We start from the raw sequence: 72,089 nt of genomic DNA, 5'->3' as shown, positions 1-72,089 counted from the left end.
TGACTATCACCAGCAGCCCTTCCATCCACAGTGATGAAGTGTTTGGAGAGTTTGGTGATGAAACATGTCAACTCCTGCCTGAGAATCAATTTGGATCTGATCCAATTTGCCCACCGCAGCAACAGGTCCACAGCAGATGCCATCTCATTGGCTCTTCACTTAACCCTGGAACATCTGGCCAGCAAAGATGCATACAACAGGATGCTCTTCATCGACTACAGCTCAGCATTAAATACCATTGTCGCCTCAAAACTAATCAATAAACTCCAACACCTTGGCCTCAATACCTCCGTGTGCAATTAGATCTTGGATTTCCTCACTTGCAGACCCCAGTCAGTTTGGACTGGCAACAGCATCTCCTCCACGATCACCATCAGGTACACCACAAAACTACTGTACGTACTTAGTCTCCTGTTCTACTCCCTTTACCTTATGACTGTGTGGCTAAGCACAGCTCCAATGCAATATTCAAGTTTGCTGCCGACACCACTGTCGTAGGCCGAATCAAAGATGGTGACGAATCAATATACAGGAGGGAGATTGAAAAACTGTCTGAGTGGTATCATAACAACAACCTCTTATTGCCAGCACTTATAGACATCAGGTGAGGGAAACCAGAGGTCCATGAGCCAGTCCTCATCAGAAGATCAGAGATGGAGAGGGTTAGAAACTTTAAATTCCTTGTGTTATTATTTCAAAGGGCCTATCCTGGGTCAAGCAAGTAAGCACAATTACGAAGAAATCATGGCAGTACCTCTACTTTCTTTGGAGTTTGTGAAGATTCGGTATGTCATCTAAAACCGTGACAAACTTCTATAGATGTGTAGTGGAGAGTATATTCACTGGCTTCATTAGAAACACCAATATAGAAACACCAATGCCCTTGAACGGAAAATCCTGCAAAAAATAGTGGATACGGCCCAGTCCATCATGGATAAAGCCCTCTCAGCCATTGAGCACATCTACATCATGTACGTGTCACAGGAAAGCAGCATCCATCATCAGGGACACCGCCACTCAGGACATGCTCTCTTCATCAAGAAGAAAGTACAAGAGCCTCAAAACTCATACCAACAGGTTCAGGAACAGTTATTACCCCTCAACCATCAGGCTCCTGAATAAAGGGGGTAACTTCACTCAACTTCACTTGCCCTATCATTGAAGTGTTCTTTCAACCTATGGCCTCACTTTCAATGACTCTTCATGACATGTTCTTGATAATTATTGTTTATTTAATTATTATTATTTCTTCATTTTGTGTTGCACAGTTTGTTGTCTTCTGCACTCTGGTTGAAAGCTCCATTTGGTCTGTCTTTCATTGATTCTGTTGTGGTTATTACTCTATAGATTTATTGAGTATGCCCACAAGAAGGTTGTGTATGGTGACATACATGTACTTTGATAATAAAACTTGCTTTGAATTTTGAGGTGGTTGATTTGTTGTAAATAGCTATGAGTTCATAATTATCCTTTAATTCTACCACATTGTGCACTGTCCTTTATCTAACACCTTGAAGTGTTCACATTCCTACAATAACTTGACATGTACCTTTCACAGAACTTCTCCAGAAGCTCATATTCAAAAATCTGCATAAATATTGTAACTGGAATAAGTTACCAAACTTACTAACCATGGTTTATCTTTCTTAATTGGTTCCTTTTATAAGTATCTTTTAGAACTTTAGAAATAAAACCAAATTAATTGTCAAAAATGTAACAATATTAAATCTTAATTGTGATTCCAGGCTTTCATATGCAGCACACAACTTAAAATATTTGATGAAGAATGGAATTCCATGGATGTGATCTGATTGTTTCTATAGCATATTTATTTTGTTGCATTAATTCAGTCTTTTAAGAAGACCGAAACTCAAACATATATGAAAAGGATCTGCTATTGGAAACCGTTTTGTTTTCTTGTATCTCTGGAGGTGGCAGTGTTACCTTATTTATTGCAATATGATTCCAAATACATGTTAACTTGATGGAACTTGGAAAAACTAACACTGATTCAAAATAAAAGTCATACATGTTGAGTATTTTCTCAGTAAATGTCTGAGTCATATGGCCATATGTTGAACTTATTATGAATACATCAGCAAAAGATCAAAGATGATGTTTCACTGTAACAGTAAGATGTCATATTTCACATGAAGTAATAAACTGTCCTACTTTCTCTCTGTCATAGAAGTAAATAAAAATCTCATGTCTTTATTTTAAGGATGACTTAATGTATTCTTGTATCCTGTCTATCATTTATCATATAAATGTCACTTAAATATTTATGTAATTACTATTTGAGAGGAACCTTGCTGTGTAAATTGTTGGTTGTATTTTCTATATTGCCAAAAATAATTAAATGACAAATATTTATGAACTATTTTGGGACTTTTGAGATTGTATACAAATGCCAGGATAATAAATAAATATAAGGTCTTTTTATTTCTGGCTCAGCACTAATTTTTATAAACCTGCTCAGCATTTGAATGATAAAAGTATATCATTATTGTTGAACTCCATAGACGATGAGATAACATCAAAAAAAATTCCAAGGATAAAAGGAATTAAAGGCTGTAGTAGCGACCATCAAGATCAATTATATTTCTATTGTATCAACAATTATCTACAAATGTTCTATGTATATCTGGAATGGTAATAATTTCTTGAGAGGTCCAGGTACAATGTACAGAAACCTATCTTAGGAGCAAAAAGCTATTTCCAACAGAAGCAAGAGACAGAATTGAAAGCACATTAGCTCCAGCAGGGTTTGCAGACCATTATTTCCTACAAAGAGGACCCCAACAGTAACATCATGAATGGCAGTGATGCTTCACTCCCAGATGAGCTTAATGCCTTTTATGCTTGTTTTGAAAGGGAGAAGAAAACTACAGCATTCAGTGATACTGTGATCTCTATCTTGGAGGCCAATGTCAGTGTATCTTTCAAGAGGGTGAACACTCACAAGGCATCGGGCTGTGACGGGGCATCTGATAAGGCTCTGAAAACTAGTGCCAGCCAGCTGGTGGGAGTGTTCAAGAACATGTTCAATCTCACACTGCTGTAGCCAAAGGTTTCCACCTGCTTCAAAAGGGCAACAATCACACCAGAGCAGGGTGAGCTGCCTCAATGACTATCGCACAGTGGCATTCACACTGTGAATGCATTCACACCTACTGTGATGAAGTGCTTTGAGAGGTGAGTCATGGGTATAATCAACTCCTGCCTTAGGCAAATTACAGTGGGTCCAGATCCTAGCTATCACCTCAATAGGTCTGCAGTGCATACAGTCTCACTGGCTCTCTACTTAGCCTTAGATCACTTGGACAATAACAATGCTTACATTAAGCTGTTGTTTATTGAATACAGCTCAGTGTTCAACATATCCACAGTTTTAATCAAAAAGCTCCAAATCCTGGGCCTCTGTGCCTCCCTCTGCAACTGGATCCCTGACTTCCTCACTGGGAGACCACAATCCTTGTGGATTGGAAATAGCATATCCTCACTGACAACCAACACTAGCATTCCTAAAGATGCAAGCTTAGCCTACTGCTCTACTCTCTTTCCACCCATGACTGTGAAGCTAGGCACAGCTCAAATTGCATCTGTAAATTTGCCAACAACACAACTATTGTTGGCAGAATGGTGATGAGGAGGCATACGGGAATGAGATACATCAGGTGGTTGAGTGGTGTTGCAGCAATGACCTTGCGCAAAAGGTCAGTAAGATCAACGAATTGACAATGGACTTTAGGAAGAGATGGTCAAGAGAACACACACAAGTCCTCGTCGAGATGTCAGCAGTGGAAGTGGTGAGAAGTTTCATGTTCCAGTGTGTCAACATCTCTGAAGGTCTGAGTCAAACATATTGATGCAGTTAGAAAGAAGGCACAACTTTGGCTATATTTCATTAAGAGTTTGAGGAGAATTGTTGTGTCTCTAAAGACAACTTACAAATTTATACAGATGTACCGTGGAGAGCATTCTAACTGGTTGTGTCTTTGTCTGGTACGGAAGGGTCACTTCACAGGAGCAGAAAAGCCTGCAGGAAATTGTAAACTCAGCTGGTTTCATCATGGGCGTTAACCTCCCCAGCATCGAGGACACCTTCAGAACGCGATGCCTCAAAAAGATGGCATTGAGCTTTAAGGACCCCGCCCCAGGATATTCCCTCTTCTCATTGTTACCATTAAAGTACAGGAGCCTGAAGACGCACATTCAGCATTTTCCCCTCTGCCATCAGATTTCTGAATGGACAATAAACCCATGAACACTTCCTCAATGTTTTTCCTGTCTCTTTTTGCACTACTTATATAATTTATTTTCTTTATATACTTCTTAAAGTAATATTTTATTTTTATTACTATGTGTTGCAATGTTCTACTGCCATAAAAGAACAAATTTCATGACGTATGCTGGTGATATTAAACCTGATTCTGATTCTGGTTCTAATTTTCTGGTTACTATTCCTATCTTGCTTCACTACTGTAAATGAAATTTCAGTTTCACTTAGCTTGCAAGGTTATGCACTGACTTACTGAATTTCATTATTGGGCAGCAATTTGAGTATCAGACCAAGATCTGCAGTCTAACTGTCTGCAGTCCTGGCTGCCATTGATTTTAAAAGTCATAGCTAATTATTTCTATGATATAGGAAGCTGATCATTGATAAATACATTTTGGTGAGGTGACTTGGTTTGGAAAAACAATTAATGTATGTTCTTTAACTTTGAAACATCATTTCAAACTCGTGTTGGGTTTTGGAGTGAACATTTCACAATGCTGTTATTTTTGTAGCCGACCTCTAGCTTGTTAAAGAATTCATCATCTCTAGCAGCGATGTAGATTTTAATGAAGAGTAAAGTGCAAAGAAACCCACCTCATTGCACAAAGGCTTAGAGATATGTCTGGTAAGAGCAAATATAGGGTACATTTAATTACTTTGCTTGACCTGGCAGTACTTGATTCTGACACAAATGCAAAAATGCAGTCCCACAACAGAATTAATTTTCCTCAATGTACATTGATTGTGAAGCTAAACATTTCTCAGTCAATCTTGTTTTTTCTCTTTATTATTAGAATAAGTTCTATCTTTCAAATATGCATCTTAGTTTATTTTTGCATTCCTTATGAAACTTTAACTCCCGCTTATATTCAACACAAGTCTGGCACAAATCTTGACTATGAAGAGAATGTAAAGCTCTTGAATATGTTCTGGCAGTGCAGGTGTTTCTGTGGAAAGAATATTCAAGTCAATGGCAGAGAGTCCTTCACAGCATGTATTTGGTAACCACCATTGCACTGGGATCAGAACAGTAACAACTTCATACAATGTCAAGAAATGTAGCAAAGGCTTGACCCAAATGCAGAGCAGTGAAGAGAGTTTTGCGGTGAGTAATAACTTTAATAACAAACTGCAAAATAGCTGAAGGCCAGGAGGAACTGGTTGAGGCCAGCCAGTTCAGATGAGTGAACAAGGATTGTGGATGAGAGCTAGGCTTCAATAGGTTGCAGGTGTTGAGCTGCAAATGAGTGGCAAGTGACACCTTTTAGCTGGGTGGTGACTGGGAGGAGCTTATATGCACAGGTCTGACTCACAGAGACAAAGGTGACTGCAGATACTGGAAGCTGGAGCAACAAAATGCTGGAGGGACTTGTTCATAGAGTCATAGAACAGTACTGCTCAGCCACTGGCTCCTCAGTCCATCTGTTCCATAATGAACTATTAATTTGCCAATCTCATTGACCTGCACCCAACCATAGCCTTCCATACCCCTCCAATGCATGAACTTATCCAAATTTATTTTAAATGTTGAAATTGAACCCATATCTACCACCTCTGCTGGCAGCTCATTCCACACTCTCACCTCCTTCAGAGCCAAGAAGTTCCCCCTGATGTTCCCTGATGCACCATCAATAACTCACACTGAGACGTAGGCGAGATATCGGCTTTTATTGACTGGAAGAAGGAACCAGGAGTGAGTGTCTATCATACAAGGTCCTGGAGACTGAGGCCGAGTGTCAGGCCGCAGGTCTCCTTTATACAGGGGCCTGTGGGAGGAGCCACAGGAGCAGTCAGCAGGGGCGTGTCCCGACAGGCACATAGTTCACCACATTCCCCTTAAACATTTTATCTTTAACCCTTAACCCATGACCTCTAGTTCTAGTTGCATCCAACCTTAGTGGAAAAAGCATGCTTGCATTTACCCTAGCTACAGCTTCTCTTACTTTTGCATACACTCTAGGGAACAAAGTCCTAATCTATCAGCCTTTCCTTACAACTTAGGTCCTCAAGTACTGGTAACATCCTTGTAAATGTTTTCTCTCCATTCCTTCAATCTTATTGACATCTTTTCTGTAGGTAGATGATCAAATGAACAGTTGGTGTTTCAGGTCAAGTCTCTTCATCTCCAATGGTAAAGGGTCTCAACTCAAAGCATTGACTGTCTACTTCCCTGACAGATGCTGCCTATGGAGTTTCTGATGTTTTTGTCATGTGAGCCACAGTAGCTGCTGTAATGCTGAGAGTGGGTTATGCATGGATTTAATGATTTCCAAGTAGGAAAGTGGGCGTATTGTGCTGGTATTTTGGAGTGTAACACACTGTTGTTTATCTACCATGGTGGATGGTGCTGCACAAGGAGTTCAAGGAGTATGGGTATATCATCTGCACTTTGCAAATCAGCAGACTAAGTAGTAAATAGGTGAAGTAGGATGAGTTGGACTATTCAGAAAGGGGGCTGTGTCATTCCCACCCCACTGTTGACCATTGCCTCAACTATGGCTTATTGAATGCAGGAGTAAAATGATGCAGCTGCCTTTCTCCTCTTTAATGTGTTGTTGCTGTCATTCACAATATGCTATAAAACACCAAAAACTGATCATGTTGGAAGGGCGTATTTGTGGGAAGGTAATCAGAGGTAATTTTTCCACTCAGAAGCCCTCCATTTGAGTGATTTCTGATAAAGCTCTTGGGCCTGAAATCTCACCTCTGACTCTCTTCCCGCATGTGCAGCCTGAGTAATTCCTGATATTACTGTTGTTGCCTTAGATTTCTAACATCTGCATTTTTTTAGATCCTAACTTACAGTATCTGGTATCCAGCAAGAGAGAGTGGGAGGTGTGTCAGTGCACTGGGTATTTGATGCAGTTGCCATGATGGAATATTATCTACCAGCCATGAGATGTGGAAAGATGTTCAAAGTAAATTTATTATCAAAGTACATAATGTCACCATATACTATCCTGAGATTCATTTCCTTGAAGGCATTCTCAGTAGAACAAAGTAATACAATAGAATTAATGAAAAACTACACACAAAAACTGACAAATAACCAACGTACAAGAGAAAACAAATTGTGCAAATGCAAAAAAAAAGTAATAACTAATAATTAAATAAGAAACTAAATAATACTGAGAACAAGAGTTGTAGAGTCCTTGAAATTGAATTCATAAGTTGTGGAATCAGTTCACTACTGAGGTGAGCGAAGTTATTCATCCTGGTTCAGGAGCCTGAGGGTAGTACATGTCCCTTGATAATAACTTTAATTTGAACTTAGAACTTTGATTTTACTTGATAATTTGTATGAAGCTATTGAACTTCTTACGGCTTACAAATGAACAGGTGGCATAAAGTGGCTATTAAAAGAACAGTAACTATTCCTATCTGTCTGTGTGTGTGTGTGTGTGTGTGTGTGTGGGGGGGGGGGGGTGGTCGTGGTGTTTTGTGTGCTCTCCATTGGCTGTCCGATTTTTTTTAATATGAGCATTTATATTAAATTAATTTGAATAGATTTTCTCTTTGCTGTGCAATTGGAATATTATTCCAAACTGTGCCTGAATTTTTGCTAGTTAGACCTCAGGAGAGAAATTTACCCTTGCTTACTGAAGCTAAATGTAGCACAAAGACAAGAAAATCTGTGAGTGCTGGAAAGCTAAGCCACAGATACAAAATGCTGGAGGAACTGAGCAGGCCAGGCAGCATCTATGGAAAATAGTAAGCAGTTGACATTTTGGGCTGAGACCCTTCATCAGCACTGGTAGCCTCCAACCTGATGGCATGAACAATGATCTATTGAACTTCCGGTAAATACCTTCCCCCCCCCCCCCCCACCCCTTCACCATTCCCATCCCCGTGTCCCTCTCTCACCCCATCTCCTTACCTGCCCATCACCTTCCTCTGGAGCTCCACCCCTTCGCTTCCATGGTCTTCTGTCCTATCAAATTCTCCCTTTTTCAGCCTATTGTCTCTTCCACCTATCAGCTTCCCAGCTCTTTAATTCCCCCCTCCCCTTCTTCTGGTTTCACCACCCACCTGCAACTTTGTACTTCTTCCTCCCCTCCCCCCACCTTCTTGCTCTAGCTTCCCATCTTCTTTTTCCAGTCCAGATGAAGGATCTCATCCTAAAATCTCAACTGTTTACTCTTTTCTACCGATGCTGCCTGGCCTGCTGAGTCCCTCCAGCACTTTGTGTCTGAAGCTAAATGTGGCACTTCCACTAATTTCTCAATTCTGTCTAGTCAGGAGAAAAGTATCTAATGAGACTAATACTCCTATGTGCCTGCAGTAATTGGCAACAAAATGGGCACTTCTCTGCTCGGGTTTCCAATCACATGTTCACAGACACTAAATATTCTTTGAAGCAGTATAGCTGCAGGAAAGCACTGTTTATTTTTCAACACCTGACCAGGTCAAGGAAGATCTTTCATTTGTAGTAATCTGATTAAAAGACAGTTGGACAGGTTTCGACAGATATGGGCCAAACGTTGGCAATTGCGGCCAGCTTGATTGAACATCCTGTTAGCATGTAACATTGGGTTGAAGAGCATGTTTCTGCACTGAATGACTCCATGACTCTGGTCCTGTGCTGATCATCACTGAGAAAAACAAGTAAGCAACAAAAATAACTATTTTTAAAAGTTTCACCTAGAAAATTCTTTTTAAAAATGCATTGAATTATTTATTAGTTCCTTTGCTATCCGCCACTCAATTTCTCATTCAACTATCTTGTGATAACAAAAAAAGAGATTTTGAAATATGTCTGTGCTTTTAGACTTCAGAAAATCAAACACAAGGAAATCTGCAGATGCTGGAAATTCAAACAACAGCACACACAAAATGCTGGTGGAACACAGCAGGCCAGGCAGCATCGAAAGGGAGAAGCACTGTCGACGTTTCGGGTCGAGACCCTTCGTCAGGACTAACTGAAAGGAAAGATAGTAAGAGATTTGAAAGTAGTGGGGGGAGGGAGAAATGCGAAATGATAGGAGAAGACTGGAGGGGGTGGGATGAAGCTAAGAGCTGGAAAGGTGATTGGTGAAAGTGATACAGTGCTGGAGAAGGGAAAGGATCATGGGACGGGAGGCCTCGGGAGAAAGAAGGGTGGGAGAAGTACCAGAGGGAGATGGAGAACAGGCAAATAACTAAATATGTCAGGGATGGGGTAAGAAGGGGAGGAGGGGCATTAACGGAAGTTAGAAAAGTCAATGTTCATGCCATCAGGTTGGAGGCTACCCAGCTAGTATATAAGGTGTTGTTCCTCCAACCTGGTTTGGATTCATTTTGACAGTAGAGGAGGCCATGGATAGACATATCAGAATGAGAATGGAATGTGGAATTAAAATGTGTGGCCATTGGGAGATCCTGCTTTTTCTGGCGGACTGAGTGTAGGTACAATCTTTCCCTTTGGTTAGTCCTGACGAAGGGTCTCAGCCTGAAATGTCGACAGTTCTTCTCCTATAGATGCTGCCTGGCCTGCTGTGTTCCACCAGCATTTTGTGAGTGTTGTTGTTATGAAAATCAATGCAGTTTGGAGAACTTTCCCAAGACAATGAAGCCTTGCTAATTTTGATCCTGGGTCTGGCTAGACATATGGGTTAGGGCCTTTTACAGGTGAGCTGATTCTTCAGCTAGTGTAGAAGATTATGGATAACAATGAAAAGAGCATAACTCAACTACATTTAAAATTCTCTGTGTAGGTTTGATGGTTTCTGATTGAATCATGTTAGTATAACCACTATAAACTTGATCCTTTTACACCTTATCAGCTCTGGTCCCACACCATCACCAACCTTATCAGCTCTGGGGATCTCCCATCTACTGCCAGCAAACTCATAGTTCCCACATTCCGCACTTCCCCTTTCTACCTCCTACCCAAGATCCCCAAACCTGCCTGTCCAGGTAAACCCATTTTCTCAGTTTGCTCCTGCCCTACCAAACTCATTTCTGCATACCTTGACACTGTTTTATCCCCCCTTGTTCAATCCCTTCCCACCTATGTTTGTGACACTTCTCATGCTTTGAATTTTTTCAATAATTTTAAGTTCCCTGGCCCCTACCGCCTTATTTTCACCATGGACGTCCAGTCCCTATATACCTCCATCCCCCACCAAGAAGGTCTCAAAGCTCTCGACTTCTTTATGGATTCCAGACCTAACCAGGTCCCCTCTACCACCACTCTCCTCTGTCTAGCGGAACTAGTCTTTACTCTCAATAATTTCTCCTTTGGCTCCTCCCACTTCCTCCAAACCAAAGGTGTAGCCATGGGCACCCGTATGGGTCCCAGCTATGCCTGTCTTTTTGTTGGCTTTGTGGAACAGTCCATGTTCCAAGCCTATACAGGTATCCATCCCCCTCTTTTCTTTCGCTACATCGACAACTGCATTGGCGCTGCCTCCTGCACGCAAGCTGAGCTTGTTAACTTCATTAACTTTGCCTCCAACTTTCACCCTGCCCTCAAATTTACCTGGTCCATCTCCAACATCTTGATCTTTCTGTCTCCATCTCTGGAGACAGCTTATCTACTGTTATCTACTGTAAGCCTTCTGACTCTCACGGCTATCTGGACTGTTCCTCTTCCTGCCCTGTCCCTTGCAAAAATGCCATCCCCTTCTTGCAATTCCTCCATCTCCTCCGCATCTGCTCTCAGGATGAGACTTTTCATTCCAGGATGAAGGAGATGTCTTCCTTTTTTAAATAAAATGGCTTCCCTTCCTCCACCATCAACTCTGCTTTCAAACACACCTCTCCCATTTAATGCACATCTGCTCTCACCCCACTTGGGATAGGGTTCCCCTTGTCCTCACCTACCACCCCACCAGCCTCCGGGTCCAACGTATAATTCTCCGTAACTTCTGCCACCTCCAATGGGATCCCACTACCAAGCACAGCTTTCCCTCCTTTCTTCTTTCTGCAGGGATCGCTCCGTACACGACTCCCTTGCCGATTCGTCCCCACAGTCCCTTCCCACCAATCTCCCTCCTGGCACTTATCCTTGTAAGCAGAACAAGTGTCACACCTGACCTTGCACTTCCCTCCCTCACCACCATTCAGGGCCCCAGACAGTCCTTATGGGTGAGGCGACACTTCACCTGTGAGTCGGCTGGTGTGGTATACTGCGTCCGGTGCTCCCGGTGTGGCCTTTTATATATTGGTGAGACCTGACGCAGACTGGGAGACCGTTTCGCTGAACATATACACTCTGTCCACCAGAGAAAGCAGGATCTCCCAGTGGCCACACATTTTAATTCCACTTCTCATTCCCATTTTGATATGTCTATCCATGGCTTCCTCTGCAGTCAAGATGAAGCCACGCTCAGTTTGAACATCTTATATTCTGTCTGGGTAGCCTCCAACCTGATGGCATGAACATTAATTTCTCGAACATCTGTTAATGCCCCTCCTCCCCTTCTTACCCCTTCCTTGATTTATTTGTTTCCACCCTTCTTTTTTTCTCTCTCTGCCCATCACTCTTTGCCTGTTGTCCATCTCTCTCTTGTGCTTCCCTCCCCATTTCTTTCTCCCTAGGCCTCCCATCCCATGATCCTTTCCCTTCTCCAGCTCTGTATCCCTTTTGCCAATCACCTTTCCAGCTCTTAGCTTCACCCCACCCCCTCCAGTCTTCTATTATCATTTCAGATTTTCCCCTCCCCCTCCTACTTTCAAATCTTTTACTATCTTTTCTTTCAGTTAGTCCTGACGAAGGGTCTCAGCCCGAAACGTCGACCATGCTTCTTCCTATAGACGCTGTCTGGCCTGCTGCGTTCCACCAGCATTTTGTGTGTGTTGCCTGAGTTATTACATTTTATTTCAAAAATAGACCTGATTTGTGATAAAATATTAAGAAAGAAACAATGAATAAAATCCTTTATATTTTTGGTTGATACATTCAATAGTGTAAACTTTAAAGAAAAGCACAAGCAAATAAATGCAGCACCATTGCCCCTCATGTGGCTCCCAGAGATGATACCCCCTTTGATTGTTTGAAGAGCTTCCCCACAAGTCGCTCCTCTCCACCATGTGTAGTAATGAAAGGAGTGTACTGCAGTTCTTCCTGACAGAGCCTTAGCTTTGGATTCTCTGAACCTCATTGCAGCTCTCAGCACGTCCACCTGCAGGCTAGACTGAGCTAGTCTGCTTCATTGCCTTATAGACATCTCACTATTTTGGAAGACAAACAATTTTCAGCCAAAAGGCATCTTCTATCGAGTTGATGAACTTCCAGCAGCTCTTGATGTCTGTCTCAGTGTTCCACCTAGGAACAGACTATAGATTAAAGCGTCTTCTGTTACACAGCTGCTAGGGATGAACTTGGACACAGACCCTTGCATTCATCTTGACACCCTTTTAGCATATTAGCAGACTGCAGGGAGCCATTCTGAAGGTAGTAAACACTGGGATTGGAATACTGTCTGTACAGGAAAGCGTTGACTGGGAGGGGCGAACCTCACCGCCGGCAAAGTAAGGTCTTGGTGCTTGTTGGTAACATGTGGTGATGGGGGGGGGGGGAGAAATAAACACGGAATCCATAGTGTTCCTGTCCCTCAGTGTCTGTGTTGACCACTGCCTGATGGACTTGTGGTCAAAGGTATTCCATAATGTGCAGGTCGTGTAGCAACATCCAGCTGACTGGGCCATTGTGTGGTAATGGGACCAGGCCTATCTTCTGTAACACCAGGGACAAGTCTACACACAGCCTAATACACGAAGGTAGTCATCAGAAGGGCAATTTTTACAGGGTTCAGTTTATTATTGGAGAGAGTATATAGAATACAACCTAAAATTCTTAGTCTTCACAGACATCCAGGAAAAACAGAAGAGCTCCAAAAGAGTAAATGACAGAAAAACATTAGAAACCCCCTCTCCTATGCAGACAGCAGCAAAGTATCAACCATTCCCCTCCCCCTCCTTCCCATCCACTTCAGCAAATGGTCATCGGCTCGGAGGTTCAACGGACTCGGAGTCTTTTTATGGACTCAGGACGCTTTCGGTCTGTGCTGCATTTGCGAGGCTGGTTTCGACAGAGCTTCCATTGTGTGCTGCATCTGCAAGGCTGAGTCGGGTGGCACCTTGGAAGTCGATAGCGGGGGTATTCCCTTCTGCCGCCGACGTGGGATGGCGAGTCTGTCGGGACCCTGGGGACTTGTGGAAACTCTGGAGATTTCTTTTGAACTTACAGTCCTTTAACATCCTGGACTATTTTTACTGTGCCCATAGTCTGTTTTTTTTAATCAATTATGCTATTGTTTGCACTGTTGTAACTATATGTTGTAATTATGTGGTTTTGTGCAGGTCTTGTAGCTTTAGTTTTTGGTCTTGTTTTTGTCTGGTGGATTTGGAGCTCCTTTCCGTGGAACGTGCTAGACGGTAGCGTGATATTAATATGCAGCAGCCTCTCCGGACTCTGGATTGGGGATTGCCAAACGTTATGTGGATTTTCTGGTGTAGTCTGTTTTGTCATATGCTTTTGTGATATCATTCTGGGGGAACGTTGTCTCATTTTTTAACTGCATTGCATTTGTGGTTTCTAAATGACAATAAACTGAACCTTACTCTGAAAAGGTATCTCCACCCACACCTACAAAGCAAGAAATAGCAAAGCACCCAAGGAGAGACCATGATCTGCAGTCAACAAAAACTATTGTTTACCTGACAATTCAGCATACCACAGGCTCTCCCTCTCACTAACAAGGCATAGAGAGGTGTCACCTATTTTACAGTCCCCTAACTGTAATTATTATGATGTTACATTTAGCCTCGTCACTTTTTATTCTGTGATTCTTCAATTGAGACTCATCAGGAAACTCTCCCCACCATTGAGAGAAAGAGTGAGGGTGGTGGCTTGACGACAGAGACCTCCGTACACACATCCGCTGCGCCAAAATCCTGAAGGTGATTCTCCCGTGACACTTCAGTCGGCGGCAGCAACTTGGGAACAGTCGTCTGAGGGGCTGTGCAGGGCCACTCCCTGGTGGTGTGTCTTCCATGCGACGCCTAGTGCATGTTGAAGAATATCTGGTTGGTGAGCTCCAGGAGCATGAACTCATCCGCCACGAAAAACTGTAGTTTGAGTGACATTGCGGATCAGGGTCCTTGATAGAACCCCAGCCACCTTTAAAGTCGAGAAAAAGAGATGTTAAAAGAAAGGAATTTGAGCTGTTTCCTCAGATGAGCTCAAAGAGGCACCATTGGATCCATTTTTTCCCTTTCTTAAAGGACATGCATCATGATCCATTACACTTGCTCGATCATGACCCCCAGATGAAGTGCGTTATTACTCAGGCAGAGGAGCAAGAAACAAACTATACCTGTGGCATGCATAGTAGCATTGAGAGCATATCACATCTGCACCAAGTTCTTCCCAGTTATTGACAGAAAACACCATTTCCACAAACCCAGTTTCTCTGTGCCCCTCACAATCCACTCCAGGCAGCTGTTGTTCATGTCTCAGCACTGTTGAACCAGATCCCCAGCAACTTCAGATAGTCTGGCCTAGCAATGAAGGGGACTCTGGATCGGTTGAAGCAGTTTCTGATGTGCACGTCCCCTTGATTCCTGCAGTTGATTCTGATGCCAGATGCCAAGTCAATATATTTGCAGATGCTGATCAATATGTGAACTGACAGCAGGTCCAAGCAGAATGTACAAAAAAGCTGGATGAACTCAGCAGGTCAGGCAGCATCCGTTGAAAGAAGCAGTCAGCAGTCAAGCTGCCTGACCTGCTGAGTTCATCCAGCTTTTTTGTACGTCTTGATTTGACCACAGCATCTGCAGTGTACTTTGTGTTAGGTCCGAGCAGAAGATGGCGACGTCGTCCATGTTCATGGAAGCTTTGACCGCTGTGTTTCCACTACTCGGCAATGTTGCCCCTCTTATGCTCTCATACATCCTGATGGATTTGGCAAAGAGTTCTATATGGCACTCACACAAGATAAGGAACTATGGACATGGCTGACTGACTCCATATGTGATGGGGAATCTCCCACCCAATAATTTGAACTGCATTGTGGGGATCAGTGCAGAACAGTTGGATCCAATTTCTGATTCCCACTTCAAGACCCATTTTTGGAGAGAGTTCCATCAAGTACATGTGTGATATTCCATCGAAGTTAATCTCCTGGTCCAAGCTGATCAGACAAACAGATCTGTCCTGCGCATAGGCAATAGTAACCCTGAATAGTGCAAAGCTGTCAGAGATGATCCTGCCTGGTAAAGCACAGGTTTGGTGTTCATTGAGTTATTACTTTACAAAATCCTATTTCAGTAATGTACATATGCAAGCACCATAAGACCACAAACTATCAGAGCAGAATTAGGCCATTTGGCCCATCAGGTTTGCTCTGCCATTTCAACATGGTTGATCCATTTTTTCTGTCAACCTCAATCTCCTGCCTTTCTCCGCCGTATCTCTTCATGCCCTGACCAATCAATAATCTGTCAACCTTTGCCTTAAATATACTTAAAGACTTGGCCTCCACAGCTGACTGTGGCAAAAAAATTCCACAGATTCCCCATGCTCTGGCTAAAGAAATTCTTCCTCATCTCCATTCCAAAAAGATGCCCCTCTTTTCTGAGACTATGTCCCTTCATCGTAGACACTCCCAGCATAGGAAACACCCTTTCCACATCCACTCTATCAAGGCCTTTCGCTATTTGGTAGGTTTCAATTATGCCACCTCTCATTCTTATGAATTCCTGTAAATACAGGACCAAAGACATCAAACGCTCTTCATATGATAAACTGTTTAATCCTGGAATCATTTTTGCTAACATCCTCTGAACTCTCTCCAGTTTTAGCACATCCTTTCTAAGATAAGGGGCCCAAAACTGCACATAATACCAGTGCTTTAAAAAGTCTCAACATTACGTCCTTGCTTTTATATTCTAGTCTTTTTGAAATGAATGCTAACATTGCATTTGCCTCAACCTACAAATTAACTTTTAGGAATCCTGCACAAGGACGCCCAAATCCCTTTGTGCCTCAGATTGGAGTATTTTCTCTCCATTTGGAAAATAGTCAGCCCTTCCATTTCTTCTATCAAAGTGCACAACCTACATTTCCCAACACTGCATTCCATCTGCCACTCCTTTGCCCATTCTCCTAATCTAGGTCCTTCCGTACCCTCCCCATTTTTTCCAAAACTACCTGCCCCACCACCTATCTTCATATTGTCTGTAAATGTTGCAACAAAGTCATCAATTCCATCATCCAAATAATTGACATATAAAAAGAATTGATCCCAGCAAAGATTCCTGTAGGACATCACAAGTCACCAACAGCCAGCCAAAAGAGGCTCCCTTTATTCCTACAACAGCCCGAAATGTTGACTCCTCCTACAGATGCTGTCTGGCCTGCTGTGTTCCACCAACATTTTGTGTGTGTTGTTTGAATTTCCAGCATCTGCAGATTTCCTTGTGTTTGTCCCTTTATTCCTACCCTTTGCCTCCTGCCATTCAGCCAATGCTTTATCATGCCAGAATTTTTCCTGTAATACCATGGGCTCATAGGTTGTTAACGAGCCTTATGTGTGGCACCTTGTCAAAGGCCATCTGAAAATCCAAGTGCACAACATTAAACAATTCTCCATTGTCTATCCTGCTTGTTATTTCTTCAAAGAATTCCAACGGATCTGTCAGGCAAGATTTTCCCCTGAGGAAATCATGCTGACTGCAAGCATGTGCCTCCAAGTACCTCAAAACCACATCCTTAACAATTGACTCCAGTATCTTCCCAACCACTGAGGTCAAACAAACTGGTGTATAATTGCCTTTCCTCTGCCTCTCTCCCCTTTGGAAGAGTGGAGTGACATTTGCAATTTTCCAGTCTTCTGGGACCATTCCAGAATCTAGTGATTCTTGAAAAATCATTACTAATGCCTCCACAGTCTCTTCAGCCACTACTTTTAGAACACTACTGTGTACACAATCTGGTTCAGGTGACTTATCTACCTTCAGACCTTTCAGTTTCCTAAGAACCTTCTCCTTAGTAATGGTAACTTCACCCACTTTATGACACCTGACACCTGGGACTTCCACTATACGCCTAATGTCTTCCACAGTGAAGACTGATGCAAAGTACTTGTTTAGTTCGTCCACCATTTCCTTGTCCTCCATTACTACCTCTCCAGCAGTCCAATATCCACTCTTGTCTTTCTTTTACACTTTATGTATCTGAAGAAACTTTAGGTATCCTCCTTAATATTATTGCCTAGCTTACTTTCATATTCCATCTTTACCTTTGTAATGACTTTTTATTTGCCTTCTGTTTGTATTTGAAAGCTTCCCAATCCCCTAACCCCAATTTTTTTTTTGCTCTATTATAAACCCTGCCTTTGGCTTTTATGTTGGCTTTGACTTCCCTTGTTAGTCATGGTTGTGTCATCTTGCCTTTAGAATACTTCTTCCTCTGGAAAAAAAAAGAATGATAACAGCAGTTGTGCTTCACCTTTTGTTTATATTGTCTGGAAAGCAATTTTTGTTTCTGAAAAGATTTAATTGTGCTATAATTGTGCTAGCTATACTCACACAACATTTTTAGTGACTTACAAAATTTGTAAGCAACAATAAGCTTGAACACTTAGAAAAAAGATTTTATATGTCAGCATTTTTAAGTAAACTAAATCATTAAATTAAAATGCTAATAAACTGCTTGAGATCAGTTTTGGCCTTTTTTCTGTGATTTTATTTTAACAGGACTGTTAATATAACTTACATGTTTGAATAAGAATCATGACAAGTTTATTAATGTTCCAGAGTGATAGAGGTAGGGAGAGAGAAAGGGGTACTTTGTTGTAGTGCAAGAAGAAAAAGCTTTCATTGAAATGGAAGTGTAGCTGTGCTTTGGATGATTGCTGGGGATGCAGAAGTGCTGTTGGGAGTGGAGTGAGGGACTTGGAAGGGCAGACAGTGATTTTAAAATTAATGTTAAATTCTTAGTGTACTGCTAAGAGGCTAAAAGTTAAAAGTTTATCTGACTCCCCAGCCCAGGACCTTTGTCCCCTCCCCAGAAGTCTCTGCTGAGCCCAGTGGTTCAATAAACAGTCAGATGCATTGACTAAAACTTACGACTTTTGTGTTGTAAGTTCTGGCAGTTGTGGCAGCAGGGAGTGATTTTTTCAGTACTTGTCACCTCACTTGCAGTCAACAGTAGATCTAGCAAGTAAAAACCAACAAGTCAGGCCCATCGTTGACTTTCCTGCAAGTCTGGGCTCATGGAAAGAGCAGCCTAATCCAGTATAGGCTGTCCCCTGGTTTTGAAGCTCTGTGCATAAAAGCTGGCTCATAATGTTGTTAAATTCAAAATTCTGGTATATATATAATATAATATAATATAATATATAATATAATATTATATATAAATATATATTTTTTTAATGAATGGTAGAGCTAGTTTTTACTCTCTCTCTCTCTCTCTCTCTCTCTCTCTCTCCCCCCCACCCCCCACACCCCATGAAAGAGCCCAAAAGCCATTCACCCCACTCAGAACTGCCCAACTTTTTGAAAGGTCTATTCAAATCGTGCCTTTACACCGAGCACTGTAAATATATTTCTTTCCAGCATCGATATCCAAGCATGTTTATGCTTTTAATGAATTTGCTTCCACCACCCTTTCAGGCAGTGCATTAGTGATCACAGCAAATCATGCTGTATAAAAGGTTTCCTCATCACGTCACAGGTATTTTAGTTAATTGACTTAAATCTATGTCCATTAGTTCGTGGCCCTCTATCAGCAGAGCAATACTCTTTATTTAGGCTGTGAAAACTCTTCATCATTTCAAGTTATTCTGTCAGAGTTATTTGAGAAACTCAAGGCTTAAGACACCTGTGTTACCATCTTGTATTCTCCATGCCTTTGACATGTCCCCGTAGCATTAGATGGAAGATGATGAGAATGAGCAGACACCTATTTCCAGTATTCATTCTCTTTTCTCTTTTGCAGGCAGCAATCTGACAGAAAGTGAAGTCAGTGGCAGCATATGGTTGGTTCCTGTCTGTCTGTCCCTCTTCCACCTCGCTTGAATAGTGCTTTTTAATGTTCATTCAAATATTGATTACAGTGTCATTTTTGCTCAAAGATTGTCACCTTGGAAGTTCTATTTTATATGCATAACCTATTATTTTACACCTTTTGAGGAGATTGGAGAAATGTAATAATTTCCCATCCAGAAGAATGGTCTGATATAAAAAAAAATACCCCAGCATAATTTGCCATTTGGAATGCAAAGATACGGAAGCTATTTCTTCTGGGGAAAATACTTTAAAAACAGAGCTATGGAAGTGCATAACAGCGGCAAAATGTGCAACTTTGTTTTAAAAGGTTTATTTAGATGGGAGCTAAATATTAGTCTCAGACTGTGGTTTGCAAGAAAGAAGAATAAAAATAAACCTGTTTAGATTCTGCTCAACAAGGGTGGAAGCACTGAATAATCCTCAAGGTTAAAAAAGAGAGATGATCCATACTCCAGTATTATATTAAGCAAGAAGAATTTCAAGCAAATTAGATGTACTGTTCTTTTCTGTCATGCAGATGTCTCTGTTTGATCACCTTATCTGTGTGTTATTCATCAGAAGCCATTTTCACAAATCTCTATGAAGTCCCAGTGGTTTACAATTAATTTGCTTTAGAAAGCCCTCTGAGTAGTATTGGTGATTAAAATGGCCAAGTTCACCAATCTAATCAGCACTCCAGGGGCGCCTGGTGGGGTAGAGACTTGATGAGAAAATAATCATTAATTCATTTTGAGATAATATTCATACAAGCACTGTTGCATGCTTATTCATTCTGAAAAAGAGACATATTCAGAAATGTTTGTTAATAGGATTGAGAAGCAAATGCATACCCACCAAGCTGCTGAACTTCAAATAGTGAACTCTTCATAAGTTATTAGCATTTATGTTAATATCGCCAAAGTGACCATTCTAGTTGTGAGGTATTTTTGCTTTCTCTTTCCACTCCTGATATTGAATGCATTTGGAAAAGGAAAAGGTTGAGAATATCCATCTTGAAATTGAACAGTCTCTCTTCCTTTTAGATTCAGATTTATTTATCACATGTGCATCATAACGTATAGTGAAATGCAGCATTTGTGGTAACAACCAACATTCCAAAGGATGCACTGCTACGTCACCACACGTTCTTGCACCAACACAGCATGCTCACAATGTTTGGTAGTAAAGCACAGAACACAACAGCAACAGTACAATAGCAAAATATACTCTGTTCCTCCTCCTGTCCTCCCACACCTAATCCACACATGGGCCGTCTTCCAACTCCAGGACGTGTCTCCAGTATCTAGATTTCAACTTCCAGACTTCCAATTGACCTACAGGTTTTAATCCTCACTGCTAGAGTAGCTGATGATAAGCTACTCTTATCATCAGACTCAAACTCAGGCATGTCGAAACAATGGCCCTTGTGCCTCCTGTTTGCATAGTCATCTTATCACAGGACCCACTGATCTAGAGCAGCCCAGCATCCGTCCATTTTTATGAACATGCCCATGTGCTTGGGGTCATTGCCCTGCTGCAGAATGAAGTTAGAACCAATCTTATTCCTTCCAGATGCTATTGTGTTATGGATACACAATAGTGGGAGGGTGAAGAGCCAGAGGTCATGGTACATGTAGGTACCAATGACATAGGAAGGAAAGGGGAAGAGGTCCTGAAACGAGAGTATAGGGAGTTAGGAAGGCAGTTAAGAAGAAGGACGGCAAAGGAAGTAATCTTGGGATTACTGTCTGTGCCACGCGACAGTGAGAGTAGGAATAGAATTAGGTGGAGGATGAATGTGTGGCTGTGGGATTGGAGCAGGGGGCAGGGATTCAAGTTTCTGGATCATTGGGACCTCTTCTGGGGCAGGAGTGACCTGTTCAAGAAGGACGGGTTACACTTGAATCGTGGGGGGACCAATATCCTAGCGGGGAGGTTTGCTAGGGCTACAGGGCAGACTTTAAACTAGTAAGATGGGGGGGCAGGAGACTATGGGAGAGGAGGTTAGTTCACCAGTGGAGCAAGTAAATAGACAGTGTGTGAGGGAGGAAAGGCAGGTGATGGAGAAGGGATGCGCTCAGCCCGAAGATGTAGGGGAGAAGAAAGAAAAGGATAATAAATTTGAATGCATTGTTAGGGATGGAAAGAGAGGAGGAGATGGAGAGTATCTTAAATGTATCTATTTTAATACTAGGAGCATTGTAAGAAAGGTGGATGAGCTTAAAGCATGGATTGATACCTGGAATTATGATGTTGTAGCTATTAGTGAAACATGGTTGCTGGAAGGGTGTGATTGGCAACTAAATATTCCTGGATTTAGTTGCTTCAGGTGTGATAGAGTAGGAGGGGCCAGAGGAGGAGGTGTTGCATTGCTTGTCCGAGAAAATCTTATGGCGGTGCTTTGGAAGGATAGATTAGAGAGCTCCTCTAGGGAGGCCATTTGGGTGGAATTGAAGAATGGGAAAGGTGCAGTAACACTGATAGGAGTGTATTATAGGCCACCTAATGGGGCGCGTGAGTTGGAAGAGCAAATGTGTAAGGAGATAGCAGATATTTGTAGTAAACACAAGGTGGTGATTGTGGGAGATTTTAATTTTCCACACGTAGACTGGGAAGCTCATTCTGTAAAAGGGCTGGATGGTTTAGAGTTTGTGAAATGTGTGCAGGATAGTTTTTTGCAACAATACATAGAAGTACCGACTGGAGATGGGGCAGTGTTGGATCTCCTGTTAGGGAATGCGATAGGTCAGCTGACAGATGTATGTGTTGGGGAGCACTTCGAGTCCAGTGATCACAATAGCATTAGCTTCAATATAATTATGGAGAAGGACAGGACTGGACCTAGAGTTGAGATTTTTGATTGGAGAAAGGCTAACTTTGAGGGGATGCGAAGAGATTTAGAGAGAGTGGATTGGGTCAAGTTGTTTTATGGGAAGGATGTAATAGAGAAATGGAGGTCATTTAAGGGTGAAATTTTGAGGGTACAGAATCTTTTAGTTCCTGTTAGGGTGACAGGAAAGGTTAAAGGTTTGAGAGCACCATGGTTTTCAAGGGATATTAGAAATTTGGTTCAGAAAAAGAGGGATGTCTACAATAGATATAGGCAGCATGGAGTAAAGGAATTGCTCGAGGAATATAAAGAATGTAAAAGGAATCTTAAGAAAGAGATTAGAAAAGCTAAAAGAAGATACGAGGTTGGTTTGGCAAATAAGGTGAAAGTAAATCCGAAAGGTTTCTACAGTTATATTAAAAGCAAGAGGATAGTGAGGGATAAAATTGGCCCCTTAGAGAATCAGAGTGGTCAGCTATGTGTGGAACCGAAGGAGATGGGAGAGATTTTGAATGATTTCTTCTCTTCGGTATTCACTAAGTAGAAGGATATTGAATTGTCTAAGGTGTGGGAAACAAGTAAGGAAGTTATGGAACCTATGACAATTAAAGAGGTGGAGGTACTGACGCTTTTAAGAAATTTAAAAGTGGATAAATCTCCGGATCCTGACAGGATATTCCCCAGGACCTTGAGGGAAGATTGTGTAGAAATAGCAGGAGCTCTGACGGAGATCTTTAATATGTCATTAGAAACAGGGATTGTGCCGGAGGATTGGCGTATTGCTCATGTGGTTCCATTGTTTAAAAAGGGTTCTAGAAGGAAGCCTAGCAATTATAGACCTGTCAGTTTGACATCAGTGGTGGGTAAATTAATGGAAAGTATTCTTAGAGATAGTATTTATAATTATCTGGATAGACGGGATCTGATTAGAAGTAGCCAGCATGGATTTGTGCGTGGAAGGTCATGTTTGACAAACCTTATTGAATTTTTTGAAGAAGTTACGAGGAATGTTGACGAGGGTAAGGCAGTGGATGTAGTCTTCAGCAAAGCCTTTGACAAAGTTCCACATGGAAGGTTAGCTAAGAAGGTTCAGTCGTTAGGTATTAATGCTGGAGTAATAAAATGGATTCAACAGTGGCTAGATGGGAGATGCCAGAGAGTAGTGGTGGATAATTGTTTATCGGGATGGAGGCCGGTGACTAGCGGGGTGCCTCAGGGATCTGTTTTGGGCCCAATGTTGTTTGTAATATACATAAATGATCTGGATGATGGGGTGGTAAATTGGATTAGTAAGTATGCCGATGATACTAAGGTAGGAGGTGTTGTGGATAATGAGGTGGATTTTCAAAGCTTGCAGGGAGATTTATGCCGGTTAGAAGAATGGGCTGAATGTTGGCAGATGGAGTTTAATGCTGAGAAGTGTGAGGTTCTACATTTTGGCAGGAATAATCCAAATAGAACATACAGAGTAAATGGTAGGGCATTGAGGAATGCAGAGGAACAGAGAGATCTAGGAATAACTGTGCATAGTTCCCTGAAAGTGGAGTCTCATGTAGATAGGGTGGTGAAGAGGGCTTTTGGAATGCTGGCCTTTATAAATCAAAGCATTGAGTACAGAAGTTGGGATGTAATGCTAAGTTGTACAAGGCATTGGTAAGGCCAAATTTGGAATATTGTGTGCAGTTCTGGTCACCGAATTATAGGAAAGATATCAATAAATTAGAGAGAGTGCAGAGACAATTTACTAGGATGTTACCTGGGTTTCAGCAATTAAGTTACAGAAAAAGGTTGAACAAGTTAGGTCTCTATTCATTGGAGCGTAGAAGGTTGAGGGGGGATTTGATCGAGGTATTTAAAATTTTGAGAGGGATAGATAGAGTTGACGTGAACAGGCTGTTTCCATTGAGAGTAGGGGAGATTCAAGCTAGAGGACATGATTTGAGAGTTAGGGGGCAGAAGTTTAAGGGAAACACGAGGGGGTATTTCTTTACTCAAAGAGTGATAGCTGTGTGGAATGAGCTTCCTGTAGAAGTAGTAGAGGCCAGTTCAGTTGTGTCATTTAAGGTAAAACTGGATAGGTATATGGACAGGAAAGGAGTGGAGGGTTATGGGCTGAGTGCAGGTAGGTGGGACTAGGTTAGATTAAGAGTTCGGCACGGACTAGGAGGACCGAGATGGCCTGTTTCCGTGCTGTGATTGTTATATGGTTATATGGATGAAAATCTGATTGAATATTTCAGCACAGAGGACTCTATTAATTCAGATCAGATCACCAACTCCATTTGCAGAAATCCAGCCCCAAACTTGCAGGGGGCCTCTGACATACTTCACTGTTGGGTGCAGACACTAATCCATGTAGCACTCTCCAATTCTTCTACAGAAAAACTGTTTGAGCCAAAAGTTTCAAATTTTGTCTTGTCGGTCTAGAAGAGCCTTTCTCAACCTTTTGCTACCCTTGAAATAATTTTCATATCTCAGGGAGCTCCTGCATAAACACTATTACATCTAGAGCTCATGGTATGTTAGTGTGATCAGTAAGTTGTAGTTATAATAATCTATAATTAATTGTCAATGTTCTTTTGAGTAGTGAATGAAAATTTAGCACATCTTTCTTGAAGAAAAGACAGCTCATTAAGCTTAGCTTACGTTTCTTAAAATTACTCTTTCTTTCTCTTTCATAAATGTTTTTAAACTTGTAAGGAAAATGTAATGAATTTCTCAATTCTGGGTTGAATTTTAGATAAACACAATGTATTTCACCTTCTACTGAAATGAGAGAATTTCTATCCTGGATCTTGAAAATTGTTAAATAAGAAAAATCTTGCTCACACATGTAAGAAGTTGAAAACAGCAGCCAAATGTTCATTACTTTCCTATGAATGGCAAGATACTCTTCTTTCACAGAAATCCAGAGCTTGTCCAAGGGTAGGTCAGTAAATCTCATCTTGAGTGCATGATCAGAGTGTCGCTCACAAAGTTCTTCCTATTCTGTGAAAGTCAAGTTCTTAGGCTGAACAGAAGATTCAAGAAGAAGGTCCTTCACTCAGTCATACACTTCTGTTGAAAGGGGGAAAAAAAACGTCTTTTTCCAGGGCCTTGCAGATACTTGTTCAACTGGATTATATGATGAAAAATATCTGTTAAGTAGGCTAGTTTCTGCTGACATTCTTAATCTTAAAGGCACTTGGCAAAATTTGCCCTACAATTTTCTTGAAAGTACTCCTGCAATTCAATTTTCAGCTCAAGCACTCTAACCAACAATTTTCTGTATTTAGCCAGAGATTGGAGTGCGCTTTGTCCATGTTTTTACACAGTTTTTTGAACATTCTTGAGTGAACTGGTCTCAAAGCTATGGAAAATGCACTTCACGCTCTTAATCAGCCTACTGTTCTCTGAGCAATCAATTATCAATTATCAATTATTGCTCATCAATTATCAGTCTACTCCCCTCCGTGCAATACACCGCTCCTCATCAGCCTACCGTCCTCCCCTCTGTACGATACAGTGCTCACCAATTGTCAATGGTCTCCACCATCTCGTATTAAAAACTGAGAAATGGACTCAAGCAACTAAACATGGTCTGACTGCACACTACCATAGTGGCTGAGAGACCTTTAATGAGATTGATAATGAGGCTTCTCGGTCACTGCGCACCACTGCGAGCATTAGCATCGCGATTTGCACATAGTTTAAAAAACAATGTTTTTTTTTTAATTGCGAACTCTTGCAGAACCCCTAGCAACCTCTCCCGGAATCCTGGTTGAGAAACCATGGACTAGAGCATTTTCTGCATTGTTCAGCACCCCAGTCCTTGAGCTTTTTTGGCTTTGTTTCCACTTTGGAGGAATGGCTTTTTGGCAGCAACTCTTCCACGAAGAGTACTTCTGTCAAGATTTCTCTGGATTAAAGTTCCAGTGGTTTCTCTGAGTTCAGAGCTGATGGGAGTGCAGGATTTAGCAGGGATGTTAGTTTGATGTATCTCTTGCCTGCTGCGCTCATTTTCTGTGGCTGACCACTGCATTTCTGGTCCTTCGCCTTGCTTATTTCTTTGTGCTTCTTCAGAAGAGCATAGACAGCACAACTTGAAACTTCTGTCTGTTGCAAAATTTCTGCTTGGGAGAGATCTTGTTGATGCAAGATGATCAACCTTGTGTCTTGCTGCCATGCTCACTTTTGCCAAGAATTAATGATTTGACGGTTACACTGTCACATCTGCTGCACCATCACTTTTTAGTTTGGTTGTCCTTCACCCAGCTTGATTCCTTCTTCACCCATTTCTGCTTCAGTTAATCAGTTTAGTTCATTCAACTCATTACGTCATTGGTCATTAGCACCTGTTTCTTATCTGTGCTTAGCCAGGCACTGGGCTATATATCTACAACGTAATCGTGGTTTTATTTGAAAAGTAGTCTAGTACTTAATATGTTACTACCTTTAATGAAATCCAAAGAATTGCGTGTGACATTTAATATTTTTTTAAATGAATGCTTGGAGATCTAAAATTTCAAACATGAGGAAATCTGTAGATGCTAGAAATTCAAACAACAACACATACCAACACTAGTCCTGACGAAGGGTCTCGGCCCGAAACGTCGACAGCGCTTCTCCCTATAGATGCTGCCTGGCCTGCTGTGTTCCACCAGCATTTTGTGTGTGTTGTAGATTTAAAATTTGCTCTTTTCTACTTCCAATCTAATGCAGAAGATGAAACTTAGCACCTAATATTTTTATATATTAAATTCTAGGTGCCTAAGACTTCTGTACAGTACTGTATATACAGTATACATACAGTATTCTATATAATACAACTACGATATAGACATCCACAGCATAGTAAATATTAAATTGTTCCATTCAGGCCTAAAATTTTAATTCCTGTGGAGGATTTCTTACACTTGTGGGATAATGTCTTTCCTGACAAGGGGGATCACTCTGCTTGGTAGGTGAAACTTGTGTTATGAAACAATCTCACGTTCTGGGGCTTCCTCCATGGTGGTTGCAGGAGTTGATTCTGGGACAGCAGAACATTATTCTGACAGCTCTGGACACCTTTTTTCTGGATGTGCTGGCATCCAAAACAGTGCATGACAAGCTTCATTGGACAATGGGGATCACAATGTGTGAGTACAGAGTCTGATGTTACCATTTCCATTTTTAAAACCACCTCACAAATGGTTTGTCCCTTGCCATTTCTTCCTAATCTGTAGTAGTGAATTCAAAGGTTGGAGCACAGTAGGCAGGTTTAGCAGGAACCTGTTATACTAATAGAAGAAATCCTAAAAAAGGACCATAAAACCGACATGTCTTTTGGCCCTCGGTGCATACACTACTGGCTTGAATTTTTCTCAGCATACTTGTGTAAACCTTGTGTGTGAATGGTGTGACCACAGTTTGCTATAGAGAATTCACACTTGTTACATTGTAATCTTCCTATCTTTTTAACACTGTCTTGAGATTTTGGGGACGTTTCTTGTCATCCTTACCTTTAGTAATGATATCATCCGGGTAACACTGAGTGCCTGGGCAGTCTTGCAGCAGTTGGTCCATAGCTTTCTGTAGAGTTTAGGTGGAGATGCTGTACCAAAAATAAGCCTATTGTACTTATAAAGTTGTTTATGAAAGTTAATGGTATGAAAAACTTTGATCTCTTCTTCCATCTCTATCTGTAGGTAGGCCTCAGCTAAGTTCACTTTGCTGAAGTGTTTTGTTCCAGAAAGGTTTGAAAAGATATCCTCTATCCTGAGCAGAGGGTATTGATCTACTGTTGGTATGAGGTCGATGGTGACCTTAAAATCATCACAGATCTTAACAAACCTATCCCTCTTGGGAAATGCGACCACTGGTATTGCCCAAGAACTCCACTTAATCTTGGGTAGAATTCTTTCAGCCTCCATGCGATCTAACTCACTGGCTACTTTATCATGGATGGTATAAGTAGCTGGATGGGCTTTGCAAAGCTTGAGTGTGACATTTTCATTTAGCACTATTGTTCCCTTGACATGTTTGTTTTCCAATGCCATCTTCAGACATTGCTGTGGCATCATCTAATACCTGTCTTAACTCGCTTTCAGTTGACTTTATTATTGGTAGTGTGGTATTCAAATGATGAATGGATCTCAAATCAAGTTATAGTTGTCTCAGCCATGCATGCCCCCACAATGCAGGTTCTCCCGTTTTTACTATGTACAAGCCCAATGTGGCTTGTTGGTTATAGCAATTCAGTGTTACAAGTGTCATTCCCACAGAATTTATCAGTTCTCTACATAAGTTCTTTGTTGGATATCTGCAGGTTCAGTTCAGAATCTTCCAAATGCCATTCAAACTCATTTTGTGGAATGACTGAAATAGCTGAACCAGTGTTCAATTCCATTTTAATTAATCTGCTCTTCACTATTGCTTGTCTATTTTTAGCTTTCACATTGTAAATCTCAAGGTTACTGAGTCTTGTGTCACTCTCATCCTTATCAGATTTTTGATCAACAGAATGCAGATTAATGTTCTTTTTGTAATTGCACCTTGACTTTTTTTTATCTTTTTCTTTTCCTTGTGCAGACCATTTATTTTTGTCTGCCCAACATGCTCTTTACATGTATATCCTACTTTGTTGCATTTTCTACAAGTTTCACACTTATACCCACATTGCCCTGGTGTATGTGAGCCCCTGGCTCAACTGTAACACAATTTGTTTAAGTGTTAGTTTTGTTCACACTCACTTTCACTCCAGATTGCAACTTAATTACATCTCTGTCTGCCTTTTCCATTGATACAGCTATTTCAAATGCTGTTTTAAATGTAATTGTGCTTCAGTTAGGAGCCATTTTTGAATGATTTCTTGTAAGATTCCGCAGTCTACACAATCACTCAGTGCATTATTCAGCACGTTATTGAACTGACAATGCTCAGACAATCCCCTCAATTCAACCACATAATCTAAAATGTACTCCCCTTCCTTTTGATTCCATTTACAAAGCTTAAAGTTTTCTACTATCAACAACAGTCTTGGTTCTAAATTTTCCTGCATTACTTTCACAGTATCAGCAAAGCTCATTTCAACTGGTCTGGTTGGAGCAGTCAAACTTCTAAAACTATATGCTTTTGCACGCAACACACTCAGCAAAACTGGTACTTGTTCCTTATTGGTTATATCATTTGCATTAAAATTGTGCTCAATCCATTCAGTATACAAAATCCAGTCATCTTTTGTGTAATCATACACATCTATCTTCAAGATGAAGCCAGTTATTTCTTCTTTTTTCCAAAAAAAAGATTATTATCACCTGGTACTCACTGGTTATGAATCCCTGTTTTTTTTCCCATTTTCTGCTAGATTCTCTTTCCTTTTGCTGCTCCAAAGAAAAACTAATCTGCTGTGCTTTTTTTAAAATCTGGAAAAAGGAAGGTTTTCTTACTAATCTCTTGTAGAAATTGATACAGGAATAAATATTTGCCTATGATTCAAGTAGGCTGATAATTAAATAAGTAGTGTTGATAATTAAATATGTGTATATGCTTGATACCTAAAATGAAAAACAATAAGTTCTGGAAACACTCTGGAGGTCAGACAGCATCTGTGGAAAGAATTAATAATTCAGACTGAAGACCTTTCATCAGAACTGGAATAAGTATGCAGTTTATTTTAGATTCTACTCCCATTCCTTCCACCAGAAGTTCCATCTCAAATCAGTTCAGTATTTGGCTTGACCTCATTAAATATACATGACTTTGGTGGTTTCTTTTGATTGTGAGTCATTTGTGGTAGAAATACTGGAAGTTGGCAACTGTTTGGAACTGGGCCTTCTCCTTTGCAATGTTATTTAAATTTCTTATCCCTCCCTATTTTATAGGTCTGTTTTCAAAATTATCCTATTTCTGTAAAACTAAGTCAACTTCTCTGAGTCTCTCTATATTCAAACTGAACAAGAATATTTTAACTTTTTCCTATTATTTTAACAGACTATTCTGGAAGACAAATGGCTGGGGTATGATCTGAGCAATTTACAAGTAATTTGATTTGTGTGGTGTTTTTTCTCTCTCTATTCTCTGTAGCATCTTCTGATAATGGGAATATTTGGAACTTTGACCGGTAATTCAACTGCGGTAATGGACTTTAGGTCAGAAAATAACTATTCTAGCAAGATATAGCTGTTTTATAGAAACAGAAAGTATTCCCAAATGTATTGACAGTATTATGCGTTAATTCTCAGATTCTTGAACAACTTTGTGTAAACTAATATTTGTTTAAATTTGGCAGCATTTTATTTTAAGATACCTTGAGGATTATTTGATAGTTAATTCCCATTTACTTTCAGTATGCATTATTTAATGTCAATCATACAACACCTTCCCATATTGCCCATTAAGCATCAAACTGTCCTGAACTAACTTTCATGCCACTTACACCTTCCTGCTGAAAATCACAGTAGGCAGAATGGAAACGTAGCTGTGACCCAGGTTCAATTCCCACCACTGACTGTAAGGATTTTATATGTTCTCCTTGTGACTGTGTGGATTTCCTCTCAGTACTCCAGTTTCCCCCACTCTCCATTTTCCAAATGGTGTACAATTTAGTAGGTTAATTGGTCAAATGGTTGCAATTGTGCAGCATGGGCTTGTTGAGTTAGAAAGGCCTTTTACCATGCTGTATCTCCTAAAAAATTGAGCTTCTGCCCATAGATATATTGAAATAGACTAGCAGAATGGGGAAATAGGCTGCAGAGGAAATCCCAAATTACAGGGAAGTTAAAGCTACTGACTCACAAGGAAACTTGTCAAATTCACTGATCCCTTCCGTAGATCACAAGATACTCTCAGACTGGACCTAGAAACATAAATGGAAGCCTGCAGCCATTCACGTTGTGGGGTTATTGCAGCTTGTAATCAGTTATGTAGGGTATGACAAGTGATAGGTGAGCACTTTTCCTCAGCTGTACACTGCCACTTTAGCCTGGTGCAATGCACAGCAGTGGTGTGGTGGAAATGGGAAGACTGGAATTAAAAATGAGCTCAGAGTTGCCATTTTGGTGCAAAGTGGAAATCCATGAACTTTTGGAAGTATGGTGGATCTGACAATCCTATGATATCTTTTACAAATGATAGCCTATTGCCAGTCTACTGCCACCTTGAACACACAGCAGGTGCAGCCAAGCCATGTGGTTGAGAAAAGCTGAATTTTATTAAGACCTAAGAAAGAAGAAGCTTAAAGTGTCATGTCACACTATCTGCTTACTGAGAAAATGTCTTAGTTGATTATCTTGAAACATCACTTCCTAAAACACAGATATCTTCCTGGAAGTAAAAACATGACAAGATGGTCTTGTAAATAGTGTTTTGTTGTCTACTAAAATATCTTTGATCAATCCACAGGCAAGGTGGCTGTTCAGCTCTGTGAGTGGTACAGTCACTCAAGTAAAGGTACTGATTAATAAACAATATGTTGTTCTGTGCAATGAACGGGCATCAAATCCACACAAGCTTGGTCAGTCAAATTCTCACCTGATGTAAAAGTGTGAATCCATGCAGCTTTTTTTGCATTTCCTCAAGATTGGAAAGTAGCTGGCAGAAATATAAATATTTTTGATTTCATTTATATGCAATTGGTTTTTATGCAGATATTCATGTTTGATGCAAATAAAACAGCTGAGCAGGCACAGAATGATACGGCACTGGGAATTCAAAGAGAAACTCATTACTGTTTGCCCAGCTGTACCTGGGATGTTCTGCAAATCTCCATCTCTTTAAGTAATGCTCCCAGCCTTCTGGCAATATTATCTAGCTGGGATCAGATAGGAAATTCTGCATCATCTGTTATTTAAAAAAAAAATAAAATGTAAAGAGACTTAACAGAATCCCAGATCCTTCAGTTTTAAAGAAGGTAGCACAAGACAGTCACCTAAAGGAAATGTGAGTAACTGTGGCTTATTTTATTCCTATAGTTTCCTATCTATATATGTGTTATCTGTAAATTTGACCCTGTTCAGTATATTTGTCATAGTTCAGTTCCACAGTATCACTTCATGGAAACTTGCAGCCAGTGTATAATAATTCTGTTCAGCTTTTAAGGATTTTTCCCTCCCAATCTTTTTGCCTTGCTTTCTGAAGTATTGGTAGTGCTTGTGTCTTCTGTCATCTTGTCCAAACAGCTTCTACTTACCCAGATCTGATTATACAAATAATTCACTACTCCTTTACTCCGGTCCTAGGTTAAAAATGCAGATTACTATTCGATTTGTGCTACCAAATCATGAACTCTGATGCCAGGAACTTGATGGAGTGAGTCAGTACTTGCAATTTTTGAAGTTCAGATATTTTTTGTTTGAACTCCCTGTGCTGTGACAAAAATGTAATTTGTTCCTCAAAAAATTGAACGATTCAAGAATTAAAAATGCCAAATTAAAAAAGAATTCACAAACACGAGAAGTCAGCAGATGCCAGATTTTCCAGTTATCAAACACTTCAGTTCCGATTCCCATTCCCGTTCTGACGTGTCAATCCATGGCCTCCCTGTGTACCAAGATGAGGCCACCTTCAGGGCGGAAAAGCAACACCTTGTATTCTGCTTGGGTACCAACTTGATGGTATGAATATCAATTTCTTCTTCCGGTAAACCAGTTCAAACTCTCCCACTTCCTCTATTCCCCACTCTAACCATTTACTTCTTCTTTCTGCTTCTTATTTCTCCCAGATCCTCTTCTCCTTCCCTTTTTCCTATAGTCTACTCTCCTCTCCTATCAGATTATTTTTTCTCCAACCCTTGACATTTCTCCCCTGCCTGGCTTCACCCACCTATCACCTTACAGCTGGCCTCTTTTCCCTCTCCCCACTTTTTTATTCTGGCATCTTTCCATTTCCTTCTCAGTCTTGAAGAAGGATCTTGGCCTGAAACATTGATTGTTTATTCATTTCCAGAGATGCTGCCTGGCCTGCTGAGTTCCTCCAGCATTTTGAGTGTGTTGCTTGAGAAAGTATGATTCCTTTTCATATTTCACTATTTTGCTGACCCTTAGTCTCTTCTACAAACCTTATTTAATATTGTATTCATCTACCCTACCATCGTCCTCAGTCCTTTCCTGTCCTTAAGTAACTTTTCACTTGTAACAAAAGCCCTGGATGACCTGTCACCTATGCTGCATCATTAAAAATTACGACCACTAGTTAGTATGCAGGCATACCCATTTATGTTCAATGAGACCTGAAACGTTTACCTAACCAGGATTGTTGTGGAGCAGTCTGATCCTGCTCATCACAGCTCAACAGGTAACTTCAATGACTAACACAAGAAAGATTAGGAAGATTACTATTTATGACTTGTCTATTATGGAAAACATCATGCACTTTTCAAATTACAAATTTTAGTATTAACAATGTGTTTTATTTGTGACAGCTTATTTCTCAACTAGTATTGTAGAAATTGCTGTAAAATATCTCCTCTAAGTATTATGCCCCTGCACTTGCCCTAGTGATGTAATGTTGCACACGGGGCACTTGCAATGTGTCTTTTGTTTTCCACAACAAAGGTTGACAGAATAGAGCTCTGTCATTTTCCAAGTCTTTTCCATTTCCCCCAACTTGTCTCCCATTATTTTCCCATCATTATGATGGGATGCCCAGTCTTCATGTTCATCAGGTGATCTTCCACTAAACCCTCCAGAAAATGTGACTAAGCTATCAATTCTTTCCATCTTAAACCCCCTTTTGGTATTCAGGAGTGTTCTCTATGTCACTTACTAATCACCACCAGAACTTTTTCCACTCCCCTGAAGGATTCCCGGGCACCCACAGGCAATGCTGCCCATATTGCTGCTCTTAGTTTTCACTGTAGTGGTGTCGATGTAAAGGCGGGTGTGAGTGTGAGAGTGAGAGATCTCCTGAAGTCAATAACCATCTCCTTTGGCTTTTTGACATTCCGGAAGAGGTTATTTGCCTGGCACCAGGACTTGAGCTCTTTCACCTCCTCTCCGTAGGCCATCGCATCATCATTGGTGATGAGCTGTCACCACTGTTGTGTCATCAGCAAACTTGACAATGTGATTACTTGGATGTAAACTCCACGTGGACAGCACCTGAGGTCAGGAACGAACTTGGGATCTGGTGCCGTAAGGCAGCTGTTGTATGACCTGTGCAATTCTACTGCAGTTACTAGAGTTGCTTATCAATGCATAGTGAACAAATTGGACCTTTTGTTTCAATCTCACATTGTGCATTTCGAGGTGAATTAAGCATCTCCACCTGAGACTGCGTAAGCTGATAAATGCCAGGGAACTGAATCTGGTACTACTTCTTCGACCTGAACGAAAACCACGTTTTATGATGCTTTTATTTGCAAGTCTTTGAAGGATTCTCTTTCTCTGGGGAGAAGGCAAATGTACTGACTTCACCTTGAAAGTAACTGAAGATACTTTGATGCTTGATAACTACACTGGGAATTGTACTAATTTGAGTTTAAGTCCATTCATTTACCTACTAAGCTATGTTCAAGCAGATGTTTAGTTTTTTTTTGGGGGAGGGGGTTCGCAAATAGTCCTAGTTCATTTATATTCAGGTTGCTATCAGTAAAATATTGAAATTCATATCTCTTGAATAAAATACTGTGACAAGCTTTCGATCCATGATGACAGGCAAGAAAAGCTTATTTAACTCAACAGCCATTTTTATTGCGACAATCACAAAAAAACAGACTGGGCGCTATGACCCAGGGAGAGAACCCACTCATTCATATACATGCAGGGGAGGTGATTATTACACACCTCAGTTACAGTCAGGGAGACCCACAAACACACAAGCAAGTAACTACATAACCCAAGCTAAAATGTAACAATAAATGAACTTGAACATACCACCATAATCCTGCAAAAACATATTAAAACAAGAATATTAAAGAGCGCTGGCCACTGTGAATGCTGGAGTGGGCAGTTAAGCATGTCACACCGGAGTGCCACACTGTTCCCCCGAGGGGTCAGCCATCCCTGGCAACCACAGATTCCACAACAAAGTCCAGGCATCTCAGTGGCGGTCAATGCTAAGTCATTGGAGGGTGTCTCTAGTCCCTCTTATGGGATGGACTTGTAACACCTGTGCAGTGCTTGTCTTATCTTGTGTGACTGGGGGTCACTGTACTCTTTATAAGAAAATCAAATTACATAGTGCTACACTAGGTGCTAGTGGGCCATCAGAAGCTCTAGGTATTGGAAGGAGGCAGTGAATAGAAAACACACATTTCTAGACGTAAGTTTGTTTATTAAAATAGCAATATATACAAAATATATACATGAGTAAGAACAATCCAAAGTTGCAACATCCGGGGTACTATCTATACCCAAGTGACCGAAGTTATCGTGAAGTCTCTAAGTACATCAGATTGAATGTTTTCAGGTAAAACAAGCTGGTACATGGTTTTATCTCCGGTTAATCTTTTACAGTAGAGAATTCCATCTTTTAGCTGTAGACGATCCCATTCTCTGAGAATGTAGAATGAGGATTGTGTTCCTCACTGAAGGGGGATAGTTTTTTTTCTAGTTTCCATCTGCTTGATGACTTCCCTAATACAAGGATCTGCTAACTGGGAGTCTTTAATTTCAGCATCTGAGAGATGAGAAATGTTGGTAATCCCCACACTGATCTTCTTGTGCGTAACTGTTAGGTATAGCACTTCAATGCATCATTGAGGATCCAACAAATGCAATGATAACATCTGTGGCAAGTTCTGTTTGTTGGATAAGGCGGCTCTCAAATACGGCTTGCACAACCAAAGTGCTAACTTCATCTGCATCACCTGAGTTCACTAGATGAGATTCAGTAAGCTTCAAGATGCATTCCTGCTCTTTCTGGGACTTTGTTTCACCACGCAAGATCTTGGAGCTTTTGAGATATGCTTTGCCAACAACATTCCCCATTTGTCTTGCAACAGAAACTGTTTCTAGTTTAAAATGAGGCTTGGGAGTACCATGACCTGACTTCCACTCACTCCGTCTCTTTTCAAGCTGTGTTCTCTTTTCTGCTACCAGTGTTCTCTTTTCTGTTTATAGCAGCAAGATTTGGCTATATGCCCATCTTCACTACATTTAAAGCAATACCATAGTTCTGGTTTTGCACTTGGCTGGTTGCAGACTCTTGTTTATCTTTTGTGTCAGCCTTTCATTTGCTGCATATCACTTGCTGTATTAGAGGTTTGTTTTACTTCCTGCTGTTCTCTACCTTGTAGAGTAGCTAGTTGACTTTGAAGCTCAGCAATTTGTTTAGTCGGTTAAGAAGTAACTGAAATTAGCTGTGCTACATCATCTTCTTTATAGGAACCTGTGGTCTGAGACTAAATAATGGCACGTTGTTTGTTCCTCAATGTGTTTCATGTGTGCAGTTCTGGAAGCCTGCTTGTCTTCCTCGGTGCATAGTTTGGTAAACAATGGTGGGTTTTGCTTTTTCTGTTCCAGTTGCAGCTGTAAGACCAGTGAGCAGTCCCAACATCCTCTACAAAACTGCTTTAAGAGATGCTTGTTAGCTTCAATTTCAGCAACTCTGCCTCACTTTACAGTCAGTGTGTCAACACTTCTTGTTGCCGCTGTAGGTAGGCAGACAGTTTTTACCCGTGTTCTGTACCATGTTCACGAATTTGGCAAATGATTCATCACCATCTTCCATGGTGGCAAAAACTGAATCTAGGAATTGCATGTAATTAGTGAGTGAAGCTCCAGGACCTATTAACTCGATGGTGTCAGAAGCCAGTGGAAGAGTACTTCCACACATTTTCCGTGTTCTGTGAAGATCGTACACACTTGCAGTTCAATACTAGCACGCCAAGCCTCATAATGCGCCTCATTAAGTGGACAAGGGGTTCTCCCAGAAAAAGTTTGAAGCCTTGCTTGTGGATTGCCATGAGCCATCAAGTCATTACTGTGCATAATATGCTCCACTATGACTCTTTGAATATCTGGAGGGTTTAGATCAATGGGAGAGAGGGATGGGTTCACTGCAGCTCAATTAGTTTGTATTGCAGGGACTGAGTAGTAACAGCTCGAACAGTTTCTGGCTGGTTATTATCAGGGGAGTCTGCTCTGAAATGTGGAGTTGTGGTTTTGTAATGTACACCTTCAGCAATTTCAACAGTGACTGCTTTGCTACTCTCAATAGTAAGGTTTTCACTTATCTGAGTTAACTTCTTTCTCAGGATTTTGTCATAATCTTTCCTACTCACCAAGGTAAGCTTGAGTGGCATCTTTTCCAACTTTCTGAGTGTAAACACTGGCTAAAGTAACGACACAGTAGGAAACATTTTGGTCACTGGTTGTCTGTTGACTTTGCAGTAGCTAGGGCTGGAAATCTTGCACTGAAGAGCTAAAATTATACTCTGCTACCATGGACCTGGGAGATTCTGCACTAGGGTCAGTTAGAGGAATTACTCTGGCAACTGAATCATATTTGTTTTGAAAGTCTAGTACTTCTTCATCTTTTTTTCTTCCTGTTACACCATTAACTAAAACAGTATTTGGGATTTTGACTCCATTTTCCTATATGACATCCATTTTCTTTCACTGTAGGTTTTAGTTGAACAAGTGAGCTCAAACAATAAGATTCGTTTAGTGCTTTGTATACTCATCAGTGTGTTATTGGTTATCTAAATCACTGCATCCTGGCTGGCTTGCCAAGTTTTATGTAACACCCATGTAGTGTTTGCCTTAACTCATGTGACTAGTCTCTTTATGAGAAAATCAAATTACATAGTACTACACTAGATGCTAGTGGGACATCAAAAGCTCTAGGCATTGGAAGGAGGCAGGGAATAAAAAACATACACTTCTAGAGATAAATTTGTTTAAAAGCAATAGCAATATATATAAAATATTTATACAAGAACAATTCAAAATTCCAACATTCTGTCTTAGGTTTAAATTGCAGATATCAAACGAAAACCAAATTCCTTTTTAGTTAGAATCGGTGAGTTTCATTAGAATAACCTTTATTACTCCTTTTTAAAATAATTAGATCCAGTATTATTCCCTATTTAAAGGTTTACAGACTAATATTTGCCTTTCTATTTATTCTTAGGAAACTAATCTGAATTCCTATTTTTAGTATTATAGCTAACTACACTTTTAGTTTGAATGAGTATGTTTACACATTCAAATTCAACACCAAAAGTAAAAAAAATACATATTTTGAGATGCCCAGTCATCAGGATCCCCCTCTCAGCCTCATTAGTGCAGTCAAAGGAAAGCTTATGAAACAATATATTTGACAACAATAACTCATCAGTTAACAACTGATAACTGATGAGTTATCCAAATTTGAGGAAGGACATTCTTGCTATTGAGGGAGTGCAGCATAGGTTCACGAGGTTAATTCCTGGAATGGCGGGAATGTCATATACTGAAAGATTGGAGTGACTGGGCTAGTATACACTTGAATTTAGAAGGATAAGAGGGGTGTTGATTGAAACATATAAGATTATTAAGGGAATTGGACACGTTAGAGGCAGGAAACATGTTCCCGATGTTGGTGGAGTCCAGAACCAGAGGCCGCAGTTTAAGAATAAGGGGTGGGCCATTTATAACGGATTTGAGGAAAAACTTCTTTACCCAGAGAGTTGTGGATCTGTGGAATGCTCTGTCTCAGAAGGCAGTGGAGGCCAATTCTCTGGATGCTTTCAAGAAAGAGTTAGATAGAGCTCTTAAGGATAGTGGAGTCAAGAGATATGGGGAGAGGGCAGGAACAGGGTACTGATTGTGGATGATCAGCCATGATCACAGTGAATGGGGGTGCTGGCTCGACAGGCCGAATGGCCTACTCCTGCACCTATTATCTATTGTCTAACTGATTGATAAGTTCGTGGTCTAAGGTAGAAGGAGATGAGTTATTAGCTTCAAACTTTCTGCATATTACATGTGCATGTAATAAGAGCTATTTAACTCATCTCCTACTTTAGGCCACAAACTTATCAATCACTGTGTGTGTATGTGTGTGTGTGTGTGTGTGTGTGTATGTATAGATATATATACAGGTTTTCCAAAAAATCTAATTCAGATCTTTCAGATGAAAGATAAACCTATGCATCCAACACTATTAAATCCTCTATGTCTTGATACATTTTGTTTTGACGCTAGTTTTTTAGTCTTGGGTGGTTCACCATCTTGTTTCTTGGTTCGTTGGATGAAATATGATTCATCCATGGAAAGTTGATTTACAATGCTTAGACAAAAAAAAACTGACCAAATCCCTTGGTATGATTTAAATTTTTGGGTACATGATGAAGATCTTGGACACTACTCTCTGCCAGAATTGTCTCACTATAGCTGCTACTATAACCGTAGCTTCAATAAACCTTTTATCGATGTTATCTGTCCTCCAGTCCTTTCACTTCGAGGATTTCAAGAAAGTATGGTAGAGGTACCCACTACTAATTCCACTTTTAACAGTGTTTATCTTTAGTTTCTAATAGTTTGCCACATTTCGCTCACTTTCACATGCTGAGTCAGCCACGCCTCATTCCCGCATAGTTTACCCTGGATTACACACTGTTTGGTGAGGCAAGTGGCAGGGCACACAGAGTGTCACTTCTTTCCTTCAGTCCTGCTGGGTTGGTGGTGGCCAAGGGCTGATTTGATGCCAGCCGGTCCCCGTGCGGCATAACTGCCTCCCACCGCTCAGGCATCTGCACCCGGTATACCATATAGGAGATGTGGTTGAGCATCCCTCCTGGCCCCTACCAGTAGCTTCCCAGCCTGGGGATAGTCCCTTCTTCCGAGTGGAGCAGTAGATCCAACCTGAGGCCCCCACCGCGTACTGCCACGTTGGCGCCCTAGACTGGCCCCTTCTGGGATGTGCAAGTATTTCAGCAGAGCACGAACAGCTCCACATCCTGCCTGTACCCATGCCAATGGAGGTCTTAAAGCAGCTTGCCCAACATCTTTGCAACCCCGATGATGACAGACGAGAAAAGCTCGTTTAACTCAACAGCCATTTTTATTACGTCAAACACAGAAACAGACCAAGTGCAATGACCCAGGGAGAGAACCCACTCGGTCACTTACTGACAGGGAAGCTTGTTATTACACACCCTGGTTACAGTCAGACTGGTTACAGACCCACAAACACACCAGCGAATAACCATATAACCCAAGCTAAAATGTAACAAAAAATTAACAGGAATACCCTCACTATAATCCCACAAATGCATTTTAAAACAAAAACAATAAATAGTGCTGGGAATGCTGCAGTGGGCAAGACTCTTGACCACCCCCACCCCCACCCAATCACCCACCCCTCGCCTCAGGCACCAACCCCCAAAACCCTGGCTTTCACATTCTGGCCGGGCAGCTAGATCGGCATCCAAACATCAGGTTCAATCTCCTCAAACACTCTGACGCCAGGACCCCACTGCCTTGGTTTGGCCTGTAATCGACCTTGCTGATACGGCCCTGCGCTTAAGTCTCCGTCCAAATACTGAGTTCAGTCGATTCGATGCACCCCGGTGCCTGGGCCGCGCCGGCTTGATTTGGTGTGTAAATGACCTGTAAGATAAATAATTGTTCCAAACTGAACATTTACATTCTATCAAGAAAATAATAGCATTCATTTTTTTTAAATCAGTATAAATTGCATCAGTCTGTGATTATATAGATTCATGGAGTTCCACAGCATGGAAACAGGTTCTTTAACCCAGTTCATCACAATGCCTCTTGATACTAATGCCTCTTTCTCCCCATAACACCTTGCACCCTTATCTAGACAATTGCTAATCTACAGAGAAGCTATTTCTTACAAGTGACCTCAAAGTACGATGATTGACCCCAGGCATATCTCTATGCATCAAGTGAACTTCATTTAATATTGCACTTCTCCTTTTTAGCAACAGAACAATGCTCTGTACATTGCATTTTAAAATACAGTCATAGTACTCCAGAGTTACTCTAAACAAAGCATTGGAGATTTTCTATTTTTTCCTCTGGATCAAATACCATTATTCTATTCTCTTTCACCAGGAAAGAAAGTGTGCTTTTTTAGCAGCCCCAGACATTTGTTTAGCATTCTTTTTCTGTTTATTATTTATTATTATGATTATTAAGATCATCTTAATCATTGTACAAACATATATAAATATAGCCAAATGAAGCAACATTTCTCCAGGGCCAAGGTGCAAAAAACATTCCCAACAGTACACATCATATAGTACATATGTTTATGGTAACAGAAAACCAAAATGTTACACAAAAAATAATATAGTCCAAGTCCCTGAGAACATGATCTTCAGATTCTTGGTGCATCAGATGCTGTGCTGGTCCAGCTTGCTGATCCATCGAGGGAACACTGGAGGGCAGCACCGAGTGAATACTGGGGATCAGCACCGATGGGAGGCGCCCGCCCCCAACCCAGTATGGATTCCGATGCACCCACAGAGGCCTCTGCTCTCTCCCACTCTGGTTCTGGTGTGTCCTTTTCTGGAGCAGGACATAAGAGCCTAGTCCACGCTAAAACTGAGGCAACACAGTCTTCCACCCCTGCTGTTGGGCCCCACCATTGAAACAGTGAACCAGACTTCCAGTATACTATATTACCAATGCCCAGCTGGGTCTTGCAACCACAAGTTCTGTTGGACCTCACAGTACCTTGGCACAACAGTGGTACAAAGCAAGTACAGGTGCCAGTACAACAGCGGTAACAAGTCCAGCTCTCTCTAACTATTGAGCAACTCACTGATTGGGTAGACCTGCAGTACTTGATATTCCTAATATCTTATTAGAGATACTACATAGTAACAGGCTCTTCCAGCCCAACAAACACACACCGCCCAGTTGCACTTATGTAATTAATTAACCTACTAGCCTATACAACTTTGGAATGTTGGAGGAACTTGGAGCATGCAGTCATGGGATGAATGTATGTTCAACAGTATTTGTGCTCCCTTGTCTGGTTTTATTTTTGTTTTAGGACTATGGTTATTTTTCTGAAAGTATGTTTCCTTTCTTTTGAGATTATGTCCTGAATCACTCAAAATTAAACACGAGGAAATCTGCAGATGCTGGAAATTCAAACAACGCACACAAAATGCTGGTGGAACACTGCAGGCCAGGCAACATCTATAGGGAGAAGCACTGTCGTCGTTTCAGGCCGAGACCCTTCGTCAGGACTAACCGAAAGGAAAGATAGTAAGAGATTTGAAAGTGGTGGGGGGAGGGGGAAATATGAATTGATAGAAGACTGGAGGAGGTGGGATGAAGCTAAGAGCTGGAAAGGTGATTGGCGAAAGTGATACAGAGCTGGAGAAGGGAAAAGATCATGGGACGGGAGGCCTCGGGAGAAAACAAGGGGAGGGGAGATGCACCAGAGGGAGATGGAGAACAGGCAAACAAGTAAGTATGTCAGGAATTGGGTAAGAAGGGGAGGAGGGGCATTAACGGAAGTTAGAGAAGTCAATGTTCATGCCATCAGGTTGGAGGCTACCCAGTCGGTATATAAGGTGTTGTTCCTCCAACCTGAGTTTGGATTCACTTTGACAGTAGAGGAGGCCATGGATAGATATATCAGAATGGGAATGGAACATGGAATTAAAATGTGTGGCCACTGGGAGATCCTGCTTTCTCTGGCGCACCAAGCGTAGGTGTTCAGTGAAACGGTCTCTCAGTCTGCATCGGGTCTCACCAATATATAAAAGGCCACACCGGGAGCACCGAACACAGTATACTACACCAGCCGACTCACAGGTGAAGTGTCTACTATAAGCCTACAGACTCTCACAGCTACCTGGACTATTCCTCTTCCCACCTTGTCTCTTGCAAAAATGTGTGTGTGTCACTCAAAAGTAATTTCTTTTAATCACCTCCAGTTTTTCCTGAGTTGGATTTTCCCATTTTGTCACAGTCTGGTTCACAGATCCTCCTCTTCAACTGTTAATTGAACTGAAACATATAATTGCTATTAAGTAAACATTCACGTACGATTGGAATGTGAATAAAATCTAACTCAGTCACTAAATGACATTCTAAGATTTTCTTTATGGTTTGCTTTTTATTTATAAGGTCTGATTCACTTTAGAGGATAAGCTCAATATCAGGGTTAACGTAACAGCCACTTTAATGGAGCCTTTACTTTAATCCACTCAAGCCCTGTGATAAATCAGCAGCATAAGAGGTAGAACCTCTTAAATTCGATATCTCAGCTTGTCATTACTAGCTTCTGTAACAAGGAACAGAAAGGGATGCAGTCAATTTTAATAGCAAACTTCAGCAATTTTATCTGATTTATTATGACACTAGAAAATGTTGACTGTCCCATCAAATACTGGGCCTTGCATTATAGATACCAAGAACTAATTACATAATTAAAATGTTTGTCACCTTAGTTGATACCTGTTCACTGTGGCAAAATGAATATGGGGATAACCCAAGCAGTCGTTAAGTTAACCAGGAATAATCCAGAAACCTCTGCATCCTCATATGTATTAGTCAACTGAGAAATAGCTTATTCTATTGCCACTGAACTGGACTGGCCTATATCTTATTTTATTCATCCTTGACCAAAATCATGGTAGTACGGCAGAGAAGGAAGCAATTCAAAATGTTAAGTCTGCAATTACCAACTGAATGAGCAGGCATGCTTAGTCCACACAACTCTCCAAGTTATTTGACCTCAAATACTTATACTCCACTGTAAAATGATTCACATGATCAAGTCCAACCACATTCTGAAAGAGATCATTCCAGATCTCATTTGCTTTTTGACAGAATAAATTCTATTCCTCTGGATCCGCTGTTGATCACTTATGTCCTGCTGAAAGGGTTTTGGCCCAAAACATCAGCTGTACCTTTTGCCATAGATGCTGTCCGGTCTGCTGAGTTCCTCCAGCTTTTTGTTTGTGTTGCTCGGATTTCTAGCATCTGCCAGATTTCTCTTGTTTATGTTTTTTTATATGTTGTCGCTCTGTACTAAGTGATTTTTTTAATTAAACAATATATCCAATGATCATGAAACCCTCTATCACGACACACCTTAATTTCAGAAATCTTTCAGTAAGTGTATTAACTTTTATTGCCTCTGCTTACAACCGAACTCATGAGATGGTCATGGTAATTCCACACTATATCCTTTTTTTGACATTTATATTTTGTCTAGTTTCACATACAAAATTGTCCACATTTCTCTAACTGAAATCCAAACTTTCAAAGTTCCAATAAGGTGATTGGCAACTTATTCCTGGATTTTGTTGCTTCAGGTGTGATAGACTTGGAGGGGCAAGAGGGGGATGTGTTGCATTGCTTGTCAGAGAAAATATTACAGTGATGCTTTGGCAGGATAGATTAGAGGGCTCATCTAGGGAGGCTACTTGGGTGGAAATGAGGAATGGGAAAGGTGTAGTAACACTTATAGGTGTGTATTATAGACCATCTAATGGGGAACGAGAATTGGAGGAGCAAATTTGTAAGGAGATAGCTGATATTTGTAGTAAGCACAAGGCTGTGATTGTGGGAGATTTTAATTTTCCACACATAGACTGGGAAGCCCATTCTGTAAAAGGACTGGATGGTTTGGAGTTTATAAAATATGTGCAGGATAGTATTCTGCAGCAATACATAGAGGTACCAACTAAAGAAGGGGCAGTGTTGCATCTCCTGTTAGGGAATGAGATAGGTCAGGTGACAAAGGTATGTGTTGGGGAGTGTTTCAGGTCCAGTGATCACAATACTATTAGTTTCAATTTAATTATGACGAAGGATAAGTCCGGACCCAGGATTGACATTTTTGATTGGAGAAAGGCTAACTTTGAGGAGATGCGAAAGGATTTAGAAAAAGTGGATTGGGACAATTTGTTATAAGGGAAGGATGTAATAGAGAAATGGAGGTCATTTAAAGGTGAAATTTTGAGGGTACAGAATCTTTATGTTCCTGTTAGGTTGAAAGGAAAGGTTAAAAGTTTGAGAAAGCCATGATTTTCAAGGGATATTGGAAACTTGGTTCGGTAAAAGATAGAGATTCACAATAAATATAGACAGCATGGAATAAATGAGGTGCTCAAGGAATATGAAGAATGTAAAAAGAATCTTAAGAAAGAAATTATAAAAGCTAAAAGAAGATATGGGGTTGCTTTGGCAAGTAAGGTGAAAATAAATCCAAAGGGTTTCTACAGTTATATCATAGCAAAAGGATAGTGAGGGATAAAATGGGTCCCTTAGAGAATGAGAGTGGACAGCTATGTGTAGAGCCAAAAGAGATGGGGGAGATTTTGAACAATTTCTTTTCTTCGGTATTCACTAAAGAGAAGGATATTGAATTGTGTAAGGTAAGGGAAACAAGTAGGGAAGTTATGGAAACTATGATGATTAAAGAGGAGGAAGTACTGGTGCCATTAAGGGATATAGAAGTGGATAAATCTCTGGGTCCTGACAGGATATTCCTTAGGACCTTGAGGGAAGATAGTGTAGAAATAGCAGGGGCTCTGACAGAAATATTTGAAATGTCATTAGAAACGGGGATGGTGCTGGAGGATTGGTGTGTTGTTCATGTAAACCTAACAATTATAGGCCTGTAAGTTTGACATTAGTGGTGGGTAAATTAATGGAAAGTATTCTTAGAGATGGTATATATAATTATCTGGATAGACAGGGTCTGATTAGGAACAGTCAACATGGATTTGTGTGAGGAAGGTCATGTCTGGCAAATCTTTCTGAATTTTTTGAAGAGGTTACTAGGAAAGTTGCCGATGGTAGAGCAATGGATGTTGTCTATATGGACTTCAATAAGACCTTTGACAAGATTCCACATGGAAGGTTAGTTAGGGAGGTTCAATCGTTGGGTATTAATATTGAAGTAGTAAAATGGATTCAACAGTGGCTGGATGGGAGATGCCAGAGAGTAGTGGTGGATAACTGTTTGTCAAGTTGGAGGCCAGTGACTAGTGGTGTGCCTCAGGGATCTGTATTGGGTCCAATGTTATTTGTCATATACATTAATGATCTGGATGATGGGGTGGTAAATTGGATTAGTAAGTATGCAAATGATACTAAGATAGTTGGTGTTGTGGATAATGAAGTAGGTTTTCAAAGCTTGCAGATGGATTTAGGCCAGTTAGAAGAGTGGGCTGAAAGATGGCAGATGGAGTTTAATGCTGATAAGTGTAAGGTGCTACATTTTGGTAGGACTAATCAAAATAGGACATACATGGTAAATAGTAGGGCATTGAGGAATGCAGTAGAACAGAGTGATCTAGGAATAATGGTGCATAGTTCCCTGAAGATGAAATCTCATGTGGATAGGGTGGTGAAGAAAGCTTTTGGTATGCTGGCCTTTCACAGCATTGAGTATAAGAGTTGGGATGTAATGTTAAAATTGTACAAAGGCATTGCTGAGGCCAAATTTGGAGTACTGTGTACAGTTCTGGTCAACAAATTATAGGAATGATGTCAACAAAATAGAGAGAGTACAGAGGAGATTTACAAGAATATTACCTGGGTTTCAGCACCTAAGTTGCAGAGAAAGGTTGAACAAGTTAGGTCTTTATTCTTTGGAGCATAGAAGGTTGAGGGGGGACTTGATAGACATATTTAAAATTATGAGATGGATAGATAAAGTTGACATGGATAGGCTTTTTCCATTGAGAGTAAGGGAGATTCAAACAAGAGGACATGAGTTGAGAGTTAGGGGACAAAAGTTTAGGGGTAACACGAGATGGAACTTCTTTACTCAGAGAGTGGTAGCTGTATGGAATGAGCTTCCAGTAGAAGTGGTAGAGGCGGGTTCGATATTGTCATTTAAAAAAAAAATTGGACAGGAAAGGAATGGAGGTTTATGGGCTGAGTGCAGGTCGGTTGGATTAGGTGAGAGTAAGCATTCGGCATGGACTAGAAGGGCCGAGATGACCTGTTTCTGTGCTGTAATTGTTATATGGTTATATTAATCTTGCATTATAACTTAACCAAATTACATCAGAGTCTGCTTGGAGACTGTTGTTCTGCTCCACTTCTGAAAAACTACCTTGTTTTCATTTTTTACAACCATATTTATTCAATGTTTAAGGAGAGAGAGAGAGTTATTATTATTATTCCTCCTTGAATTTCTTTAATAGAGGGGTTGCTCTTAAAATTAGTTCACTTCTTTAACCAAGAGAACACTAGTTAAAAATAGAGTTCTCCGGGAATGATCTGGCAATTATAGTTCTAAGAATTATCTAGGTTTATGTTAGTAGTCTTTTATTCTAACTTCTCTCTGTGGAACTTTCCTCAAAGCGTGGAGTTAAATATTAATAAATTCAGTGATGACTATTGTCCATTTAATGTAGTCTTTCTTGGGCTAAGTTGACTCATTGACACAATAGTGCTTCTTGGTCCACAAGCAGTTATGATCCAGGGAGGACTAGTACATAGTATACAGATGAATGAAGGGATTTTTGATGTCTATGTGTGTAAATGCTAATATGCAACACCAGTTCTTCATTAGATTTAGCATTTTACTCTGAAATCTCCAAAGAACCACTTTTTCCAATTAGAGCTGCATACCTTGAAAAATTAGAAAAAAAAGGTTATTTTTGCCAGTAGACATATAGTGGTCATTACTAAGCAACTGGAGGAGTTTGTGTGTCAGGTATTTTCATTCTGTGACTGTTTACACTCCGCATGTTCCTTTCTTATATTTTGCCAGACACTGAAAGAACTAATCCTCCGATATAGAAGTTGCTTTATTTGTTAATTCATATTGAATTTTACATGTGCTGAAAACTTAAAGCCTGTTTTAAATTGGTAGGATCCTCAGTATGCCTGCTATTGAATTATTGTCTAATTTTACATTATACATTCAAATTGAATCTTAATATGTAAAATATCCTTGATGAGAAAAAGTTCAGTCAGAGCAGAATCATTGTGAAGGTAGAAAAATATTCACTAGCCTGTTAGATTTTGGCCCTTTAGGGGAGAATTACATAAATAAAAACACCTTCTTCTGATGAAGAGACGAGAGATTATAGACTCTGTAAGCTTGAGTAATAAAATTATCTGAGCAACTCAACAGATCAAACAACATCTGTGAGGGAAAGAAATGCTGCTCAGCACTGTCAAGATGCACGGCTTGAACCTGAAACATCAACAATTTCATCCCTCCCCCTCCATTCAGAAGCTCCCTAACCCCCTGATTTCCTTCAGTAGATTATTTATTATGCTGTCTTTCAATTATCTTTTTAAGCTACCATTTTACATGGTATTCATTGGCTGTGGAATACTATTATTAGAATAAATGGAATAATATGAATTTGCCTTTATGTTAGTGAAGAACAGTATCTTCCACTCCCTAATGTAGTCTGGTACACTGGGCTGCATTTTATAAATGTCATTGATATAACTCTCCCCTCTCAACAGGCAATCTCCTCCCAACTCTGACAAATAAACATGGCTCATGTAATCAAAGCTCTTTAGATTGAGAGCAGTGTATTGACTGAAGGCAGAGGTCACTTTCTGAGAATGTCAGAGCAATGGTAAGAAGAATTCACAAACATGTTTGAACTCTTAAAACTGGGTACTATTTCAATGGGTACTTCTCAAACTTGTTGAGAAACATTTTATAGCAAAAGTTTTGGTACAGAAATTTAATATCTCTCCCTCCACTGGTGCAAATTTTATAGCCAAACTCTCCCCTCACTATTCATTTCTGACAAGTTATCAATAAGTTTTTTTTCCTTCAAAGGAAGATAAAATATAGGATAAAACAAAAAAAAATTGGAAACACTGAGCAGCAATCAAACTGAAATGTTAACAGTGTCTCTTACTCCTCATATCCTGCCTAAACTCCTGAGTAGTTTCAGCAATTTCTGTTGCCTGAGGCAGGGGGCAATTATTGAACATGGTCACACTCATGGGCAACCAATACCTGGAATATTTGTGCATTCAGAGTCAGTCCTAAATTTTCACATTTGGGATCTCTGTCCACAGACACTCATAGACCATTTATGTGAATTCTTTATCTCAGTAAGGGTGTTTCAACATTCAGAGGTGTCTGTCATTGTAGATATGTAATTCATAGGAAGCATCGTCGGTGACATAAAACAGGTTGGGAACCCTTGGTCCAGAGGGCTAAGCACTACTTCTGAAAGATAGTAAGAGATTGGTAATAAATATTGCATTTGCTCTCCTTTTATGATTCATCTAAAGTTGGTCAGTAAATTGTAGCATCATTTGTGTTGCAGAAGGACAGTACAACACATTCTGACAGCATATTAGCTGGTGTCTATGGGAAGAAAATAATGAAAACAATCATAACAGAGAATACAGAAAAATATCATGGGAGAGGAAAAAGCGTAATAATGAATAGTTAGCTTGAGATTCAAGAGGAAGTTTGAGCAACTTTATTGTATCTCTTGAAGAAATATCATAGATATTTTGATTGTCTTTGATGACATATTCCTTATCAAATGTCAGAGAATGCCCAATCTGGAGGACAGACACATAACAGCAATGATCAGCTGTTGGATTCAGGACAAATTAGAGAAAATACCATAAGACATAGGAGCAGAATTAGGCCATTTAGCCTATGAAGTCTGCTCTGCCATTTCATCATGACTGATCCACTTCCCTGTTAACCCCATTCTGCTGTTTTATCCCCATAACCTTTCACGTCCTGAATAACCAAGAACCTACCAACCACTGCCTTAAATGACTTGGCCTCCACAGCCACCTGAGGCAATGAATTCCACAAATTCACCACCCACTCGCTAAAGAAATTCCTCCCCACCTCCATTTTAAATGGGTGTCCCTCTATTTTGAGACCGTGCCCTCTGGTCCTAGACTCGCCCACCAAAGAAACATCCTCTTCACATCCACTGTATCTACGTCTTTTAACCTTTGATAGTGTTCAAGGGGGTGCCCTCCTCACTCTTAAATTCCAGTAATTGCAGTCTCAGCTTTCAATTATTGCTCATATGATAATATTTTCATTCCTGGAATCATTCTTGTGAACCTCCTCTGAGCCCCCTCCAAAGTCAACACATTCTTTCTTAAATAAGGACCTAAATTTGCTCACAATGCTCCAAGTAAGGCCTCACCAGGGCCTTATACAGCCTCAAAACTGTGTACTAGTTTTTTTTTTCTATTCTAGTCCTCTTCAAATGAATACTAACACTACATTCACCTTCCCCACCACTGATTCAACCTGCAAATTAACCTTCAGGGACTCCTACATAAGGACTCACAAATCTCCTTGCAACTCAGATTTTTGAGTTTTCTTCCTGTTTGTAAAATTGTCTATGCTTTTAATCCTTCTACCAAAATGCATTAACCTCCTATATTCCATCTGCTAGCTCTTCACTCATTCTCCTAATATGTCTAAATCTTTCTGCAGCCTCTCTGCTTCCTTAACACTACCTGCCCCTCTACCAATCTTTGTATTGTCTATAAACTTGGCCACAATGCCATCAAATCCATCTCAAATCATTGACGTACAAAGTAAAAGGAAGCAAACCCATCACCAATTCCTGAGGAACACCACTAGTCACTGGCAGCCAATCCAAAAAAGATCCCTTTTTTGCCTCTTTGCCTCCTGCCAATTAACCAATGCTCTATCCATGCTTGTATCTTTCCTGTAATACCATGGGCTTATATCTGGTTTAGCAGCCTCATGTGTGGTACATTGTCAAAGGCCTTCTGTAAATCCAAGAACACAACCTCCACCAATTCTCTTTTTTCCATCCTGCTTGTTATTTCTTCAAACAATTCCAACAGGTTTATCAGGCAAGATTTTCCCTTAAGAAAACTATGCTGACTTCGCCCTATTTTATCATGTCCCTCCAAGTACCTGGAAAGAACATCCTTAACAATCAAATCCAATATCTTCCAAACCACTGAGGTCTGGCTAAATGGCCTATAGTTTCCTTTCTTCTGCCTCCTTCCCTTTGAAGAGTGTAGTGATGTTTGTGATTTTCCAGTACTGCCAAACAATTCCCAACCCTATTGATTCTTGAAAGATCATTACCAATGCCGCCACAATCTCTTTAGCCACCCCCTTTAGAACACTAGTGTGCAGACCATCTGGTCCAGGTGACTTATCCATCTTCAGACCTTTCAGTTTCCCAAGCACGATCTCCCTAGTAATAGCAACTTCACTCACTTTTGCCCCTTGACACTGGAACTTCTGGCACACTACTAGTGTTTTCCACAGTGAAAACTGATGCAGAATAGTTATTTAGTTCATCTTCCTTGTCCCCCATTACTATCTCTCCAGCATCATTTTCCAGTGCTCCAATATCTATTCTTGCCTCTCTTTTAATTTTTGTATATCTGAAAAACAATTTGGTATCAATTTTTATATCATTACTGAGCTTATCTTCATACTTCATCTTTTCCCTGCTTATGTTTTTATTTAGTTGCCTGCTGGTGGTTTTAAAAATTTCCCAATCCTCTAACTTCCCAGTAATTTTTGCTCTATTATTTGTCTTCTCTTGTGTTTTTATGTTGGCTTGGACTTCCTTTGTCAACTACAGTTGTGTCATCCTGCCTTTAGAATATTTGCTCTACTTTGGGATGTATCTATCCTCTGCCTTCCAAATTGCTGCCAGAAGCTCTAGCCATTGTGTTCTGCTGTCATCCCTGCTAGTGTCCCTTTTCATCAACTTTGGCCAGCTTCTCTCTCATGCCTCTGTAATCCCCTTTACTCCACTCTCATACAGATAATTCTGACTTCAGCTTCTCCTTCACAAATTGCAGGATGAATTCTATTTTATTATGATCACTATTTCCTAAGTGTCCCTTTATCTTAAGTCCCCTAAACATATCCAGTTCATTACACAATGCCTAATCCAGAATTGCTGATTCCCTAATGGGCTCAACCACAAGCGGCTCCAAAAAGCCATCTTAGAAGCATTCCATCTCTCTCTCTCTTGGGATCTAGTATCATCTTGATTTTGACAATCTATCTGCATATTGAAATCCACCATGTCTATCATAACATTGCCTTTTTGACATGCTTTTTCTATTTCCTACTGTAATTTGTGGCCCCCATCCTGAGTACTTTCCAGAGGCTTGTAAGTAACTCCCATTTGGGTCTTCTTACACTTGCAGTTTCTTAATTCTACCCACAAGGAACCCACATCTTCCAATCCTATGTCACCTCCTTCTATAGATTTATTTCATTTTTTACCAGCAGAGCCACACCTCCTCCTCTGCCTATCTGCCTGGCCTTTCAGTAGATTGTGTGTCCATGGATATTAAGCACCCAGCTACAATTGTCTTTCAGCCATGACTCTGTGAGACCCACAATCTCATACCTGCAATCTCTAACTGCACTACAAGGTCAATGACTTTATTTCATATATTGCATGCATTCAAATTTAACACCTTCAGTCTTGTATTTATCACCCTTTTCAGCAGTGTCTCCCTGTTGCACTGCAACCCATCCCACTGCCTGCAATTTTGCCTTATTATTCTGGATCCCACCCCCCTGCCAATTTAGTTTAAACCCTCCCCAACAGCTCTAGCAAACCTACGTGCAAGGATATTGGTCCCCCTTAGGTTTAGCTGCTCATCATCCCTTTTGTACAGGTCATAACTACTCTAGAAGAGATCCCAATGATCCATAAATCTGAAACCCTGCCCCTCACACCAATTCCTCAGCCATACATTCATCTGCTAAATCATACAATTCTTGCTTTCACTGGCACTGGCACAGGCAGCCATCCAGAGGTTACTACACTGAAGGTTCTGCTTTTCAGCTTTCTACCTAGCTCTCGCTCTCCTTTCCTTCCTATGCCATTGGTACCATTATGTGCCAAGGTATCTGGCTGCTCATCTTCCTCCTTTAGAATGTCACAGACATGATCCGAGACATACCAGACCCTGGCAACTGGGTGGCAATATAGAAATCTGGGTCACTCTATCGTGTTCACAGATTCTCCAATCTACTCCTCTAGCTATGGAATCTCCAATCACCACTGCATTCCTCCTCTGCCCCCATCCTTGAGCCACATTGTCAGACTCAGCAGCAGAAAATAGTTGCTGTGGTTCCCCCCCAGTAGCAGATCTTACCCCCCTCCCTCAACCTCCCACCACTGTATCCAAAACTGTATACTTGTTACTGAGAAGAACAGCCATAGGGTGCTCTGTACTGGTTGGCTATTTCCTTTCCTTCCTTAATGGTCACTCATTCACCTGCCTCCCGCAACCTGGGGGTGACTCCCTCTCTGTAGCGCCTAGCTGTTATCTCCTCAGTTTCCCTTGTGAGCTGAAGGTCACTGAGTTGCTGCTCTACTTCTTTAATGCATTCTCTGAGGAAGTGCAGCCTGGTGCACCTGATGCAGGTGTGGTTATCTGGAAGGCTGGAGGTCTCCCAGGGTTCCCACATCTCACACAAAGAACGAGACACAGCTCCTGAAGCCATTCCTATGCACTTTCAGATGAAGAATGAGCAAGAAAAAGTTTACCAGATATTAATATCACCTATGCCTGTTGACCCAAAGCTAAAAGTCTCCCCACCCTAACATTGGCCCACTCTAACAGTGGCCACTCTGCTGACCCCTAACTTATTTTTATTTGACCTTGTTAATGAATGCCGAACTTCAAATGGCTGCTGTTTAAACTCCCAATAAAAAACGGCCCTTGACCCTTCTGCAGTCAGTAGAAACAGTTCTGCACAGCTTAGTAGCCAAGCCATATGTGAAGGTCAGGAGCTGGACTTGATTGTCAGAGGCTATTTGAGGTGCATGCCATTGGAAGCATTCAATGGGTAGAGGAAGCATGTCCCCATCACCAGCTCCAGCTATAATAACCTTAAGGAATTAAATAATATACCTGTAAATGTAATTAAAGAAGTTTGGACAAATGGTCTGTGTTTGATATCCAAGTAGGGTGACCTTGGGGTCATGACATTAAATGTTACAGTAGTTCTAATACTGTCTGAAGCACAGAGCTTTACTCAACAGAAAAATATGTTAGTGATAATCTGAATTAACTCAAATTATATCAAAACACTTCTGCTTTCAGAAAGAGAAAAGAAGAACTAAACAAAACAAGCAAATCGATATGAGCAAATAACTGACTGTCTATGTGGCTGCCTTCAGTATTACATTAATACATCCTCCTATGCACTTTAAGGAAATCATTATTCACCCTCAAGTTTCCTGACATCCACCTTTGACAGTGCCCAAAAGAAGACATGGTGATGTCCGGATGTATTTTTCCATCTAAAGCTTTTGAGAGTTTTAAACCACAAATGCACATTAAAACATGAGGATTCAAATCAGATCATAAGAGGTGCAGTCGTTACATTTCCAGATTACTCTATCACCAAAATAGATGTTGAGGAAACTTCTGAAACTAGGACAAGCAGGCCACTGAAAACATATGAACAACTAAAATTAATTAGTGAGTAATAGATCAGTTTTGTTTTAAACCCGACTCGCTGTGCAAATTACCCCTGCTTCTTTAATGCACTTCGTAATATTTGTGTAATTTCTTTTATGATTTTCTTCTCCATTTAATATTTACAACATAGGACAAAATGTACCACAGGAAAAAAGATGATGAAATGAAACAGATGTGTGACTTTGATGAATTCTATTTTTTAATCAATGCTCTCCCATTCATTAGTGGAACATGCTGAACATTAAATTTAATTCTGATTTAACAACTGTTTGTCTTGGTGATATTAAGACTTTTGGACAAATCACTTTGTGCACATTTAACATCAGCTTTGCTTAATCATTGTACGAGGGGTAATTGATAAGTTCATGGTAGAAGGAGCCAATTTTAGAAAACCCTGAACATTTATTTTCTCAACATAGTCCCCTCCTACATTTACACACCTAGTCCAGCGGTCGTGGAGCATATGGATCTTGGGCCTCCAGAAAGTGTCCACAGCATGGGTGATTGATAAGTTCATGGCCTAAGGTAGGAGGAGATGAGTTATACAACTCTTGTTACATGGACATACAGTTCAACTCTTTAAGTGATTGTGCAGAAAGTTTGAAGTTAATAACTCACCCCCTTCTACCTTAGGTCATGAACTTATTAATCACCCCTGATGACTTATTAACTAATAACTCATACTAGTTTCCAGTGCAGGCAAAAAAAAAACAACAGTACCGTATAGCATCATAAAACCCCAGCTAAACTCAGATCTGTAACTGGTTGCCAGCTGATTGCCATCAAATTTATTCTTCTCTAGTTTTTATGGAGCCCTGACAGAAATTGTTCCTATGTACGTAGTCCTGAATATTAATTCTGTTCCTAGAGTGGGTAATAATAATGTAGAAAATATATGACTGGTTAATTATATATTTGCATTAACGAGCAGGTGTACGTGTGTACCTAATAAAGTGGCCACTATATGTAATTATGTCAGATGGATTGCCCTTCTAAGTAGGTACACTGTGAGTAAGTATATTTATGTGAGTTTGATCAGCTCTATTAAAGATGACCCTTATACAAGTAATTAAGATGTAAATTATGATAAAGCACAACAGGGCAAATATTATAACTCATAATATTGAGTGGTCCCATTTTTTTTTCATTTTTATTTGATGCAGGAAAAGAAATCCCATCCACCAGATTGATGTACCTTACCTAAGAGAGAGTATGGTCAGCCAAATCAGTTACTGTATGTCTTCCAGACTTATCAGCTATGTATGTACAACAGTCCTTGCATATAACAACACATGTTCCTCTCTTAGCTGTTAAGAAAATATCTAATGCCCTGCAATTCTGGAGGATCATGTTACCCACTGTAACCACTCCTGTTATTACTTTCTGTAAGGCATCAGCAGTGTCATTTCTTAGTCTTTCCAAAGCTGCAGCAACATTTTTAATTAGACAGGATTGGTAGAAACACAACAACATTAGAATAAACAAGATGATGTCCATGCGCACTGTTCAACATCTTCTGGCTGCTTAGAGATTTGCTCAGTATAGCCCAGCAATGAGTCAGAAGTTACTAGCACATTAGCATCAGTGCCTGTTGTCTTTAGTGATAGCACTGCAGCTCGCTTGTACCCAATTACTTTTGCTTTCTACTTCCACTGATGCTGCCTTCTACTATCATCTGTGCTTGCAAAATTCCTTCCAGCTGCTCACTCAGCAGCTCCTACGGTGACTCCCTGATCAGGACTCGATCACTAGGAACCAAGGTGTCATCTCCTTCTTTTGGATCACTCCAAACAGCAAAAACCTGTTGAGAAGTAGACAAAATCTTGGGTTAGTTTAACATAGTATTGAACTAAACTGTCATAATGTATACGTCAGCATCTCTGAGATTAATGGCTTTAGTTAGTGACATGAGTCACGATGCTAACCCATCAAATGGGCTTTATTTAATCTTTTTTGTTTGGGGTTGCTCTGATACTATATTATACCATGGGAAGGGCCCTAGGCTATGCTTCACTCGTTTTCATGATACTTAAATTAGTTGTTGCTTGATGATCTCGTTCATTCATTCTACATGCCCTGATGACTCTGTATGATGTGAACTTTGGAAGGACCATTGAGTGTTCATCAGTCAACATAATTCATGATAGACATTTCTAGTGAGTTGTGTTCCTTCGTCAGAATCAGTGTGACATGACAATCTCCATCTAGAAATGTCGTCCTTAATCAGAGTTTTTGCTTAAGTGTGGCAGTGGCTTTCCTTACTGGAATAGCTTCCATTCATCTCCAATATGCCTGAGTATCCTTGGAAGTTGGGTAAAATAATATAATCTATTTGTAGATGTAACCATGGACCAGGTAGGTTGGAGCATTTAATTGTGGTAGCTTGTCTGCTGCTCTACGATTTGTTTTCTGTCATAATATACATCTTTAAGAAGGGTGGGAAGTAAAAGAAAGAAATTATAGATGAGTTAGCCTGAAATCAGGGACATGAGATGTAGGAGCAGAATTATGCCAGTCAGCCCATCAACTTTGCTCTGTGATTTCAGCATGCTTAATTTATTATCCCTCTCAACTCCATTCTTCTGCCTTCTTCACATAACCTTTGACACCCTGATTAATCAAGAATCTATCAATCTCCATCTTAAATATACCCAATAACTTGGTCTCCATGGCTGCTTGTGGCAATGAATTCCACAGATTCACCACTCTCTGGCTAAAGAAAACTTTTCTCATCTCTGTTCTATATGAATGTCCCTCTTTTCTGAGATTGTGACATTAGGTCCTAGACTCCCCTACTATAAGAAACATCCTTTCCACATCCACTTGATCTTGGTCTTTCAATATTTGATAGGTTTCAATGATAATCTCCCCCACCCCCCAGCCAGCATTCTTCTAAAATCCAGAGAATACAGAGCCAGAGCCATCAAACACTCCGCATATGTTAACACTTTCATTCCTGGCTTTGTCCTTGTGAATGTCCTCTGGATCCTTTCCAGTGCCTGCACATCTTTTCTTAGATAAGGCACACAAAATTGCTTACAAATCTCCAAGTGTGGTCTGACCAATGCCTTATAAAGCTTTAGCGTTACATCCATGCTTATGTATTCTAGGCTGCTTGAAATGAATTCTAAAATTGCAATTGTCTTCCTTACCATGAGTCAACTTGCAAGTTAGCCTTTAGGGAATCCTTCACAAGGACTCCCAAGTCCCTTTGCATCTCTAATTCTTGAATTTTCTCCCTAGTTATTCTCCTTTATTCCTTCGACCAAAGTGCATGACCATGCATTTCACCACACTATGTTCCATCTGCCACTTACTTGCCATTCTCCTAATTTATCTAAGTCCTTCTACAAACTCCCTGTTTCCTCAACACTACCTGCCCCTCCACTTATCTTCATATTGTATGCAGACTTGGCCACAAAGCCACAAATTCTTTCATCTAAATCATTGGCTTATAACAGGAAAAGAAGCATTCCAAACACTAACCCCAATGGCACACCAATAATCACTGGCAGCCAACTGGAAAAGGCTCCCTTTATTCCCACTTTTTGCCTCCTGTCAGTCAGACAATCTTCTTTCCATGCTGATATCTTTCCTGTAACACCATGGGCACTTACCTTGTTAAAGCAGCCTAATGTGCAACACTTTGTTAAAGACCTCCTGAAAATCCATGTAAGCAACATCCACTGACTCTCCTTTGTCTATCCTGCCTGTTATTTCCTCAAAGAATTCTAATAGATTTGTCAGAAACGATTTCCACCTAAGGAAGCCACAATGTCTTTGGCCTATTTTGTAATGTACCCCAAAATCTCATCCTTAATAATCTTTCCAACCACTGAAGTCAGCTAACTTGCCTAAAAAATCCATTCTACTGCCATCCCTTCTTAAAGAGTGGTGTGACATTTGCTGTTTTCCAGTTCCAGTCCAAAACCATTCCACAATCTAGTGATTCTTGTAAGATCATTTTGAATGTCTCCACAGTCTCTTCAACCACCTGTTTTAGAACCCTGGGATATGGTCCATCTGGTACAAGTGACTCACCCACAGCACCTTCAGACTTTTCAGCTTCCCAAGCACCTTCTCGTTAGAAGTAGCAATGGCACTCTCTTCTGTCCCCTGACACTCTCGCATTTCTGGTACTCTGCTATTGAAGACTGAAGCAAAATGCTTATTAAGTTTGTCTGCCATTTCTTTGTCCCCCGATACTACCTCTCCAGCATTATTTTCCAGCAGTCCAATATCCACTCTCATCTCACTTTTACTCTTTATATATTTGTAAAAAACTTGTATTCACTTTTATATTATTGTCTAGCTTATCTTCATATTTCATCTTATCTCTCATTATGACTGTTTTAGTTGGCTTTTGGTTTTTAAAAGCTTCCCAATTCCCCAACTTCCCACTAATTTTTGCTATTTTATATGTTCTCTCTTTTGGTTTGATGCTATATTTGACTTCCCATGAGAGCCACAGTTGCCTCATCTTCCCTTTAGAATACCTCTTCATCTTCCCTGCACCTTTTGAAATGCTCCTAGACTCCAGCCATTTCTGTTCAGTATAATCTCTGCTAGTGTCCCCTTTCATTCAACTTTGGCCAGCTCCTTTCATATGCCTCTGTATTTCCTTTTATTCCACTGTAATACAGATATGTCTGATTTTAGTTTCTCATTCTCAACTGTTGGAAGGATTCTATCATATTATGATCACTGCCTCCTAAGGGTTCCTTTACCTAAAGCTCCCTTCATCAGATCTGGATCATTACAATTCAATCCTCTATTGCTGTTCCACAGTGGATTCAACTACAAGCTACTCTAAAAAGCCATCTCGTAGGCATCCTAGAAGTTTTGTCTCTTGGGAACTGGAACCACCCTGACTTTCAAATGGTTCCATTTATCATCAGAGAATGTATATAGTATACAACCTGAAATACTTCGTCTTCACAGACGTCTGTGAGAAACAGAACATCAAAAGAAAGAATGACAGAAAAATGTTAGAACCACAATGTCTTCTCTCTCCCCGTGCATGCAGCAGCAAAGCATCAACCTCCACTCTCCCCCTCCCCCCATCCATTTCAGCAAAAAAGTGTAAGAGCTCATCACCCACCAAAAAAACACCCAAAGAGAGACCATGATCTGCAGTCAGATCTGCAGATCTGCAGTCTGTTTACCTAAAAATTCGACATGCCACAGGGTCTCTGTCTCTCACCAACAAGGAACATCTCAGGATGTCACCCATTTCACAGCAAAAGGGGAGACTCCCGGCGCTGTTATAGTCTGCTCTGTCACTTTTTATTCTGAGATTCCTCAACTGAAGAATCGGCCGCAAACTCTCCCTACCATCTGCCACCGTGAAATCCTGATGTTCCTTCCCTCATGATGCCTCGGTATCAGAGCTGAGCAGGGCCACTCCCTGGAGGCGCTGTCTTCCAAGCCATGCCTTGTGAATGTCAGAAAAGAGGTCAGCTGATGAGCTCCAGGAACAGGAACTCATCCACCATAACAAAATGCAGTTTTGAGTGCAGCCGCTGATCAGGGACCTCAACAGAACTCCAGCCAACTCTCGTTAAGGATTTGATTTCATCTTTTTACTTACAAAGCCACCCCTCCCCCTCTGCCTACCTACCTGTACTTTTGATACAATGTACATCCTTGGATGTTAAGCTCTCAACTATGATCTTCTTTCAGCCATGACTTGGCGATGCCCAAAAATCATACCTGCCACTCTCTAATTGCGCTACGGGATTATCTACTTTACTCCACATACTGCGCGCATTCAAATATAACACCTTCAGTCCTGTATTTCAATTTTGGCCCCCTGTTACACTTTAACTCAGAGCACTAACTGAAATTTTGCCCTATCATCTGCCTGTCCTTCCTCAAGGTCTCACTACACACGGCATCTAGTTGTATGTCAATTATCCCATCCTCAGCTCTATTACTCCAGTTTCCATACCCCTGCCAAATCAGTTTAATGCCTGCCCAAGAGCTCTAGCAAACCTCCCCACAATGATATTGCTCCCCCCTTGGATTCAAGTGTAACCTATCATTTCTGTACAGGTCATACCTTCCCTAGAAGAGACCACAATGATCCAGAAATCTGAAACCCTGCAACCTTCACCAATTCTTCAGACATACATTTATCTGCCAAATCATCCTATTCTGACACCCACTGATGTGTGGCATAGGCAGCAATCCAAAGATGTCTGCATTGGAGGCCCTGCTTTTCAGCTTCCTACTTAACACCCTATTCACTCTCCTCAGGACCTCCTCACTTTGCCTGCCCGTGTTGTTTGTACCAATATATTCCACAACTTCCAGCTGTCTACTTTAGAATGCTGTGGACCTGATCGGAGGCATCCCAGACCCTGGCACCTGGGAGGCAACATACCGTCTGGGTGTCCACAGAACCTGCTGTCTGGTCCTCTAATTATGGAATTGCCCTATCATTACTGCACTCCACTTCTCCCACCTTCCCTCCTGAGCCACATGGACCAACTCCGTATCAGTGACCAAGTCACTGCAGTTTCCCTCTGGTGGGTCAAATCCACAACAGGATCCAAAGTGGTATAAGTTTTATTCAGGGGGACGACCACAAGTGTATTCTACACTAGCTGCCTATTCCCTTCCTTCTCTTGACAGTCACCCTGGTAACTTCCTCCTGTATTGGGCGGATGACTACACCCTGTAACTAACTCCTTTTAAACTCCTCCTTATTATCCCATTTGAGCTGAACGTCATCCAGTGGAGGCTCCAGTTCCTTAACATGGTCTCTAATGATCTGCCGCTCAATATATTTCTTGCAGATGTGGTTATCAGGGAGACTGGGGGGGCTCTCAAAATTCCCACCTCTCACACAAGGGACATACCACTAATTCCGGACCTATTCACAGCGAGGTGTCTATGTACTAACTGAGAAAGAAAACTTACTAGAAACTTACTTAGAATTTCTGCCTGTCTGTGCAGTGGTTGGAAAGATTCTGGAGTCCATTATTAAGGGTGAGATTTCCACGTACTTGGAGGCACATGATAAAATAGGCCAAAGTCAGCATGGTTTCATTAAGGGGGAATCTTGCCAACAAATCCATTGTAATTCCTTGAAGAAATAACAAGCAGGGTATTAAAAGTTCAAAGTTCAAAGTAATTTTATTATCAAAGTACATTCATACAGTATATGTCACCATCTACAACTCTGAGACGTGTCTTTTTGCAGACGTACTCAGTAAATCCAATAAGCATAATAGAATCAATGAATGACTGCACCCAACAGTGCGGACCAACCAGAGAGAAAAAGACAAAAACTGCAAATATAAAAGAAAAAATAATAATAAATAAATACACAATAAGTATTGATAACCTGATATGAAGAGTCCTTGAAAGTGAGTCCATTGGTTATGGGAACAGTTCACTGAAGTTATTCCTTTTGTTTAAGAGCCTGATGGTTGAGGGGTAATAACTGTTCCTGAATCTGGTGGTGTGAGTCCTGAGGCTCCTGTATTTTCTTCCTGATGGCAACAGTGAGAAGAGTGCATGACCTGCTTGGTGGAAATCCTTGATGATGGATGCTACTTTCTTGCGACAAGCTCCATGTAGGTGCACTCAATGGTGGGGAGGGCTTTACACATGATGGACTGAGCTATTTGTTTCTCAGGAGTTGATGTTGGGACAACTTCTTTTTATGTTATATGTCAATGACTTAGACAATGGAGTTGATAGCTTTGTGGCCAAGGTTGTGGACGATACGAAGATAGGTGGAGGGGCAAGTAGATTTGAGAAAGCAGAGTGTCTTCAAAAGAAGACAGATTTTGAGAATGGGCAAAGAAGTGGAAGATGGAATATAATGTAGGGAAATCTCTAGTCATGCACATTGGTGGAAGGAATAGAAGCACAGACAATTTTCTAAAATTAAAAATCAGAGGGGTACAGGGACTTGGGAGTCCTCATGCAGGATTCCCTAAAGGTTAATGTAGGTTAGTCAGCGGTAAGGAAGACAAATGTAATGTTATCATTCCTTTTAAGAGTACTGGAATTTAAAAACAAGAATGTAATGTTGAGGCTTTAAAAGGTATTGGTCAGACCAATAACCAGTTTAATGTCCTGATTATTATGAAATGCTAATGCAGTGTGATGGACTTTTAAATGTTATTCTACCGTCAATAGTCTCATTGAAACAAAGTGATACATTCAGAGAGACTTCATGGGTGAAACAATTCCTCGGTGGTTTAAAAAAGATTTTTAACCAGTATTCTTAGTTATATACTTGCATTATATTAAAATCCAGGAGATTTTGGTGCTGATTTGAACTAATATTTGAACTTATGTTGATGGTGGAACTTGAATGTATCCCAAACATCCACAATTAATGCTGTGAGGGTAAGCCCTTAATACAAACGTCCAAATTTGTAGCCATGCTTGATATGCTAAGTGACATAAACTCATTGTCTTGCATGTGGTTAACACAGACACAAAGTCTCCTGACTTTGTAAATCACATCTCTTAGCAGCCAGCACCTCACACTGTCCACCACAATCTCCCCCCCCCCCCACCCCCAACTCTACACACTGCTATGGCTCAGCAGCCTGAGCTCTGTCGTACCCTTTCTAAAGCTGTGCCTCTAACTTCTAACTAATTGCGGCTGTCAATTTACATTAACAACTGTAGACTGGTTCTTGTTTGCAACAAAACATGGAGCAAAGATTATTTGTTGAAAGTTTAACCTTATCATAAACAGTTATGACTCTTTGGGAAAGTCATACAACTGTGCTAGAAAGCTAAGGTTAGCAATAAACCTCTTGGCTCCTGGAGGGTGAATATCCATCACAATTTGATATAATTAAAGATGACTTGAGGCTTGGCCCTGGCCTGGATTTCTATCTCAGAAAAATCTGACCTAAGCTTCATCGTTTTTGTGTATCTGAGCTGGATTCCATTTGATTCATTTCTCCACCCCACCCAAAATGAAGAAAGATTATAATGTTATTAAAGAACGACAATATATTAAAATAAATGCTGTGGGTTCTGGCATAAGTTTGGTCTTATTTCTATATGCAGACTTATCAGTATGCACCTAATGCTCCTTTGTGTTGGATTGGTACTGCAAGTGTGCACTAATTTGGACTGAAAGATTAGTCCTATTCTTCATTTATGGACTGATTTATTGCAATAACATTTTAGACTGCAAGACATAGATTTTCCTTAATGGGACCTGTGATATGATGGTTTAATCAGTGCTCCAGCTAAGCAGAACACAAGCTTCTGCAGAAATGGTTCAGCCTGAGGCCATGATCTATATTTAACCCTTTATTTCCAATGACATTGTAGAAGACAAATATAGGTCTCAGTGTATTTCCCATATTCTGTATTGTAATATTCAATACTGTAAATATCCAAGACATTCTTTTTCTAATATATTTTACAAAATGTGTCTATGCTTTATAATTAAAGGGCATTTAAAGAATCACTGTTTCCATTTAAAATAAGCTGGAATTATTAGAGAAAGATCATGGAAAACTGAAAATGAAAATCGAAGAAATCTGAAATAAAAAGAAAAATTGCTGAAAACACTCAGCAGGTCAGACAGCACTAAAAAAAATAATTAAATTTATAAACACGTTGGAAATCCAGATAATCACACAAAATGCTAGAGGAACTCAGCAAATAAGGCAGGGGATAAATATTTGACAACAGGACTGGAAAGGAAGGAGGCAGAATGCAGAATAAGAAGAGGAAGGTATTCACCTAATGAAGTGGAGCCACTGGTGGAGCCTCCTTTGTGACTGCTCACTCTTTCCACTGCTGACCCCTCATTCAGGATTGGGGTGTGTTCTCCTGACTATCCCTTGCTGAACTCTACTTTCAATTCCCTGGTCGTGCTGATATTGAGCGTGAAGTGATTGTTGTGACACCACTTATCCAGCTGAACTATCTTATTCATGTACCTCTTATTGGCATCGTCTGAGGTTCTGCCGACAACAGTTGTGTTGATGGTAAATTTATGGACAGCACTTGAGCTGTGCCTAGGTGTTGATCTTTGCTGTAACAGTGTGGAGGCCACTGATGGATTGATAAAGTGGGAGAATTAAATAAAAAGGTGACACAGAATTAAAGTGGTAGACAATGGAGCCTCAGGGTCACTTCTGCTGACTGAATGCAAGTGTGCCGTGAAGCAATCACCCAGTCTACATCTGGGTTCTGTTGTGTTTGCTAACCTCTAATACTGATGAGACCCTGAGCCAGGCAATAGAACAAAGCCAGAACACGTAATAAACCTTTATTCAACCAAAAGCATGCAGATGAAAATCAAGAGTGCCAGCAGAGCACAACTATTTTAGAAGTCACAAAGGTTATTTGAGATGTTGTCAGGAACAATGGCCAATTGGAGTTAGTTATCCCGGGACTTGTTGTCAGCTTCCTAATAACCTTTGCTTGTTCCAGCTCACTATAATACCTGCCTCTTGAAGGTGGAAGGAAAATAATCCCTTATGTGTTGTAATGGTGAGAAACTCCTATAAAGTTCCCATCACTTCCACCTGGAAGCAGGATTCTGTCAAATCCAACTTTGAAGATAGCAACCAATTGCGAAGAGGTCTGCTGGTATGTGTAATAGGTGTTGGTGTATCTCCAGAGCCGCACTGAGACCAGGCAGCTTTATGGGCAAACTCAACTTGGAAGATACCTTCATAATGTTTGAACCATGAATCAAACATAACTCCTGAAGCAGCATTGAACTGGAAGCTGGTAAAGGACGCAACAACTGATTCCCATGAGTTCAGTTCAGTGTTGACACTGACATTGTTGGACTCAAGGTTTTGAGTAACTTCATTAGGGCTGCCTCAACTTAAGCTTGCTGTAGCCATTGTAGGATTACACATAAATATTTTGCTGAAATTGTGAAGTCGATACAATACAGCACCTCATCACCAAGTTATTGTGTTGGTTTGTTTGCCTGTAACATTTGATGACACCCTGAGCCAGATGATAGAACAAAGCCAGAACACAAAATATTCCTTTATTCAGCAAAATCATGCAGCCAAAAATCAGGAGCGTTGCCAGAGCACAACTATCTTAATGGTCATGTTAAAAGAGAATGTTTTCAGAAATAACAACCAATCAGAGAAAGTCAGCCAGGGATTGGTTGTTAGTTGACCAATAGATGTTGGTTGTATTGGCTCGCAGTAACATTTTCTCCAAACTGGTCTAAGTGATTTGTGAACATCTTACACAGTACTGTGGCAACCCACTTCCTAGAGCACTTGAACCGGCTCACAAATAGCCAGCGCACCGGCACAAAAGCCAGTCCCAAAAGGGCGCCAGGTCTGCTTCACCAACAAAGGGAAAAGCCTGCGGGGGATTGTGAGTACGTGCCCCCTACAGCATCCGCGCCCGGGGAGGGTGGGATCAGGGAGGCTTTAAAGCAAGACTGTGAAGTTCGAATAAAATCTTCTTTAACTGCAGTTTAGCAACTCTGTGTTGTTATTTCAGTGCTGTGTGTAGCAATGTGATGAACTATGTGCCTGTCTGGACACGCCCCCTTCTGACTGCTCCTGTGGCTCCTCCCACAGGCCCCTGTATAAAGGCGATCGAGGTCTGATCCTCTGCCTCATTCTCCAGGATGTAATATGATGGTTACTTACTGCTGGTTCCTTCTTCAGTCAATAAAAGACGATATCTCGCCTTACGTCTCAGAGTGAGTTATTGATGGTGCATCAATTTTATTGACTGAAATTTTAAAACATGGAAACCGTTTTACATCCAGAAAGGTTGGATTTGGACCCTCAAGACCCTGAAGCAGCTCTTGCTTTTGAACACTGGCTTGCATGCTTCCAATCATACTTGGCGGAGCTTCGTGCGACTGACCCTGCCGTTCTCCTCTCGAGGATCACCCCAAAAGTTTATTCCATTATCCGGGACCTGCCGACCTACGAAGGGGCACTGGACACCCTCAAAGGACAGTACCTGCGGCCGGTGAACACCGTCTACGCAAGACATCGCTTAGCTACCCGGCGACAGCGGCCTGGAGAATCGAGCGCCGAGTTTCTCTGAGCACTACAGACACTCGTCCGAGCTTGTGACTGCAAGACGCTCACGGCAGAACAGCAGCAGAGCTGCTAGTACGAGACGCCTTTGTGACGGGACTGAGGTCAGTGTACATGCGCCAGCGACTGCTGGAACACTCCGATCTGACCTTATGCTCGGCGATCGAGACGGCCAACGCTCTGGAAGCTGCGCTGCACTACGCCGATGCTGTCCAGTCGCGCGATTCCCCGCCGCTTCCGTGGACGCCTCAGACCCCGCCACCACCGGCTCCTGCGAGCGAAATCGCCGCTGCCAGTCGCGATTCCACCAGCTCCCCGAACCCGACCACGGCGGTGGCCCGTCAGAAGCCTGTGCTTTGTTATTTCTGTGGCCACGAAAAGCACTCTCGACAACGCTGACCAGCGCGAGAAGCGACCTGCTCCAGCTGTGGAAAGCAGGGCCATTTTGCTAAGGTCTGTAAGTCTAAACTGTGAGCGGAGTGCAGCGCTGCGCGCCATCTTGCATGCCCGGATGTGGATGGCCATCTTTGTCGGCGTCAGCACGCCCCGCCCCCAACCCTCCGATGCTGACCGGGTACCCCGACGGCGATTCAACTCTGGCCACTGTGACTCTCGACCAAAGCGCCCCACACCAGCTTGCAAGGTCCATGATGGACATCCTGGTGGAGGGGCACAGGACTAGATGCCTGTTTGACACGGGCAGCACTAAGAGCTTCATTCACCCGGACACAGTACAACGCTGCGGACTCGCAACACGGCCGGTAAGTCGGAAGATCCATTTGGTTTCTGGGTCGCAGTCCACAGACATCCGGGCGGGTTGTGTAGCGACATTGGTGGTGCAAGGCACAGAATATCGGAACTTTGTGCTACTGGTCATGCCTAATCTGTGCGCACCTGTGCTATTGGGGCTGGACTTCCAGAGCCGTCTCGAAAGTGTGACTATGGTATATGACGGGCCCCTCCCACCACTCACTGTCCAGAATCCTCAGTTCTGTGGGACTTCATCACTACTGACCACACACACACAGCGACACACACATCCCATCCAACACGACAGCTGCGCTACCGACACCACTTGCAGCCTCTCCACCCTCAAGATCCCCCCCCCCCCCCACCGCTGTTCGCCAACCTGACCCTCGACTGTAAACCTGTGGCAACTAAAAGCAGGAGGTACAGCGCAGGGGACAGGGCCTTAGGGCCTTCATTCAGTCAGAGGTGCAGTGGCTGCTCAGGGAGGGGATCATTGAGCCAAGCACAAGCCCTTGGAGGGCCCAGGTGGTCGGATGGTGGCCCCACCCCCCCCTCACGAACTCCTATTCTCTTTTCCCAGGAAGTCTGTCACTCTATCAGTTTGGCTGACGTCCCTGGGGCCTGTGCTGCTCCGCAAACATGTGAGGAGCAATAAATACTCCCCGCTGGTCGAGAGGGTTCACATTCTGCATGCAAACCCCCAGTATGCTTACGTGGTCTTACCTGATGGGCGGGGGGACACGGTCTCCATCCGCGACCTGGCACCCGCAGGTGCAGCAGACCACTACCCTGAAGACTCTCCGGTAACTATGAACCCTGTACCCGAGGTGAACACCGTGCTCACCAGGCCCTACATGGACTCCTCATGACACTTATATACCAGGTGCCTCGCACATGCATGAGCTGGAACCAGCACAACCTCCGTCTCCTGTGCAATCTCCAATGTTGCCGGCATCGGTGCAATCACAGCCGGTGCTACGTAAATCGCAGCGACAGGTTCGACCACCTGATAGACTTGACCTGTAAGAAACTTCGCCACATGGGGACTCTTTCAAACAAAGGGGGGGGTGAATGTGGTGAACTATGTGCCTGTCTGGACACGCCCCCTGCTGACTGCTCCTGTGGCTCCTCCCACAGGCCCCTGTATAAAGGCGATCGAGGTCTGATCCTCTGCCTCATTCTCCAGGATGTAATATGATGGTTACTTACTGCTGGTTCCTTCTTCAGTCAATAAAAGCCGATATCTCGCCTTACGTCTCAGAGTGAGTTATTGATGGTGCATCAAGCACACCGCTACAATTGGTAACCCCTACGGTCCAAACGACTTTTGGACCTGAGATGACCGACGCCACATCTGTTCATGCGGTTTCGTTGAAACTGCCAAGCTTCTGGACACTGCGACCTCACCTATGGTTCCAGCAAGCAGAAGCCCAATTCCACATTCGGCAGATAACCTCAGAGGACACTCATTACTGCTACGTGGTGACCTCCCTCGACCAGGACACAGCGGCCCAGGTTGAGGAGTTCGTACAGTCTCCCCCAGCAGACAGCAAGTACACGGAATTCAAAGCAATGCTCATAAGTACTTTCAGACTCTCACGGCGCGAGCGAGCTGCCCGCTTACTGGATGGCTTGGGAGACAGACCTCCATCGGCTTTAATGAATGAGATGTTGTCTCTGCAAGTTCCCGGGAAACGCCAGGGCCAGCCGCCACTGATGGCTACGGCGGCTGGCCATCGGGATAGCCTCCTGTATGTGTGGGACCAGCGGTCGGGACGCTGTTTTTTGGTCGACACCGGTGCCGCGATCAGCGTCTTACCTCTGACGAGTTACGACACCCGCAACAGGGCTCTGGGTCCCCCCCCAAGGGCCATGAATGACAGCACGGTAAGGACCTACGGCACCCGTACAGTGCAGTTACAGTTCAGCTCCAGCCGGTTCACGTGGGACTTCACACTGGCCGCCGTAGCCCAACCGCTTCTGGGTGCGGATTATTTGCGGGCTCACAGCCTACTGGTCAACCTGCTGAGGCAAGAGACTGGTCCATGCTGAGACCTTTCAGACGTTCTCCCTGGGAGAAGCCCAGTTGTCAGCCCCACACCTCGACTCCATCGCGCTGTCCGACAATGACTTCACCAGAGTCCTGGCAGATTTCCCATTAGTTCTGGCACCGCAGTTCATAGTGGCCATGCCCCGACACGGCGTACAGCACCACATCCCGACCCAGGGACCACCCCTCCACACCCGCGCTCGGCGGCTTCCCCCGGACAAGCTCCGACTGGCGAAGGAGGAGTTCAAGAGGATGGAGGAATTGGGAATCATCCGGCAGTCCGACAGCCCATGGGCCTCCCTCCTGCACATGGTGCCCAAAGCGACAGGGGGCTGGAGACCGTGTGGCGACTACCGCAGGCTGAATGAGGCTACCACACCGGACCGCTACCCTGTGCTGCACATACAGGACTTTGCAGCAAACCTGCACGGTGCATGGATCTTCTCCAAGGTAGACCTCATCCAGGGATACAATCAAGTCCCGATGCATCCGGACGACATCCCCAAAACGGCACTCATCACGCCGTTTGGCCTTTTCGAGCTCCTCCGCATGCTGTTTGGCCTGAAGAATGCCGCACAGACGTTCCAGCGGTTAATGGACACGATGGGGCGCGACCTGGTCTTCGCATTCATCTATTTGGACGGTATCCTCATAGCCAGCAGCAGTCGTCAGGAGCATCTGTCCCACCTCCGTCAACTCTACGCCCGACTGAGTGAGTACGGTCTAACAATCAACCCGGCCAAATGCCAGTTCGGGCTCGACACCATCGACTTCCTAGGCCACAGGATTACTAAAGACGGGGCAACCCCTCTGCCCACTAAGGTAGACGCAGTCCGCCATTTTCCCCGACCCACCACCATCAAAGGCCTTCAGGAATTTGTGGGTATGGTCAATTTCTACCACCACTTCCTCCCTTCAGCTGCCCGAATCATGCGCCCCCTGTTCACCCTGATGTCCGGTCCGGGCAAGGACATTACCTGGGACGAGGAGTCCGCCGCCACTTTCATTAAAACGAAAGAAGCCTTGGCAAACACTGCGATGCTAGTGCACCCCAGAATGGACGTCCCTACCGCCCTCACAGTGGACGCATCTAACACGGCAGTCGGTGGGGTACTGGAACAACTCATCGAGGGTCGCTGGCAACCCCGGCGTACTTCAGCAAACACCTGCGACCGCCCGAGCTCAAATACAGTGCTTTCAACCGGGAACTGTTGACGCTATACCTGGCAATCCGGCATTTCAGGTACTTCTTAGAAGGTCGGCCCTTCACCGCGTTCACGGACCACAAACCACTTACCTTTGCGTTCACGAAAGCATCCGACCCCTGGTCATCCCGCCAGCAACGCCACCTGTCCTACATCTCTGAATACACGACGGATGTCCGGCACGTCTCGGGTAAGGACAATGTCGTGGCGGACACGCTCTCTCGCCCTAACATTCACGCCCTTTCCCAAGGGGTAGACTTTGAGGCGCTGGCAGAGGCGCAGCAGGCAGACAAGGAGATCCCGAGTTACAGAACCGCAGTCTCCGGCTTGCAGCTCCAGGACCTCCCCGTGGGCCCGGGTGAGAGGACCCTACTCTGTGTCGTTGCCACCGGCCAACCCCATCCTGTCATCCCGGCACCTTGGCGGCGACACGTTTTTGACTCCATTCATAACTTAGCGCACCCCTCCATTCGGACAACTGTCCAGATGGTCTCCAGCAGGTTTGTTTGGCACGGGCTCCGCAAGCAGGTCAGTGCACGGGCCAGAACGTGTACGCACTGCCAGACGGCCAAGGTGCAGCGGCACACCAAAGTTTTGCCGCAGCAGTTCCACCCCACCCACCGGCGTTTCAACCACATTCATGTGGATATCGTGGGCCCCCTGCCAGTGTCGCGCAGAGCGCGGCACCTCCTGACTATCGTGGACCAGTTCACAAGATGGCCAGAGGCGATCCCGCTCACCGACACCACCTCTGAATCTTGCGCCCGGGCACTGATCGCCACCTGGGTACCGCTATGGTGTACCAGCCCACATTACCTCCGACGGAGGCGCCCAGTTCACCTCCAGCCTGTGGTCAGCTATGGCCAGCCTTTTGAGGACACAGCTGCACCACACCACTGCCTACCACCCACAGTCGAACGGACTGGTGGAGCGTTTCCACCGTCACCTAAAGTCGGCTCTCATGGCCCGCCTGAGAGGAGCTAACTGGGTGGACGTGTTTCCCTGGGTCCTACTCGGCATCCGCAAAGCACCTAAAGATGATCTGCATGCCTCGTCGGCCGAGTTGGTGTACGGTGCTCCCCTGGTCGTCCCCGGGGAGTTCATACCAGTCCCAAGGGGGCAAGAGGAAGAACTCACAGCAGTCCTGGGCAGACTACATGAGAGGCTTGGTGACCTGGCCCCCATACCCACTTCGCAGCATGGGCAGAGCCCGATCTGTGTACCCAAAGACCTGCAGAACCGTAAGTTTGTATTTGTACGACGGGGCGGGCATCGGCCACCGCTGCAACAGCCCTACGAGGGGCCGTTTACGGTGCTCCAGAACAGCGGGTCCACATTCGTGCTGGACATTGGGGGGAGAGAGCAGGTTTTCATGGTGGACTTATTCAAACCAGCCCATGTGGACTTGGCACAATCGATCGAGTTTCCGGCACCACGGCACAGAGGCCAACCTCCCGAACAGGGTCCGGCCCAGACTGTGGACACTGGGGGGGTGTATCGTTGGTTCTGCTGGGGGGGGGACCCACTTCCTAGCGCACTCGAACCGGCTCACAAATAGCCAGTGCACCGGCACAAAGGCCAGTCCCAAAAGGGTGCCAGGTCTGCTTCACCAACAAAGGGAAAAGCCTGCGGGGGATTGTGAGTATGTG

Source organism: Hypanus sabinus, chromosome 2, assembly GCF_030144855.1.
Source record: "Hypanus sabinus isolate sHypSab1 chromosome 2, sHypSab1.hap1, whole genome shotgun sequence".
Classification (NCBI taxonomy): domain Eukaryota; kingdom Metazoa; phylum Chordata; class Chondrichthyes; order Myliobatiformes; family Dasyatidae; genus Hypanus; species Hypanus sabinus.
This window is presented reverse-complemented; position numbering follows the sequence as displayed.